The sequence below is a fragment of the Saccoglossus kowalevskii genome, chromosome 12 (genome assembly GCF_978046115.1).
Source record: "Saccoglossus kowalevskii chromosome 12, keSacKowa6.1, whole genome shotgun sequence".
NCBI classification, from domain to species: Eukaryota; Metazoa; Hemichordata; class Enteropneusta; family Harrimaniidae; genus Saccoglossus; species Saccoglossus kowalevskii.
In genome coordinates this window covers 14,936,706-15,008,794 of record NC_140652.1, presented here as the reverse complement: position 1 = coordinate 15,008,794, position 72,089 = coordinate 14,936,706, and the positions used below count along the sequence as shown (strand labels likewise).

At 35.7% G+C, this 72,089-nt stretch overlaps 3 protein-coding genes across 3 annotated transcripts; 1 reads left to right on the top strand and 2 right to left on the bottom strand.

Moving 5' to 3' along the window:
* Positions 1-20,472: 20,472 nt before the first annotated feature.
* On the top strand, positions 20,473-24,003 carry LOC144361014 (acid-sensing ion channel 2-like). Its single transcript, XM_085505915.1, has 8 exons — positions 20,473-20,628; positions 20,720-20,809; positions 21,311-21,416; positions 21,592-21,664; positions 21,800-21,857; positions 21,991-22,061; positions 23,413-23,488; positions 23,845-24,003. The coding sequence occupies exons 1-8, from the start codon at positions 20,473-20,475 to the stop codon at positions 23,986-23,988; spliced, it is 774 nt and encodes a 257-aa protein (XP_085362041.1). The 3' UTR covers positions 23,989-24,003.
* A 2,892-nt stretch (positions 24,004-26,895) lies between these two features.
* LOC146735557 (receptor-type tyrosine-protein phosphatase O-like) lies at positions 26,896-30,512 on the bottom strand. The gene is made up of 9 exons (XM_085506150.1): positions 30,259-30,512; positions 29,240-29,321; positions 28,792-28,882; positions 28,573-28,661; positions 27,974-28,108; positions 27,713-27,835; positions 27,408-27,556; positions 27,117-27,258; positions 26,896-27,000 (listed from the first exon to the last, which is right to left on the bottom strand). Exons 2-9 carry the CDS (start codon positions 29,279-29,281, stop codon positions 26,911-26,913), a joined length of 861 nt encoding a protein of 286 aa, XP_085362276.1. The 5' UTR covers positions 29,282-29,321; positions 30,259-30,512; the 3' UTR covers positions 26,896-26,910.
* Positions 30,255-40,680, bottom strand: LOC102804625 (phosphatidylinositol phosphatase PTPRQ-like). Its single transcript, XM_085505914.1, has 14 exons — positions 40,675-40,680; positions 39,085-39,361; positions 38,487-38,762; positions 36,995-37,255; positions 36,509-36,790; positions 35,337-35,612; positions 34,746-35,024; positions 34,389-34,519; positions 34,023-34,136; positions 33,517-33,748; positions 32,428-32,647; positions 32,022-32,092; positions 31,338-31,425; positions 30,255-31,077 (listed from the first exon to the last, which is right to left on the bottom strand). Exons 1-14 carry the CDS (start codon positions 40,678-40,680, stop codon positions 30,255-30,257), a joined length of 3,336 nt encoding a protein of 1,111 aa, XP_085362040.1.
* Positions 40,681-72,089: the final 31,409 nt, after the last annotated feature.

The window sequence follows — 72,089 nt, the reverse complement described above, 5'->3', positions numbered from 1 at the left end:
ACAGCAAACCGAACAATCGACGAAAGGAATCAAAAAGGAATTATACATAATGACGCATGTGCGGTGGCACAATGTAAGTATTTTGAGACACGGTCACATAGTGACATATTAAGGTAGCAGAACTATTATTTGCATACTTGTTTTCCTCTTCTAATTGTGACCAAATGACTACAAATAGACCCAGGAAAGTATATATTTTTAGAATCGCCAGACTTCAAGCTTTACAAAGGTGTGTTTGCCATGCCTGTATCTGCATTCTATGACCCGTTACTTAATCAAAGGTGAAAAATTACTTTTTCTGTAATAAAAATAATTACGCATTTATGCTGGCGATAAGAAGTATTATTTTCACTTTTTCTAGTTGTTCAATAGTCTGATAAGTTGAATGTGTCTGGTCAGTTTTATGCAAGCAACGCGTTTTAAAACAACAGTGTGCTGAATTTCAATTACTGTTTTAGTCGCATTGCCCAACTCAAACCACAACTCGTTGGTAAATAATCGATGAAATAGTTTGTCTGTACACATTCAAGTTCCTCTCACTGTCACCTCAATGCTGTGAAAATTTGGTGTTAATCCGACGACAATAAGTATACGTTATTTTTTGTTAGAGACCTTGTATTTTGAAAAACATAAACTCCTAGAAAACGTCCATGAAGTAACAGCAAAGATTTTCAAGCTTGTTTATCAGCACAATCAATTTGTTTTCCCATCAAGGTCTTCTTTAACATGTGTAGGGACATCCAAATGTGTAAGGCTATTGGAAACCAAAAAAATAAAGGAATGGGATAGCTATAATTGGATAAATTCGGCATATGAAAACACCAAAATCAATGATTTTTTTTCAGTGGCTGTGTGACCTTGTGTCTGAAACATTCATATGCAAATGACTAATATGTGAAACAAATAGGAGCGGAGACAAACCACTCAAATGTTTGGAAACACTCATTGTGTGTCAGATAGCTACTGATAACACATCCTAACATTGTTTTGTCTTGAGTTTATCTTTGAAACTTATAGGCACACAGATTTAACCTGTGTTGTTGATTTTGGAAAACACTACTGAGGCTGCCTTGCTTCCCTTCAGAAAATCTACATTTTAACCAACTTACATGACATTCTATGTTATGTTGACTTTATCACATGAAAGTTTTTAGTGCATTTCATCAATTAATAAATAAATGTGAAAATCGTAATTTTCAACACAAATAGTAGTCTCGCTACCTTAAAAACTCCTCGAATAGGTGAATTGGCCTCAAGTAAAAAAATATGGGAATATCAAACTGATTTCAATATGGACGTTTATAAAGTGATAATTATAACACTAAGAATAAAAAAATAATAAAATCATTAACACATTAAAATAATTATTATGTTACAATAAACTGAATCAAATTATATATGAAAATTATACATTTTTAACCCGAAATTTATGAAATCGTATTGATTTGTAAAAAAAAGAAATATGTGGCAATAAGTGATTTAAAATATTCAAATATATGTAATCGTTGATTTGTTTTTATTTGGAATGTGGTTAAAACAAGGACACATTCCGTTGAAAGTTCTTGTAATTGAAGGACTATAATTCACTGATCCAGGGAATGTGATGTGAACGTAAATTGCGCTTTCTACAAATGCCTCGTTGCAGTATGGACAGGCTTAAAACATTCAATCAAAAATTCGATGACATGTTTTACATAATCCTACGAGCCTTTGCACAGACGGTCTTTGCAACCGAGTACATTTCTTCGATTATAAGCAGGCTCAGATTCATTTACAATATACGTGTCTAGAAGCCCCGACTAAGCGCCTTCTGTAAACTAACATTAAGTAGGTAATAATAAAAAAAACGACGATTTAAAAAACATCCATATCTTTTATCATTATTTGCAAATTCCGAAATATTCAAGCGTCTACCATTTTAAAATATTATTCGTGTTTGTGCCGAACGATGGAATACGCGTGGAACTAGCTGCGAAAGCAGCGTATCGGGTTTATTTTTCTTATATACACCTATTTAGCTGCATGTATGAACTGTGAAAATATGTACTGTCAATAAAACAACTCTGAACTATTCGAGTTACTCTAAACTGACGTTATTTGGCAAATTAAATAATATCACGTCATTGGCAATGTCCGAATTCACATATACTTTCAATTTCATTGCTGTATCTAATTCCACTCTACTGATAATTTCTTTTTAACTTCCCGATGAGTGGTTCTTATATGATTTCACGAAAGACAGCAGTGAGCAATATACTTAGTATTTATACAGTGCGAAAGGCAAATTGGTTATGAGATATTTCGACAAAAATAACACCCATGGAACACCCATGGAACATATTTTTAACAGCTATCTTGAGTCAGTTGGTGGGATACGCTTTTATTCTGTTGTTAATTATATAATTGACACTCATTTTTCGCCGAACACGTGTCGAAGGCTTGGTCAGAAATTATAGGTAATGAATTAATGACAGTGGAATTATTTAAAATAAGCGATATATTAACATTCAAAGCAGATATGTATTTTTCAAACAATTTTATGATATTGATATTACTGATGTATGTGATTTAAGGATACAATTATAAATGAGTATGCATTTGTTCAGTGTGTGTTTAAATGTGGACCAACAACGTGTAATGTGCAATGAAATAATACATTACCTTATTCAATTGGATACGACATGTGAAGACACTGCGATCCGTGTCAAAGAATGGTAGTAACTATTTTATACAATTAAATATTCGATGGTTTTAGGCAGAGTGGTGTGATTGACAGTGTGTATGAGGTCTTTTATTTTTATATTTAGTAATTTTGTATATTGTCATGACAACACCTACCAATGGAATGTTTAACAAGTGAGCTTAGACTGTAAACTTGATGAGTGATTGTATAATCAGGTACAAATGTTGACTAGTCCTGGGTGAATTCGTATCAATTTCTCAACACTTTCAACAAATATATCGGAACAAAACATCATGAAATATTAGTCAGAGTTAAACTTTGGGAGAGGGCAGACTCAGGCATGGCGAGGTACCAACTTTTTCGACTACTATCCTCTTCGCTTATTTTATTTCATTATTCACACATTTCGTGTGTCTATGTCCATTCATATTACAGTCTTAATTTGAGTAATATACTAAGTAATTATACAGTACGAAAGGCAAATTAGGTGATGAGATATTTCGACAAAAAATAACACCCATGGGACACATTTTTAACAGCTATCTTGCGTCAGTTGGTGGGGTACGCTTTTATTCTGTTGTTAATTATGTAATTGAGAATCATTTTCCCCCGAACACGTGTCAAAGGCTTGGTCAGAAATTATAAGTAACGAATTATTTAAAATAAGCGATATATTAACATCCAAGGCAGATATGTATTTTTCAAACAATTTCATGATATTGGTATTATTGGTGTATATGATGGAAACGAATATAATTATAAATTAGTATGCATTAGTTCAGTGTGTGTTAAATGTGGACCAACAACGTGTAATGTGCAATGAAATAATACATTACCTTATTCAATTGGATACGAGATGTGGCAACACTGCGATCCGTGTCAAAGAATGGTAGTAAATAATTTATACAGTTAAATATTCGATGATTTTAGGCAGAGTGGTGTGATTGACAGGGTGTATGAGCTGCTTTATTTTTTTGTTTAGTAATTTGTATATTGTAATGACAACACATACCAGTGGAATGGTCGATCACCTAAACCACACAGCTAAACGAGTTATTTTGTACTTTGTCGAGATGACGCCTATTTCATGTTTTGGAATGTTTTAACATTGGTATCGCTGGCACAATCACCATGGAAGCACTAACAACGCCTCATTGTGATTTTCTTCAAACAATGGTCGATCACCCAACCACATAGCTGCATGATTTATTCGACATTTAGTCGATATGGCGGCTTTTTTAAATTTTGGAATATTTGAACATTGGTATCGCTTGCACATGTACCTTCTAGAATTACGCGGTGACCTCAACATGTTTCGAGTAACACTACGCTAGTTTAATGTCAATTTACAAAGTATTTATTCACATTTCAGAACGTTTAATCATGAGACAAGTTAATATGATATCACAGGAAACAATCGCAAATGAATCTAGCAACTTTGCAATCGCTTTTTACAACTTTGTAAGCAGTTTGTCGTCGATTTTACGGTTTGGGTTGTCATGACAATGACATAGGTTAAATATACAAGCAACTCCGCCGACATTCAATCACTTTTTACAACTTTGCACATCGTTTAATAACATTTTTCCGCCAGCTCATGTGAAATACCGCTAATATAGGTGGATTTCTACTGGCTTTTATTAAATTTATCAACTTCAAAACTGCGCGATTTTATATGCCAACAAGCTCATATATACAAATACATCTACAAATCTTGCAGTCACTTTGCACAAGTTTGCACGGTGCGTTAAAAGCTTAAATCTCAGTACGTGCCGACGGCATCAACAATTTGTTTCTTTGAAGCTTATTATGAATTTGAAAACATTCCATTAATTTAGGAAATTATAACAATTCTACGATTATCTACGATAAGCGATTGACATAACAGTAACAACGAATGCGGAAACTTTTTTTTATATTTTGCCATGTGCCTGTTGAAGCAAAAAGAAAACAAATCCAACACCTTGTTGAGTCAGGGAGTCTCCCATGCAAGTACTAACCACGCTTGATTGTACTTTGCTTTAAACAATGGTCGATTACCTAGCCACACAGTCGAATTGGCGGATATTTCATGTTTTGAAATGTTTTAGCATTGGTATCGCTTGCACAAGCACATTCTAAAATTGACCTATGACCTCTACATGTTCCGAGTAACACTCCGCTAATTTAACGTAAATTTACGAAATATTTATTCACATTTTCGAACATTTAACCCAGGGACATGTTAATATTATATCACAGGTAACAGTCGCAAATGAATCTACCAACATTACCATTCCCTTTCACAACTTTGTAAGCAGTTTGTCGTCGATTTGTCGGTTCGATGTTGTGATAATCTACTAATATCTGAGGCATTTTCGAGACGGTTATTTATAGTTTTGGACATTTAACTGCGTAGTTGTCATGACATTGACTTAGGTTAAATATACAAACAAATCCGCCGACATTTCAATCGCTTTTTCCAGCTTTGCACGTTGTTTTCTAAAATGTTGCAGTCAGTTCATTTGAACATCCTCTAACGGGCTTTTATTAAATTTACCGGCTTGAAAACTGCACGGTTCTATATGCCAAGAACTTAGCTCTTATATACAAATACATCTACCATTCTTGCAATCCCTTTGCACAACTTTGCAGTCACTTTGCACAACTTTTCAAAGTGCGTTAACAGCTTCAATCTCAGTACGTACCGACGGCATCAACAATTTGTTCTTTGAAGATTATTAGGAATTCGAAAGATTTCCATTAATTTAAAAAATACAAACATTTTACGATTATCTACGATAAGTGATAGACGTAACAGTAACAGCGAATGCAGGATCGTTATAGAACGACGCAGTTTAAAAGTCGATGATTGTAATGGAAACCAGTTGAAAGCACCATATATTAGCAGATATTCACATGAGCTGACCGTAAAATATTAGAAAACAGTGTGCAAAGTTGGAAAAAGCGATTGAAATGTTGTCAGAGTTAATTGTGTATTTAAGCTGTGTCATAATCATGACATCCCCGCAGTTTGATGTCGAAAACATTGAGTGAACGTCTAGAAAATGCCTCATATATAAGTAGATTATCACAACAGCAATCCGAACAATCGACGAGTAGCAACGGATCCAGACAAAGTGAGGGCCATAAAGTGAGGTCAATGCTAAAGAGCGTGAGGGATGTATGAAGTTTCTTGGGAATTCAACTATCATCATCATGTAGAAGGATTTGCCAAGATAGCAGTACCTTTGCATAGAGTAACAGAGAGTTTGGCAAAGGAAACAAAGTATGATATTGCTTTTCAAAAATCAAAGAAGTGTCTGATGTCCACTCCGATACTAGCGTAACCACTTTAAAATGAGGAATATGTCTTGAATATGAATGAAAGTGAAAATGGTATTTGTGCTGTCATATCACAGGTCCAGGATGGAAAGGAAAGGGTGATAGCAAATGGCAACATGTTGCTTAGTAAAGTGGAATGGAACTATCGCATCACAACGAAAACAAATACTGGCATTGGTGAATTTTGTTAGATGCTACAGGCAGTAACTGTACAGTAGGCAATTCACCATCATGACTGATCATACAGCTCTAAGCTGGTTGTTGAGTTTTAAGTGTGCAGAAGTTCAACTCGACAGGTAAGTTGAAATCTTAGTAGAATAACAATATAAAGTAATACACAGGACATGGGAAATCTACGGGAATGATGGAAGGGGAAACATGGCGCTGTGACTTTCAGGGCCGAGAGTGTGAAGAGAATTGCATGATATTTCCACTTGGATGAGGGACACAAAAATGTGAATATAGAATCAGGAATGCAAACAATGGATAGTAGATACCGAGAAGATGGACACGAAAATGGTGACCCAGTCACGAGCTGTCAGCATTCACCCAGACATAGGCGGCGATCAGATAAAAGAAGTCTATATTTCTGATGCGAAAATAGGTCCAGTAAAGACGGCAAAGGAATGCTGAATCAGATCGAAATTGGAAAAGATGTCACGGTTGACATACACCGTGAAAGCTTACTGGAGAAATTTGAAGCAACTCAGAATAGAGGAAGGCATTTTATATAAGTATGGAGAGTACGAACCTGGAAAACCGGGTTGTTACCTAAAACCAGAAAAATTACATAATTGGGGACTGACATGCAGTAATAAGAAACAGCGTACTGTTTGTGCAAAACATAGTGTTTTATCTTGGAGGCGTTGATCACCACTGTAGCAGTATAAGGTAGGAGCTCCACTGAAAAGAATTGTCCTTGATATAATGGGACCATTGGCACTGACTCCTAGGAGGAATAAAGTTATCCTAGTGGTTGGTCATTATTTTACTTAATGGACGTTCGGGCTTCAAAATAGAGAAGCAACCATGTTACCGTGACACATACATTGGTAACACAGTTTATTTTCACGTGATGGTGTTCCCATATAAATACACTCTGATCAAGAACGAAATTGTTAATCTAGGTTATTTGAAGAAATGTATTATCTATGTGTTAGCATAGTGATTAGCTGAGAAAATGACTCACAAAATATGATGGTTATATTGAGAGTTATAACAAAAAGTTGATAGATTTAATTGGAAAATATATTAAGGTAGGTCAGTCTGATTGGGATTATTATATTTCGACAGTATCCTATAGGAATGGAATACAGGAATCTACCTCATTTACACAAAACTTGCTGATGCTGGGAAAGGCGATTACACTTCCTAATGGCGAAACGGATGTACCTGGGGGAGAAGAGATAATAACAGATTATGTGGAAAAAAGCTGAACAATATTTTGCAATGGATACATGTTAAATTGCAAGATAGTGCAACACGCCTGAAACGACAGTATGGCTAAAGACTTGTTGGGAAGCAGTTGCAAAGATGCGATTTTGTATTTTTTTCTGCAAAGAACCGAAAACGGCGATCTCCTAAGTTGCAACAGAGATAACATGGCCCCTTCATAATAGTCGAAAACCGTCAAATGTTGTTTAAAAATACATTTTGATAACATAAAAAATTAAACAATTTGTGAACCCAAAATAGCGAGAAATGTTTGAAATGTGATCCTGTCTTCAGGTCGGAAAGGCGAGTGAAAGACCGCGTGACGCAGCACCATGAAATAATAACAACCGTGAAGGTGATACAGACATTACTGAACAAGACTACATATAGTAAACGAAACGTGAGGAAAGCAGCTGCATCATCGATATGGGTGGGAACGGCTGATACCAAGAAACTGCACAATTATACTATTTCCCGAACGTGATGAAACAAGCATATGAGAACGCATGTGGAGGAAGAGAAATAAAACTAGAACCTGACAAGCACAGCCAGACGCGGATTCGGACCCAGACGCGGCGTAGGTAGAGACTGTGTAGCGGAGGTAGTACATCGGGATGCAACCACACAGAGCGGGAAGATGCAGAGATGTTGTGATGAAGACCGTAGGGGAGATCGGCTTAAAGTGAAAACCAGACAGAGTGCATTTTTGTTGAATCGGATGAGGAGAACACAGAATATGACTGCACTATAAACTGTGAGTGAACATACGAGTATGGGAAATTCGCACTGCCCTGAAAAATGTTACTATTTAACTATATATATATCAGTAATTTTAATATAAAAAAGTACATCTTTCTTAGTAATAGTTACACATGTATATATATATATATCAGTTCTTTTTATTTAGATAATGGCAATTTTTTGGTCAGAGCGCCCTCTAGTATTGTGGAGAATCATGTTCATTTGGAATGCTCTGATTGGATGGAAGTTCAAGCCGAGCAAGGTTCAAATAAGCATGAACCACTAATTTGACAGGGAAGTGATACTTATAATGCTCAAGCTGTTCTAATTGCTGTTGTGGAAGAGTTTTTCAATTTTCCTGTCAAATGCATTTATTGGTCCACTGAAAAATGAAAATAATGTTCCCTGTAACTTAGACTCTTATTGATCAAGGCATTTTAAAAATCATGAGCGTTAACTCCCCTCAAGTTATGACCCTACAGAATAATGGTTGCATCTAATATTAAAATAAAGATGGCGGAGTATAGCGTTGATTCATCTCGTTCTACTCTGGATTACTTGGAGTCAATCAAGATCCTAGAAAATTTGTATTTATATGCCTGTGTGTTTTTTTGTTTGTTTTTTCACTGTCTTTGACTTTCCCAGTATGTTTGTTGCTGTTGACAACAATTCAGTCCTCTGCCAGGCTTCAGTCAAAGTTGTTCTTCACTACCTACCCAACTCCTCGCCGGGCACTATGTAGCTGTTGTGGTATATTTATCACAGACAGTAGGGCAATTGTCACATTTAGTGCTCCAAGAAAATATTATCTGTCCATGTGTATTTATATAAATAGATGCAGTTTCTTTGGCTTGAATAACATTCACTGGCTTCGTACATACAGGTATACTGGTTTACCTGTTTCTAGTTGAAATTTAGCCAATCTTATTAACCAAGACAGTTGGACATTTGCCACATGTCACAACACTCATTTCCAAGTGCCATAGCTTGAAACAAGTAGTCAAATCTGATATTGGCTGGAGCTTTAGTTTATATGGACATGGTAAATGGCAAACTAGATGGTCAGAAAGTAATTAAAATAATCACAGCTTTACTCCACCCACCCCACTATGAAGTAAAAGGCTGATTATAAGGCCATGTATGATGGTTTCATTTTTCTTATGGAAAACAATTTTAATTATAAACTTCTATGCTCCTGTACCCAACCGTGGGGGTTCATCACACTAAACAACAGGTGTCACTATTACTAAGATAAATGTACTTTTGTCTCATTAAAATTACTGAATGCTTATACTTATGTACTAAGACGTTAGTTAACATTTAATATCAGGCAATACATTGGTTCATTACCCTGGCTACGTGTTAAAATGGGTCTGAAGTCACTCTGGATAAGTACGTACATAACCGACCAATCTTGGACTTTATTTCAATATGTTGGTCAGGGTTCTGACCCTGTGCATTTTTCGGTGTGTACCGTTTAATTTCACTACCCTGGCTACGTGTTAAAATGGGTCTGAAGTCACTCTGGATAAGTACGTACATAACCGACCAATCTTGGACTTTATTTTGCATGCAGGTAAGGTACACCTACGGACATAACTGTGGACATTCAGTTCTTTTTATTTAGATCATGGCAATTTTTTGGTCAGAGCGCCCTCTAGTATTGTGGAGAATCATGTTCATTTGGAATGCTCTGATTGGATGGAAGTTCACGCCTAGCAAGGTGTGATAGAATTGGCCTGTTATGTTCAGATTCAAATAAGCATGAACCACTAATTTGACAGGGAAGTGATGCTTATAATGCACCAAGCTGTTCTAATTGTTGTTGTGGTAGAGTTTTTCTATTTTCCTGTCAAATGCACTTATTGGTCCACTGAAAAATGAAAATAATGTTCCCTGTAACTTAGACTCTTATTGATCAAGGCATTTTAAAAATCATGGGTGTTAACTCCCCTCAAGTTATGACCCGTTGTCCCCTACAGAATAATGGTTGCATCAAATATTAAAATAAAGATGGCGGAGTATAGCGTTGATTCATCTCGTTCTACTCTGGATTACTTGGAGTCAATAAAGATCCTAGAAAGTTAGTATTTATATGCCTGTGTGTTTTTTTTTTGTTTTTTCACTGTCTTTGACTTTCCCAGTATGTTTGTTGCTGTTGACAACAATTCAGTCCTCTGTCAGGCTTCAGTCAATGTTTTTCTTCACTACCTACCCAACTCCTCGTCGGGCACTATGTAGCTGGTGTGGTATATTTATCACAGACAGTAGGGCAATTGTCACATTTAGTGCTCCAAGAAAATATTCTCTGTCCAAGTGTATTTATATAAATAGATGCAGTTTCTTTGGCTTGAATAACATTCACTGGCTTCGTACATACAGGTATACTGGTTTACCTGTTTCTAGTTGAAATATAGCCAATCTTATTAACCAAGACAGTTGGACATTTGCCACATGTCACAACACTCATTTCCAAGTGCCATAGCTTGAAACAAGTAGTCAAATCTGATATTGGCTGGAGCTTTAGTTTATATGGACATAGTAAATGGCAAACTAGATGGTCAGAAAGTAATAAAAATAATCACAGCTTTACTCCACCCACCCCACTATGAAGTAAAAGGCTATTTATAAGGCCATGTATGATGGTTTCATTTTTCTTATGGAAAACAATTTTAATTATAAACTTCTATGCTCCTGTACCCAACCGTGGGGGTTCATCACTCTAAACAACAGGTGTCACTATTACTAAGATAAATGTACTTTTTTTCATTAAAATTACTGAATGCTTATACTTATGTACTAAGACGTTAGTTAACATTTAATATCAGGCAATGCATTGGTTCATTACCCTGGCTACGTGTTAAAATGGGTATGAATTCACTCTGGATAAGTACGTACATAACCGACCAATCTTTGAATTTATTTCAATGTGTTGGTCAGGGTTCTGCCCCTGTGTATTTTTCGGTGGGTACCGTTTAATTTCACTACCCTGGCTACGTGTTAATATGGGTCTGAAGTCACTCTGGATAAGTACGTACATAACCGACCAATCTTGGACTTTATTTCAATGTGTTGGTCAGGGTTCTGACCCTGTGTATTTTTCGGTGGGTACCGTTTAATTTCACTACCCTGGCTACGTGTTAAAATGGGTCTGAAGTCACTCTGGATAAGTACGTACATAACCGACCAATCTTGGGCTTTATTTCAATGTGTTGGTCAGGGTTCTGACCCTGTGTATTTTTCGGTGGGTACCGTTTAATTTCCTTACCCTGGCTACGTGTTAAAATGGGTCTGAAGTCACTCTGGATAAGTACGTACATAACCGACCAATCTTGGACTTTATTTCAATGTGTTGGTCAGGGTTCTGACCCTGTGTATTTTTCGGTGGGTACCGTTTAATTTCACTACCCTGGCTACGTGTTAAAATGGGTCTGAAGTCACTCTGGATAAGTACGTACATAACCGACCAATCTTGGACTTTATTTCAATATGTTGGTCAGGGTTCTGACCCTGTGTATTTTTCGGTGGGTACGGTTTAATTTCACTACCCTGGCTACGTGTTAAAATGGGTATGAAGTCACTCTGGATAAGTACGTACATAACCGACCAATCTTGGAATTTAATTCAATGTGTTGGTCAGGGTTCTCACCCTGTGTAATTTTCGGTGGGTACCGTTTAATTTCACTACCCTGGCTACGTGTTTAAATGGATCTCAAGTCACTCAGGATAAGTACGTACATAATCGACCAATCTCTGACTTTAATTCAATGTGTTGGTCAGGGTTCTCACCCTGTGTATTTTTCGGTGGGTGCCGTTTAATTTCACTACCCTGGCTACGTGTTAAAATGGGTATGAATTCACTCTGGATAAGTACGTACATAACCGACCAATCTTTGAATTTATTTCAATGTGTTGGTCAGGGTTCTGACCCTGTGTATTTTTCGGTGGGTACCGTTTAATTTCACTACCCTGGCTACGTGTTAAAATGGGTCTGAAGTCACTCTGGATAAGTACGTACATAACCGACCAATCTAGGACTTTATTTCAATATGTTGGTCAGGGTTCTGACCCTGTGTATTTTTCGGTGGGTACGGTTTAATTTCACTACCCTGGCTACGTGTTAAAATGGGTATGAAGTCACTCTGGATAAGTACGTACATAACCGACCAATCTTGGACTTTATTTCAATGTGTTGGTCAGGGTTCTGACCCTGTGTATTTTTCGGTGGGTACCGTTTAATTTCACTACCCTGGCTACGTGTTAAAATGGGTCTGAAGTCACTCTGGATAAGTACGTACATAACCGACCAATCTTGGACTTTATTTCAATGTGTTGGTCAGGGTTCTGACCCTGTGTATTTTTCGGTGGGTACCGTTTAATTTCCTTACCCTGGCTACGTGTTAAAATGGGTCTGAAGTCACTCTGGATAAGTACGTACATAACCGACCAATCTTGGACTTTATTTCAATGTGTTGGTCAGGGTTCTGACCCTGTGTATTTTTCGGTGGGTACCGTTTAATTTCACTACCCTGGCTACGTGTTAAAATGGGTCTGAAGTCACTCTGGATAAGTACGTACATAACCGACCAATCTTGGACTTTATTTCAATATGTTGGTCAGGGTTCTGACCCTGTGTATTTTTCGGTGGGTACCGTTTAATTTCACTACCCTGGCTACGTGTTAAAATGGGTCTGAAGTCACTCTGGATAAGTACGTACATAACCGACCAATCTTGGACTTTATTTCAATGTGTTGGTCAGGGTTCTGACCCTGTGTATTTTTCGTGGGTACCGTTTAATTTCCTTACCCTGGCTACGTGTTAAAATGGGTCTGAAGTCACTCTGGATAAGTACGTACATAACCGACCAATCTTGGACTTTATTTCAATGTGTTGGTCAGGGTTCTGACCCTGTGTATTTTTCGGTGGGTACCGTTTAATTTCACTACCCTGGCTACGTGTTAAAATGGGTCTGAAGTCACTCTGGATAAGTACGTACATAACCGACCAATCTTGGACTTTATTTCAATATGTTGGACAGGGTTCTGACCCTGTGTATTTTTCGGTGGGTACCGTTTAATTTCACTACCCTGGCTACGTGTTAAAATGGGTCTGAAGTCACTCTGGATAAGTACGTACATAACCGACCAATCTTGGACTTTAATTCAATGTGTTGGTCAGGGTTCTCACCCTGTGTATTTTTCGGTGAGTACCGTTTAATTTCACTTCCCTGGCTACATGTTAAAATGGGTATGAATTCACTCTGGATTAGTACGTACATAACCGACCAATCTTGGACTTTATTTTGCATGCAGGTAAGGTACACCTACAGACATAACTGTGGACATTCAGTTCTTTTTATTTAGATCATGGCAATTTTTGGTCAGAGCGCCCTCTAGTATTGTGGAGAATCATGTTCATTTGGAATGCTCTGATTGGATGGAAGTTCAAGCCTAGCAAGGTGTGATAGAATTGGCCTGTTATGTTCAGATTCAAATAAGCATGAACCACTAATTTGACAGTGAAGTGATACTTATAATGCAGCAAGCTGTTCTAATTGCTGTTGTGGTAGAGTTTTTCTATTTTCCTGTCAAATGCATTTATTGGTCCACTGAAAAATGAAAATAATGTTCCCTGTAACTTAGACTCTTATTGATCAAGGCATTTTAAAAATCATGGGTGTTAACTCCCCTCAAGTTATGACCCGTTGTCCCCTACAGAATAGTGGTTGCATCTAATATTAAAATAAAGATGGCGGAGTATAGCGTTGATTCATCTCGTTCTACTCTGGATTACTTGGAGTCAATAAAGATCCTAGAAAGTTAGTAATTATATGCCTGTGTGTTTTTTGTTTGTTTGCTTTTTCACTGTCTTTGACTTTCCCAGTATGTTTGTTGCTGTTGACAACAATTCAGTTCTCTGCCAGGCTTCAGTCAATGTTTTTCTTCACTACCTACCCAACTTCTCGTCGGGCACTATGTAGCTGGTGTGGTATATTTATCACAGACATTGGGGGCAATTGTCACATTTAGTGCTCCAAGAAAATATTCTCTGTCCATGTGTATTTATATAAATAGATGCAGTTTCTTTGGCTTGAATAACATTCACTGGCTTCGTACATACAGGTATACTGGTTTACCTGTTTGTAGTTGAAATATAGCCAATCTTATTAACCAAGACAGTTCGGCATTTGCCACATGTCACAACACTCATTTCCAAGTGCCATAGCTTGAAACAAGTAGTCAAATCTGATATTGGCTGGAGCTTTAGTTTATATGGACATGGTAAATGGCAAACTAGATGGTCAGAAAGTAATAAAAATAATCACAGCTTTACTCCACCCACCCCACTATGAAGTAAAAGGCTGTTTATAAGGCCATGTATGATGGTTTCATTTTTCTTATGGAAAACAATTTTAATTATAAACTTCTATGCTCCTGTACCCATCCGTGGGGGTTCATCACACTAATCAACAAGTGTCACTATTACTAAGATAAATGTACTTTTTTTTCATTAAAATTACTGAATGCTTATACTTATGTACTAAGACGTTAGTTAACATTTAATATCAGGCAATGCATTGGTTCATTACCCTGGCTACGTGTTAAAATGGGTATGCATTCACTCTGGATAAGTACGTACCTAACCGTCCAATCTTGGACTTTATTTCAATGTGTTGGTCAGGGTTGTCAGAAATAAAGTTCAATTTGTTGGTGAGGGTTCTGACCCTGTGTATTTTTCGGTGGGTACCGTTTAATTTCACTACCCTGACTACGTGTTAAAATGGGTATGAATTCATTCTGGATAAGTACGTACATAACCGACCAATCTTGGACTTTATTTCAATGTGTTGGTCAGGGTTCTGACCCTGTGTACTTTTCGGTGGGTACCGTTTAATTTCACTACCCTGGCTAAGTGTTAAAATGGGTCTGAAGTCACTCTGGATAAGTACGTACATAACCGACCAATCTTGGACTTTATTTCAATGTGTTGGTCAGGGTTCTGACCCTGTGTATTTTTCGGTGGGTACCGTTTAATTTCACTACCCTGGCTATGTGTTAAAATGGGTCTGAAGTCACTCTGGATAAGTACGTACATAACCGACCAATCTTGGACTTTATTTCAATATGTTGGTCAGGGTTCTCACCCTGTGTATTTTTCGGTGGGTACCGTTTAATTTCACTAACCTGGCTACGTGTTAAAATGGGTATGAATTCACTCTGGATAAGTACGTACATAAGCGACCAATCTTGGACTTTATTTCAATATGTTGGTCAGGGTTCTGACCCTGTGTATTTTTCGGTGGTTACCGTTTAATTTCACTACCCTGGCTACGTGTTAAAAAGGGTATGAATTCACTCTGGATAAGTACGTACATAACCGACCAATCTTGGACTTTATTTTGCATGCAGGTAAGGTACACCTACAGACATAACTATGGTCATTCAGTGCTTTTTATTTAGATCATGGCAATTTTTTTGGTCAGAGCGCCCTCTAGTATTGTGGAGAATCATGTTCATTTGGAATGCTCTGATTTGATGGAAGTTCAAGCCTAGCAAGGTGTGATAGAATTGGCCTGTTATGTTCAGATTCAAATAAGCATGAACCACTAATTTGACAGGGAAGTGATACTTATAATGCAGCAAGCTGTTCTAATTGCTCTTGTGGTAGAGTTTTTCTATTTTCCTGTCAAATGCATTTATTGGTGCACTGAAAAATGAAAATAATGTTCCCTGTAACTTAGACTCTTATTGATCAAGGCATTTTAAAAATCATGGGTGTTAACTCCCCTCAAGTTATGACCCGTTGTCCCCTACAAAATAATGGTTGCATCTAATATTAAAATAAAGATGGCGGAGTATAGAGTTGATTCATCTCGTTCTACTCTGGATTACTTGGAGTCAATAAATATCCTAGAAAGTTAGTATTTATATGCCTGTGTGTTTTTTTGTTTGTTTTTTCACTGTCTTTGACTTTCCCAGTATGTTTGTTGCTGTTGACAACAATTCAGTCCTCTGCCAGGCTTCAGTCAATGTTTTTCTTCACTACCAACCCAACTCCTCGTCGGGCACTATGTAGCTGGTGTGGTATATTTATCACAGACAGTAGGGCAATTGTCACATTTAGTGCTCCAAGAAAATATTCTCTGTCCATGTGTATTTATATAAATAGATGCAGTTTCTTTGGCTTGAATAACATTCATTGGCTTCATACATACAGGTATACTGGTTTACCTGTTTCTAGTTGAAATATAGCCAATCTTATTAACCAAGACAGTTGGACATTTGCCACATGTCACAACACTCATTTCCAAGTGCCATAGCTTGAAACAAGTAGTCAAATCTGATATTGGCTGGAGCTTTAGTTTATATGGACATGGTAAATGGCAAATTAGATGGTCAGAAAGTAATAAAAAATAATCACAGCTTTACTCCACCCACCCCACTATGAAGTAAAAGGCTGTTTATAAGGCCATGTTTGATGGTTTCATTTTTCTTATGGAAAACAATTTTAATTATAAACTTCTATGCTCCAGTACCCAACCGTGGTAGTTCATCACTCTAAACAACAGGTGTCACTATTACTAAGATAAATGTACTTTTTTTTCATTAAAATTACTGATATATATATATATATATATATATATATATATATATATATATATATATATATATATATATATATATATATATATATATATATAAACCAACACCGTGGTTCTTCCATGTGTACTTCATTTCTATTTAGGAATAAGTGGGTTAAATGCAACTATGAAAGCAATGGTAGTAATGTAATATATATTCATATTATGCACATATTATAATGAGGTGAGCGCGGAAATACGTGCATAATGAGGTCAACATGGTAAAGGTCACACTGCAGATACGTTGAAATTCGAGTTTGTCGTAGTCGTCGTTTCTAATTCATCACAACGAGTGAAAAATTAACTCGTACAAGTCGTAGAATTACCAAAAAATTGGCTGCTTCAATCAGCCGACGTCTTCTCGGTCAGAGGTCAGTTGAAGAGACGTTGTGATTGGCTTACATGATTGTCAGTTAGAACACTCATTAACATAATTACCCGTTGAAAAATCGACGGGTTCCTGCAGTGTTGATAGAAGGCCATGCAGAATGAACCAGTCGGGGTGATTTCGCAGTTACAGGGGATTTCGCGCTAACAACTCCACTTCGCGATTTTTTTTATTTTATTTAAACTACATAAACAAATTAGTCGCCCCGACTGAGCCAGTCTACCTGTTAATTTACATGTGTATATATAATCAATCTCTAGGAACTATATTTTCAAGCAATTACATAACCAGTTTCTATTCTGCTGCACCAAGGCAACATCAAACATTTCCACACTCATCTTGGATATTAATAGTACATTGAGCATCTGTCAAGATTAATTTAAATTGCTTTTACCTAACAATTTTATAGGATTAGGATTATTCAATCATAAACATATGTAAGGAACCATTATGTAATGGAGGAACAGTCGAATTTAAAATTACAAATATCTCATACGATATTCGATACCAAGACCATCATAACGAACTTTATCACAAATACCAGTGTTTTCTTAGTGGGGTAGATTGCCTAGTATAAGAGTTCACATTTGCGTTTTTAAACTGAGGTTCGTGGCATCGAACTTCTTACTAGACATGTTTGATTATTTTACTTAAAATTTCATTGAATGGCCAATGTATTGATATATCAAAATGAATAAGAAAGAGACAAACACCACATGTTATCAAACCACATCAAAGTCACAGCGACCTGGCTCATCAGCATCACTGCCTTGCCACACTCAACCTGTCACATAAAAATATACTAATACCGTGAGTTAATGAACATGCGTAGTGTATTCGAAACGTACACATACTCCACACACACCTTTCCACAATACAAATCCAACTTTTTTTATGAATATTTATTGCAATTAATTAGAACATCTAATAGTAACACATAATACCTGGACTTTGTGACAGATACAACCAATTATCGCGTTGCTGTGGTTGCTGTGGTCTCTGTTGGTGTATATATAATATAACAAGTAGAGCAAAAAAAATATTTCTTAATACTACTAGCGCTGAGCCAAATGGTCAATCGCCACAACGTTTTCAAACTGCAATAGCAAATATAAGAGTTATAATACTAGAGTTTCTGATGAAAAGGATTTTTTTAATTATAGCGCAAAGGGTCACGTGACCCGCTATAGTTATATTTGTGATATTGGTAGAACATATACCAATGATGCTAAAAGACCACCGAACGTAGGTCAAATAAACCACTTCCGGATTTGAGTCAATCCATCATGGCCCCGAACCAAGTGATCAATCACAATTATGAAAATCAGGCGCGCTAGTTCATTACTTCCTGATATGACCGCATTCCGCTTCCTGGTCTCTCATACATGGTAACGAAACAAAACGGCGGAAGAATAGGAATACAAAAAACTAGGAGAAACAATAACAATGACAATGATACAAACCGTTATATAATTGGCCTCCTAATAGTATAACAATGTTTCAGTAGTTTACATCACTCAGTAATGCATTATCGCCAAATTATTTACAGTTATGTTGGCGAGAAACAATTTTGTATTATTATCAATAGAATCAACCTGTTATTATAAAACGTTTTTCAGGAATGTAAACCTGCTCTATGAGATTATTACGAGGATACCTAAAAGTATGCACAAAGACACAGTACACAGTACAGCGAAAGTATTGATGTGACGGTGTACTGTCTGAGTGCTTACTTTGAGTTATCCTCGTAATAATCTTATTATTATACATCTCATCTTTATACATCATGGGAATGCCGAAATCCAAAAAGTTTAGAACAGAATCAGCGAACTTCTTTGTGTGGAGTCCGGAGAAAGCCTGGTGTCTGCCATCAGTTCTTATTATTCGAGGACGCTTACGCGCGTAATTATTCCCTATTTGGAATTCGCATTTCCTTATATGGTAGAATGAAAAGACCCAGTAAAATAACGCACGCTGTAGCTAATGGCGATACGGTGACAGATGTATATTAATATAATATAATATATTGTCCTATATGTACGATTTGTGACTTGTTCAGAAGACGAATATCAATGCGATTTATTTACCTGTATACCGTTAAACCAGAAATGTGATGGTATAGTAGACTGTGCGTTAGAGGGTGACGAGGATGACTGCCCAGAAATTACTGGATGGATGACTACCCAGGGTTCGAATAGTGAACATTATTGTTCAATTATTCAGATTAATTTGAATACAATTCCTTTAACATATTTAATCTGATTTGTTAACGAGCATCTGGTTGGCTCACATCAGTCTCAGAACAGTGAACATACTACTGTGTATGAAATTACACTTGATAATTCAGTGAGTAATTGTGATTGAATTATTCTACTCTGTCATTGCCTAAATCTACAAAGGTCTTTACCAGATAAGTACTGAATGGGGAATGTTACCCTTCTCGACAGAAACTGTAACATATCAACCTGTCGCGAAAGACCTTCTGAAAATATACACTGCATTATCATACGACATTACATTGTATGAAGACTTTGGTGATAACCACTACCACGATCACCAATTTGTCGCGTTAAAAGCGAAGACCCTCCGGATTGCCTGGTTTTATCACATACAGCTCCACTCCTGATTACAGTGACCTAGAAAACGTGCTGAAACTCAGAGCAGATGAAATAGCGGAGCTAAGACATCAGCTGGAAGACTTTGTATTGGAATGTTCATACGATGAACGCATCTGTGATTTTAATATGTTAAGTTTTACATCACTATATTTTAACTGTTCGTGACATTCTGGTTTTGTTGTAAACTGATATGAAGTGTTTCACGTATTTTTCAGGGACTTTCGAATATTCAAAGATGAAACATATGGGAACTGTTTCCAGTTCAATCCCGTCCACAATAATTCGGAGGGTAACATTTTGTATTCTACTAAAACTGGCGCTAAATATGGTATAAATATACATTTAAAGCGGGGGAGTCGTCACCTGCGCATGCGTCAGATGGCCATAGCTTGTCATTGTTTATAAACAAGCATCTACCCATGATCCTTTACGTTTGTAACGTGTATTGTCATCGTAGCTCGGGACTCAATTCCCGCGCGTTCGCAGGTGACGACCCTCCCGCTTTATAATAAAAAAATAATAATAATATGTTATGGCGCTCAAGATTCGATTGAGCTACGCTAGTTTCAAACGATTATAAATCATGCCATATTATGAAAAAATACCCAATTATTCTTTAATTTGGTGTGCACAGGACTGAAAATGACCATTTTTACTGAGCAAGATGAATACATCAGTGTATATGGTCGCGATTCCGGTGCCATAGTGATAATTCATCCACCACATGTGCATGTTATCCCACAATCAGAAGGATTAACTGTGGCTCCTGGAAAGAAATTTTTTCTTGGTATAAAAGAGGTATTAAGTTCACTTCTTTGGACATTGTTACGAAGTCGGTGACGTAAAATATATGTGTTATTCCTTCACTCATATTTTTTGTTTGTTGTAGAATCGAATCAAAAGGGAACCACATCCCTATGGCAACTGCTCTACAATACGTGAATACAAGTCCATATATGGGGACTATTACACAATAACGGTAATGTATTACCTATTACTTGGTATACGAATATTACTTCACAGGGAACATATGCATCATCAGGCTTCACGAGGGCACACCGCGCGACCCCACACAACACACTGTCGTGGCGCTCCATGCAACGAGATGCCATACAACACCACACCTTCCGCGGTGCTCCGTGCAATGCTATTATATAACATACCGAGCAGAACCTCGCCGTGGTGGTTCATGCCATACCATTCCACACCACACACACCGATCACATCGTGAGCTTTCATTCATGCGTTTTCAAATGCGTTAAAGAATACTACCTTAATCACGTGTAATTTAGAACCCTTGAACGAAATCGCTAAATATACGATGTTCATGCCTCCTCCCGGTGGCGTAGTTACTATGGCTTCCAGGAGATTGACGTTGAATTAGCAGTTTCGGGGAGATATTTTACTATACCACTCTGTATTTTAGAAGTGCGCCCACTAGTGCGAAACAATCAATGATACGTTGAACTGTTTTTTATAGGCATGTGAAGAAACATGTCTGCAAGAAAAAATGTTCGAACACTGTGGCTGTGTTGATACAATGTTTGGCAATGGCACTAGGTGCATGCAGCTGAATCGGACACAGGGTAAGTATGCCAGTACGCGTTTTCGTCATATAAGGACACATACACGAAATCAGGTAACTGACATTACGTCCCTCCGGATCCAATAACAAAACTTTATCTATCCCAATTAACTGTAACAAGACAATCTACATTTCATTCCAGTAATTTATTTCTCATTCTTCATATGTTATTTCAGATGTATGTAGACAGCTTATCCGATACTTTGGACGGAAAGAAACAATAGGCTGTAGCTGCAAACAGCCATGCGAGTGAGCATATTTCAGAAACGGACACACTTTTCGAATGATTTCAGTAATTGACATGTTTTCTCAATGTAAACATGCGCATATTTTGTTATATACATATATAACTTATTATGACCTACTATATACATTTTGTTTAAGGGAAACTTGGTATGACACTACTGTATCTCAATCTATTTGGCCTTCAAACACATATTTGGTAAGTATTATATATGATGGGTTCAAATGATCTCAAACTTATACAAGTATATTGGTGTGGCATTATGTATTAGAGCATACCATTAAGGTCACTGTATAGCAACGTATAATAATTCATATCTTCTATTCTACAGGGACACTTGCTGAAACAAATTCACAGCAGCAATAACAAAACTGGAAGAATTAACGGTCTGGACCAAGTGAGGTATTTAACATGTATTGTAATAATGCGGGAGGGTCGTCACCAGACGATGATAACAGCACACGCTAAAACACAAAGGCTCGTGGAGAGACGCTTGTTTATAAGCAATGACACGCTATGGCAATATGACGCATGCGCAGTTGACGACTGCCCCGCTTTATTTGATACACGTTAACTTACGCAATAGAAACAAATGTAGAATTATTGTAAATTGTAGATTCATTATTGATCCCATTGATTTAGTATATGCAGTCATTACGGTACAGCAGTTATTATTCCAGATTAATAGTTAGATGATAGAAAGTTTCAGTCATGGCAATACATGATGTTTTAACAAGACATTAACAAGTCATTTACCCCTAGTTACTTCTTACTCTTCAATAGCAAACGAGGACGCAATATGTTTATTTTTTTAAACGGAGCCCACGTGTTGCTTTATGATTATATTGCCCCATAGAGTTGAGTTAGTTATGAAAATAGCCAACAAATCGGGGGATATGGTGGTCGTGTCTTTCGCTTGAATATGTTAAAATGGGAGCATTTAGAAGTACTTGTATCCTCAAAAGTAGTCTTTGAAGAGACGACGGACCGAATGCCATGTAGACATTGTAGACATGGCATTTTCCTTGTCTTCAATTTTCCTTGACTTCCTGTGGTATTACAGCGAGTGTCATACGTTCAACATCGGCGATGGTTTTTCTGGCTACACTTAGCACAAAACACATTCAACGTGAATCAATACTTTACTGGCGGGAATTTGTCTAGAAAACGTTGTACCGAGATTTGAAAAACTTAATGCATTCACAAACATGTATATAATTATGTACACTACTATTCCTCGGCGCCCGAATTTCATGGACACGTGTCTTGATTTCCAATTGCGCTGCCTCGAGTGTATGTTCTTCTCCGACTGTCTTCCCAAATTGATAACTATCGGAGAAGCTCAATCTTATCCGGCAAAAAACGGAAATTAACCTAAAATTTGCGCGCCAATGAGGTGAACACGGCGGAATTCAACACTCGTATGTCCTGGTAAGGAAAGATGACATTGGCCGCTGAGTGCAGTTTGCGTAGTTTGAGTGCATTTGGATTTACGGCATAGATAAACTCCTCAGAAATATACACGTCGGTTCTGTATTTAACTGCTGTTGTATCATGGCGCGTTCTTGATTTTGACTTCCCACTCACTACTTGCAAACAACATTAACGCTTTAAGTGCCCACGTATGAAAGGTTTAATACTATTATCACTTATTTGAAAAAAAACATGATTGATACTGGTGGCGTCTCTCGTGTACCATGAAGCAATAATCACAATTTACGTCACATGTATCAAAACTATCTTTATTTCATAGTCAAAACTTTTTACGATTGGAAGTATATTTTGAAGAACTAAACTATCAAGTTATAACCGAGTCACCTGCAATTACGGTAACGTATTTCATTTTTTGTGTGTGTTAAGATTGGTGTAAACTTTCAAATGTGTATAAGCGTATAGGCAATTATTTGGTATAGTGTATTCGAAAAAAAAAGCTACACAGGAAACGAATGTGTGTGTGTGTACGTAATATAATGGCGTTACATAGAGATGAAGTACGATACTAGCAGATTATATTATATTGCAGTGCTGAAAAGAAAAATTATATATGTGGCGATTATGAGTATTCTGCATTATAATGATATACTAGTACAAATGTCGACGATATTATCATCCGTGTTAGTAAAATAGATATTTAAAAAAATACACTGTGTGTGGATTTAATAAAATTACAACTTTGTACTTTCAGGAGGAAGTGTTGCTCGGTTCTATTGGTGGTACTATGGGACTGTATTGTGGATTCTCCTTTATAACTATTGTGGAATTCCTGCAACTATTTATCGAACTTTTAAGATTCCAATATGTAAAATATGTTAGAAATCAACATCTTTAAATCATGGGTTTAAACCACACACATGCGTATACCTTATGTACGTGTGTTTACGCAATGATTTTTACGAATATCAAAATTTGTAAATTGTGTATAGCTACCAAATAAAATGGGATGTATTTGGGTAAAGTCGACTCAAGATCTGTTGTAAGGATGGAAAGTGTGATATATAACAATCAAATATATGTGTCATATATGAAAACATTCAAGTGAAAAGTGGTTACTGATACATTGTCTCGCAAATATCCACACTAGTTACCGAATGGATGGTTCGTAGACATGCCACTCCGTGTTCACTATGATGTATTGACTAAGTTTACATAAATGTACATAAATATACCAAATAAGTTATATGAAATGCAAAACTGGTTTCATCTGGTAATTTAATCAAAAACAAGTAAGAATAGTTATTCGAAAGAAAACATAAATAAGTAGCTGAACTGCATGGACACTATTTTCCAAGAAATCCATCAATGAATTTATGACGGTTAATTTTCTGAAGCTTAATTCTGACAGATCAAGCTAATCTGCTTTTAGTCCTTTTAATTCCTGTGTTCGGGATCTATGATCTGTAGCTAATTTTCTGTTGAGTCACAATAAGTTTCCCAAATAAAATTAGTTTTTGTAATTTTTCTGTTATGCCGAATAAGGTAAATGGTTAACCAACGGGTGGTCGAGAATGGCCCACCACCATTAAGCTACCCTAAATTCGTAAACCTTGTATTGTGGTTGCTTTCTGGAGGATGCATCTGCGAACAACTGAGGTCGCTGAATGTGTCTCAGCCATAGCTTGCATATGACAGCAGCCCAATGTGGTTAAGCGACGGACTGGCCTACCTATAAGGCCGAAAAAAATGTTTTGTTGCCCTCAGCGACCGACCGAAAAATATGAAATATCGGGTCGCGTTTTTTTCCCATATACCTCGGCTCTTTACGATACACAAAAAAAAAGGAATCCAACCGACTGACCCATTTTTTCAATTTTCCGACTTGAGGGCAACATTTTTTTTTGGCCTAAAGGCAATTTACACACTGTATTTGTGATGCAATACGCAGCCTCTTTGCGATGTAAAGCAAATAAACATTGTCCATCTAATAAATACTTTCAATAGATGAACTAATCGAACTTATTCATACACACTATATACCGGATAGTAGTGACAATTAGGTTTCATCTTAAAAGGCAGTGAAAAGAAAGGTATGTTATTGATAAATATTCAAAAATTGGTTGCATGCTGCCCTCTATGTGTTATCAGTGTTCATGTTGTGTACATTCGTTTTCATCGTGCGGGTCAAACCTATAAATTACAGGGAATACATTCGAGTAATCAAATAGTTTTCATTCTGATAGTTAGCATTGGTGTGCTGAATAATGGCTGGATATAATGTGAGGCTAGACAAAATTGCAATTTTAAGCAAGGGCGTATTGGCGTATTGGTACATTTTATCAGAATAAATTGAGCATCGAAACATTGCGGTTTCTCATGTAGAGATGTTTTGTTCCCAATAATTAGTTTTCACTGGGAGAGTGCTAGCTTACAAAAGATTTCCAAACGATGCTTGTATGCAGACAAGAACTTGTATTTATAATTTTCAGTCAGGTCTCATTTTATAATGTTTAGGGCTATTGTAGTTTTTTGTATGTGATTGTATAAACAATTGTATACTGTAAAACATGTCTTTTTCGCGAATTTTGCAAGAGAACTGATTGGCTAATTCAAGATGTCGCTAATGACTTTATTATTAATTCAAAATGATCGCCAAACAAAGAAATAAACAATGACAAGAGAGATTCGCTCAATCAACATTTCGCTATTACGTCATTTTACCACAATTCACCAACATTGCATGTCGCTTTTTCAACAAGTTTTACAGTATACTGCATATTTCAGTTGACCTTTCCCAATTGAAATTCTGAGATAATTGTGCTGTACTGTGTCTTAATTGGAACATGTTAATTTGGTAATGTCATGTTATTTAGACAGTACTTTGAAAGTTTAGCTTGTTATAACACCATTTGTTTACGTCAGTTGGCTGTGAATGTGGGGGTCGTTGACCTACATATGTGACAGTCTAAACGTACTACGGAAATGGAAAATACGACCGGTAATAGGTTAGGCGAAAAGCTTTTATTAGTTTAATTTTATAATCAGTTACAGTAAAGTGGCATTAACGTAGATTACTTAGTTATTACAAAAACATAGTTCAAAATTATGTGCGTGCTATTATCGTACATCATAACGATTAATTGATGCATTAACAAATATATCACTATATATGAATATGAATATGCGTGTTTTTTACAATTCAATACAAATATTAAGCATTAAATTCATTGTTCTTAAATATGTGATATTAACTTTAATCATACTAGAAACAAAATAGTATTGGTAGGTTTGTTCAGTTACGTAAGAGTCAAACTGACAATATTAACAACTTGACTGTTTTACCACTAACGATAGCCGAGATGAAAATATTCCCTTTCAATTCACTTCTCCGTATTTCATAAACTTTCGCTGCTACTTAGCGATTTAATCAATTCGTGATTAGTTCATCATCGTATCGTATCAATTGTAGTTGTCAATCGTCTGGCATTATTTGATAAGCTGTTCAAATGCCGTGATTACGTTATTATATTTTATTTTATTCAAGTAAAAAAAATAATAAATCGTGTCCTAAGTTTATATAATTAAATTTAAATAATTACAACTCTACGGATGTGCTTAATATAAAAAGACACTTTGCTATTGTACCGATAACAACTACGACACAAACTTGTATGTACGAGCACTCACTCACTCACTCACTAAATTTGCTGGCAGCATATATAATCGACACATGCTAGTTTACTTATTTACAAATGGGCTCGACATTTTTCAAGAACCATATGACGATATAGTAGAAGGTAATATCAAGGTATATTGCTCACAGCGATGGGGTCAACAACCAATTACTATCGCTGACACGACCTTCTAGTACATCCAGTACAGCTTTGTGGATGAACACGTACTGAGCCTGTAAACAATAAGAAATTATTACTCTGATGTTGCACAATTGTTGGAACACTATGTTTACTGAAATGCCGGGATGACAAACACCTATAAATGAATTGATCGCTCTTCAAATCTCACCTCTGTCTGCACCATGTAACATCTCTGCTGTCTCATCCTCGCTACTACACCAAATATGTCAATGAATTTATTCTCCTTCCCAGCAAGGTGTTGAAGGACGAAATCGAAAGCCACGAACGTACCGGAACGTCCAACACCAGCACTTGAAATAGAACATTAGAAATATTTCACAAATGCAACTGCACATGACAAAGAATGCGAGTAAGAATACATGTTGTTTGAACAGGTATAACATTATTTACTTAAGAAGATAATTGGATTAAGATCAGCGTTTAAATTACATGGGCTCACCTGCAATGAACGATGGTCGGACCAGCATTTCTCGGTATCTGACCACGCACAGTACGAACGAATCTAAGCAATAAATCTGTTCTACCTAGGGCACCGTGATCAGGCCAGGCAGTGAACTGGAAGTGTCGAAGTGACCTTACTTCACGTTTCTGTGAATACATACACCAACACTTATTATTTTAGTATATTGATTGTTGCGTTTTTCCTACTTAATATACCCTATTAATTGGGTCATTCCATTGTATTGTCATCACTTAAGACGATATTGTATCACATCCGTTAATATGCATATTGAAATTTCTCACCAGCTCTAGAGTAAAATCTCGTACAGTCCATTCTGGTAAAACAGATTCTGAAGCCATGGTAACCGTAATGTCCCCATATTCAGTCGGATCGGAATCAAATGGCCAATAATGATCACATCTCACCTGCAGATATATACCTAATCATGTTCATTATTTGTTATAAAAATACAAATTCACACGTATACATAAATTACAGTGCATTTTGAATACCAACAAAGATATCAACTACGACGAAGGGTATTATTCATGCTGTCTCCTCACCTTTCCTTTCTCAACACACCGGGTAATCATAACTATAGTCTGCGTATTCTGTTCCCAGACCATTCTCCAGAAATCGTCTTTTGTTGTCGGTAGAGGCCCTTGGGTTGCTATGTACTCTCTTGGTGAGGTATATCCCTGTGTGTGATAGTATACAAACATTACATACATTACATTACATACATACACTAATGATGAGTTATTATTATTAGCATACGCAGTTTATATTTTTCTTTCGATATAAGTCTTTGTTACAATCCATGCAAAGTTGTTTAATGCCGATGTGAATAATTCACCAACAAAGAAAAGTTTTAGAAACAACGTCCTTAACAAAAATAGTCCAAAACACGAAGAGGGCAATTTTTTTCACCAGCGCAAATCCGAGAGTGTCTAGTGTTCTGAATTGGGCGAGTAAAACAGCAATGTAAAACCTTGATATGAAAATTAAGTTGATAATTGATTTCGTTGAACGTTTAAAAATTAACGAAACATTTTCAGACTGCCACAGGGTGTTTACGATACTTTTCTATGACTGTATTAACGGTTTTCCATATCACCCTAACAATTAGTGTGGTCATAATTACACGTGTTCACATACGTACTGAAATATAATTTGCGTTAATGTAGGTTGATCCAATGTCTTCGTCGTCATCTTCGTTCATTTCTATCAGCTTAACTCTTGTGTGATCATCTGATGGAAGAGTAAATATATTCAAAGTTGAGTGACATCATATGAGCTGAGCTAAGTCGTATCTATGTGTCAAGCGGCGTGACAGTGTGTATATGCTGTCACGAGAATGCATTGAAAAGTTAATACTTACACGGAAGTATATTTGTGTATCTGCTCTTCAGCCGATTTTCAGCACGTTCGCCAATCAGCGACGAGTAGTTTGTGCCAATCGAACGTAAATCCTGAAAAGTAATAAATGAGTGTATGGAAAAATACACACACCAATCAACACCTGACCATAATATTCCGAATAAATAAAAACAACAGTAACTGTGTATCGCTCGTTGATGACGCTTAAGAAATAAATGCTGCAAACTTACCTACTTAAATAGAAACTGTATCTACATTAGCAAGACAACTTATCGTCATTGCACGTCGACGTCGACAAATGTGGCTCTATTCATCAATGCACTTTGACTAATTTCTCGTTACGTGTTTTTTTTATTTGGTGATGAAAAATGTGTATGGTAACGGTTTGAATGTGTTTTTGTGTATTTCAGGTAATAAACGAATTGGGTAAAATAAGACGGATTACTCACATCATATTCTTCCTGAAATCGATACTCAGAATCAGCTGCCATTTGTCTATAATGCTCCGCGAACGCTTCAATTAGAACAGGTCTAAAAAAACAAAAGAAGAATTACTGAATTGTATTAGATTAATATGTTTTAACAACTGTTGATACAATCATTAAGCATGTTAAAGGAAATTCAATGCTAACAACATAATACTCCTAGATAAAAGAGCTCGGCAAATGTAAGAACATGCAATTTACAATTATTTTTTTATATCATTCTTCATTCTCTAGATATTCAACTTTTCATCAATTTATGCAGTCCTCTATCTAAATTGTATTCTCCTACATTTGTAGAGCTTTTTCTTGAGGGTTCATTATGTTATTCGGTTTGATGATTCCTTTAATGCGGGGAAGTCATCAACTACGCATGCGTCAGGTAGCCATAGCGTGTAATTGTTTACAAACAAAAGTCTACCCATGAGCCTTTGCGTTCTTACCGTATGTTGTTATCATCACATGGGACTCAATTCCCGCGCGTGCGCAGGTGTCGACCCTCCCGCTTTAACGTAACGACACATTTTTATCGTTTACGTTATTACTTGTTCAAAGAATATTTGACAATAATACATGTGTACTTAGGCAGTACCCATCGCCGAAGACGTACTGCACAATTCACCACATAAGTGTACAAAGCCGTGTTAGTATCATTTAACCTTAGTGTATAGTAACAAAAGCAGTGCAGAAATGCTCAAAATAGAAGTAAACAAAATTTAGCTGTAACGTCGCGTTTCGTACCTAAATGAGCACTGTAACTATCACCTAAATCATATAGGGTACGACGGACTGCAGTGTAAATTAAGATATGTCGTTTTTAAAATTTATTTCGTTGGTGTGAAATAGATAAGCTCGGCGTCATCATAGTAAGCTTATTTGTGAAAATATCAATTGATGAACAGCACCGTATGGTTCAATACATTTTACAGACTCAGTAAATTTGTTGACGGCTGTGATGCTCGCTTGAGTGCAAAAGACAGTCTCACCTTGATAGTTTGTGTGATATAGGGTACGTATTAAAAATCCTTCTCTGTGGTGTTTTCTCGGTGACAATAACTTTCTGATTAGACGAACGTGGTCGCGGATGCCGGAACAAATATATTGGCTCCTTTCGCTTAACAATCGCTTCTCTTCTCACGTGCGTGTTGTTCGACTTTTGTATGTATTGCGAATCATCTACCGTTTGTATATAGCGTGTTGGTTGTGGTACAACTACGATTTTTTGGCTGCTTCCCGTGGAAATGGTTGATGGGTCGCGATTTACTATTTCTTCGTCACGAACGTAAATGCGGTTATCGGTTTTGTAATCACCATAATAAGTTGTCTCACTTTGTTCCGACGGCGATGGCGCTATTTTAAGGACAATGTCATCGCGTCTCTGGGGAGAGATGCTTTCCTGTGAAACGTACGTTTGTTGACCGCGCTCATTAACTTCTCCTTCACGCAAATATACACCATCTTCTCTGCTTATGTATCGAGAATCGTCCGCTGAATGTACGTAATGTGATGATGTCGAACGCCCAGATCTTGGTTTGTACACTCTATCCTCAAATTTAGGACGATGGTGATGAACGCTTTCCTCAGCTCTCACGTATGCCCGATTTGTAACACCGTTTGTATCTTCGTAGACCCTTGTCATTTCTCTCGGTCTCGACGACGCTGTTGTGACTAACACATTCTCGTTTGTCAGACGGGTAACACCATTACGCATTTGGTAAGACGGTTTGTCGCGCATATAAACAGGATTGTCATGCTGCTGTTTGTTTGTGTCATCTTGCGAAGTTTGTTGCGATTCTGCGCACCAGCTGTCGAATAGAGAACAAAAAGTAAATAAGTATACAATATTACGTTGGTTAAGGAGTGTTTACAGGTGTGACCCCCCACCTGTGGCTTAATTGTGAAAAAGTCCAAATTCTTTTCAATTATTGCAGTTTGACTTCGTTGCAAATTGCGATGAATATACATTCCACATAAGAATGGTATTTATAGTGATTCTTTATTTAAATTGTAAGATACACACGAATAAAATATTTTTTGTGATAAAATATTCATGATAAAAACTCACCATCTCCAGCAAACAATGACCATAAGAACTATTATACCAAGCGCCACAATACCAATAACCGCATACCCATACCACCATGGATCGTAAGCTTTCGAGTAATAACAAAATAACATGATATATCTCATTCTAATGTAAAGCGACCCACGAATGCACAGAGTACAAATAAAATAAATATATGTATAAATCTTCTATTCACATTTAACACTACGATAAAAAATTCCCTTTACGACACTGTGAAATTCTTTCGTTTTTATGCAGACAAATATAGTTTTCTTAACAAACAAAATCAAATTATTAAAGTTTTTATACATGTGCTTTTGAACACACTACATAGTCATAATTCAAGACAATTCAAATTAAAATGCAAAAATATAGAGAATATAGCGAAATATCTTTTCTTGTAATATTTTTGTTTTACTCGGTAATTATGAATTATGAATACATTTCGTTATTAATTATTCCTAATATATTTCTGTTTTTTTAGTCAAAATCTGTTGTTTTCCTCCAAAAGAAAAGTCGTTATCGACATTGTGTACAGAACTAAACCTAGATTTCAATTTGTTAGAGGAATGTCTGTGTTCTATCTGTTATAGCATAGTCCAGCGTTGATATTATCAATAGTTTTCCGAAACAAACAGAAAGGTACATTGTGTCGTTAATTTATTCGCTATATAGATTACTCACCTGTCATCATTGGCATTGACCATTCAGTATCAGTGTATCGTCCATCATATATAAAAGCTCTTACCTTAACTCTGTAATAAATAAGTATTGCATACACAATGCACATTTTAATACATGATGTTGACCAATGCGAGATGTAGCTGCACCATAAAATTATATGTAATTCCAATAATATTGTCATCAAATCATTCGTTCTGTGAAAACCATTTGTTAACTATTCGCTATTTTGGACGATATTATATGTAAGGATTTAGGTAGATACGTCGCTGTGGGTGAAGATTTCAAATTCATTTGAATTTGCTGGAAGTTTGGACTAATTTTAAAAATATACTAGACTGTTCCATGCACTGTCTAAGGCACTATTCTACAATGTATTGCAAATCCACATAATTTCCATGCTACTTACATGTATTGAGTGAGTGGTTGTAATGGTCCATTGCAGTATTTATCAGTATCCATGCTACAATCCTCGGATCCAATCACGTATACATCCGGCGAGGTGGTGCCGGCGAGATCGTTTTTCACAAACAGATTGAATTGTTCATTTGTCTGCCAGATTTGCCGTGGTGTTTGATCTTTGACCTCTCTCCAACCTTGTGGAACCCCTGGTGCCACTCTAGTCGTGACTATGAAAAAGAAATGAGAACGGTTACAAAATTACATACTTGCCAGTTGAACAATAGTTATAAAACAATTCTCTCTATTCTAGACACTTGTAGATAGACTAAATCACATACATCTGAATAATTACAATAAACAAAACACCATAAGTACATGTCTGAACAAGGGCGTTAGGCAAACGTGTCTGATCAGTGATACATTCTGTTTTGAAAGATTTAAAAAAATAATATTCGTATTAAATACATGCACAAACTAGATACTGTGCCTTTATATCTATATTTAATTTCCTTACCGATTTGACACACAATAGATAAATTGAAAAAGTCGTAATCAATAGCGACGTACATGAGTTGAAACAAATATTTAACAGCGCCGCCATCGATAAATGATAAATTCCGCTAAACTATAAAATAGACGGGGTGTGACACAGCGCATTTCATTTTAGGACACACCACGTACCAGACTCCTCGTTCGCGAACATTATTTGTGGTGTTCGTAGCAGACGGCCCAGTGCCAAATAACCACATCATCATTATTTTAGTGTGAAATGGGACGTAACTTAATGTGTTTGGGATCACTTCAAAATGACATATTTAGCTTCCCATTGTATTTGAAATGCATGAAATGCACAAAGTATGCCTCACTCCAGCACTCCAAAAGTAACGTACATTCAATTAGGGGTATTACGTATCATATGGCTAACTTAATTGAATCGGATTTTGATGCAACTTAGCCCAGTTTTTAACCCCGATAATGAAATAACATATATGGGAAATTACTTTTCAAATACGAAATAACTTACTGGAAAACGCTTTTGTATCTCGGTATTGTGTTTGTATAGAAAGAGCTTTTGATACAAGATAATACAACTTACCACCGATCTCGGCAACCAGAATAGTGTATGACACGATAGGTCCGTTGCTCTCATCGAAAAGACCATACCATAAATTCAATGTGATTGATGTATGCGTGGAACTCTTGAACAATTGATGACGCAATGTGTGTGGACTAACACCAGGTACAAGTGGTGGGTATACTGGCATTGTTAGACTATGTGGTGTCGATGATGTAGCGTTACTTCGTCCTTGAATATTTTCAGCCTGGATCTATAGATAGAGGATTTCAAAAAAAAATCAAGGTTTAACTGATTTTTTTGTTTGCTCAAACATTATTATTCAGATCGATTTGCGTTCGATATATTTAGAATACATGCTTCCAGCCTTTGTTGTGTTATTAACCACTTGCATTCGAGCTCGTCGCCCCATGTTAAGAAATAACCCGTAAAAGGTAATCGACAATCATGGACGTATATAGGTATTACGAATTTTACATTATTTATCTTACAACAATACGACTAAAAACGGTGGGGTCTTGACTTACTGAGAATGTATACGTATAGCCAGGTTTAAAACCGGTTATTTTTTGATCCGTGTATACATCTTTGGAAGCGTCTGCAATTATTAATGTCGTGTCTGGGGAGTGAGTTATGGCATTCTAAAAGAAAAAAAAACACTATTAACATAATATGTCAAATCGATCTACTGACAGTTAATATCGTTTCAACAATGATGTGTTAATTGCATTAGTACAGACGTGGGGCTAAAAGTGTATTGATATTTCTTGTCCAGTACTCTTATATATTCGAACTATAAAATATATTGTCACTCCTTGTATAAAGTATGTTGCGGAGATTCAACAATAAGTCAATAATGACATTAGGAAGTTTCTTTTTCAAAATTATATTACCTCAATTATTCCTAAAAACGTTACGATGTACGTTTCCAGAACACCATTAGGTTCCACAGGTGATCTGAATGATGCAACTACAGTGAAGGGATGCTGATAGGAAACCTCGAAGTGACGAACCGGACCAGGAACTGTTGTATAAATTATTTAACATACTATTGAGTAGTAATAGTTAGCATTGTGAAAAATGTATGAGCACAGTGCGAGTAAGCAAAGTGTTCGTAGAATAAATACATTTCAGCCTTGACTGGAATACAGTGCCCTTCAAATAGTGAAGATTGTTTCCATGACACCATCATTGTGGGAAAGTCAATGAGTGTTATTTACCCGAAGCAAATAGTTTGAATATATACTCACTGTCGCCAAATGTTCTCTGCTCAAACGTAGAAGCGAGACTTTTAAGATCGCTTTTGATTGAGCAAACAGTTATGAGATATTTTACAAATATTTGCAAGTTCGTGAACGTATATGTACTGCTATCTGATATCGTATCGGTGAAAGTTCTTGCACCAACATCATCATATTCTCGAATGCTAACTTCATAGATCTCCGTTCCAGTTAGTCCTTCCGACCAAATCACGGTTATTTCTGTCCTGGTCACCTCAACCACACGGATTTGACCAGGTCCATATGGTCCTACATGTGCATATGATAAAAAATATATCAACATAAGTTTATTGCCTAGTAGATTAACGTTAGTATCATGCACATCTATCACCAAGAGTGGTAGTTCACGGTTCCTCTAGATAGAAAATAATTCACTTCATCTAAGTGGGTTGATTAATACTAGTAAAATTATTTTGTTTGTCCGTCAATATACCGCTTCATTTATTCCAGTGATTTAGAGTTATTGATTCAATTTTTATTTTCAGTTTGTTGAATTGTTAAATTATCACCTTACGTATATATTATTAATATAATTTGTTATTTGACAATTGTATATCTTACTTAAATTCACTGCCATTGACGTAACTGGTGTACTTTGTAGACCTCCACTGTACGCCATGATAGTAAATGAATACGTTGGTTCATTCACCAAACCAACAATATCTTTAGACGTTTCTAATGGCGACGCCGATATCCAAGGCTCCGAAGCCGTTGTGTACGGACGGTACGTGATGACGTACTCATCCACATCGCCTGTAGATGGTTGCCATGACACCTTTGCATAAGTAGGACCAATGTCATCGAGGTCGACTGTGATACTCTGTGGTGGTGTTGGAACTGGGAAGCGAGCATATATATTCTTTTATTAGATAATTGTCGATTATTGATGACAATTTGTATCTAAAAATCAACAAATCTATGCATTCCAACCAATATTTTGTTGAGAATAAGTGTCTATAGATTAAAACGGGGGTGTCGTCACCTGCGCATGAGTCAGATGGCCATAGCGTTTACAAACAAACGTCTACCCATGAGCCTTTGCGTTTTTAGCGTGTGTTGTTTTCGCCGCTTGGGACTCAATTCCCGCGCCTGCGCAGGTAACGACCCTCCCTCTTTAATTAGTTCAATAACATTAGTGGGTAGAAGCCTAGTCATAATTTCTGACAAAATTGGTCATAAATCGCATGACAATGTCATAGTTTAATATGTACAATCGTGAAGCTAATGTCCCATGGTACAGTAAAATAGCATTATTTTGTGTGTTACAGTTAAGCTTTTTGAGAAACGTGTCCTAATATTTCTTGAAAATTACTATTTTTAGAACAATTCCATAGAACACAATGTTAAAGAAAAATTGCATTTTTTGACACTTTTTAAAACCCTGATTTTTTAAATAATTCGGAACAACAAAATGTACTCCATCATTAACAATATATGATTTTTTCAGCCTATGTCACCAGGCTAGATTTTGAGATATTGCATAATATCTCTGCCATAGGAACCTGTGGTAAAAGTGTTATAATAGTGTCAAAATGGCGACTTTAATTTCCACTAAAATACAACCATCAATTTCTCGAAAAAAAGGCTGGTGACCCCCAACTTTTTTTAGGTAAATCTATTTCAAAATGAATAAATTCTGTGTTTTTTTAATTTATGAGTAGGCTTCTACCTTAAATAACATCATATGCTACATATATACATATAGCTGATCTATACGAAACAAGATCACTCACTCGTTCGCTGTACAACAGTTGTAGGAACACTATTAATCTCCCTGTCTCTAGCCAGCACAACAGTTTTCAGATCAATGTCATACTCTCTGCCAGGTCTGAGATCTCTGAGAGTGTAAGCTAAATCGGTGTTGCCGACATCAAATTCGGCAACTCCATCATCACGTGGAGGATCTAAAGTAACTATATACCGGTCAATGTTCACACTAACTGGTTGCAACCAAGACAAATCTATAGAGGTCGTATCATAGTCTGTGATTAGAACATCCCTTGGAGGTGGTGCCACTGTGGTTGAGAAATAATTGAAATCAATAATCAGATACATTTATACAATCATGCACATTAAAAAGGGTACTTGGGACGGGTATACCGTTGCATGCCTGTGTTGCATTTCACATTTGTTGAATCACCTGTAGAACCAAGAAAATATTTCGATATTTTTTTCTACCATAAACCTTCATGCTTTATGATTAGAGATTCAGAACTTACTAGTGTACACGTTTGTTTGTCGAGCTTCACTGAGCAGTTGACCGGCAGTCGTTTTAATGGCGATGCTATACTCAGTGACGGGTGTCAGACCAGTAAGTGTGTATTCAGTTCCCAATACATAGGTCGGTGAGTTGTCGATTCCGTTATCGGGAATGTAAGTGATTTCATAGAGATCAGCAATACCAGCTGCTTCAGACCACGAGATATAAATTCGATTAACGGTGACGGAGGTGACGACGATCGGGCCGGGTCGTTCGGGTTCTATAAAAAAAACAATTAAAAGAAAAATGGAGCTGTCAATAAGAGATCGTTTCTGAAGCGTATTTTCTAGACTGTTATGTGAATTAATGTTTTAAGATTTAAGATTTGAATTAAGATTTGTGCTAATTTGAATACAAATGTACTTAAATCTTTAGTTTCCAATGTCGATCGTTTCAACTTTCATTTGATTGTTTTCATGAAAAGACATGGTTTTATACATACAAGGAAATGTCTGTATCACCACACACATCCTTTTGGATTCATATGTATTTTTAACATATGGCTAACGGTGGTATTCAAATAATGAACGATCAGAACATGTAGATATTTCGTTTACATGCCTTGTATACGTCGCATATGAAAAATGAAGCAACACGACGACCACCAGCCTGTATTATGAATCAGCGCCTGCATATTGCACTTGTAGTTTGAATTTATTAGTATCGCGTATTTCTAGTTGATATCACACTGAAAGTTTTGAATTTTAATTCACGGCCCACATTTGTCACATACAACTGAAATTAAGGCAGTGGATCCCATTCACTCACAAATATTGGCAGAAAATCACGTCACAGAGAGTCACGTTTTTCAATTTTAAACATTCAGTAAGTGTTGAAAAATACGTTAAAAGTGTTCCACGTTATTATAAAGGATGGTTTAGTAAAATGAGGCTAGAAGATTAGCAAAAACAATGTTGTTTGAAACTGTTAAAAACACGTCAAAAATAAAATGAGCCCAACTTTCAAGAAATTCAAAATCGCCATATTAAACGAATATGAATAATACGTGTTTTCACAGAAAGTTAGTTATTATTTTTTCTGTACACATGTGTTGGGTACATTAAGTGAACGGATTGTTCATTTGCAAATCACAGATAATTACGTTCCAGTAAGCTGGTTTTTATTTGGTGGGTACTGACTACAGCGGCATTTCTATTCGTAATGCAGTTCCCAAATACGCGCGACACCAGAGCAGAGACGGTTTTACGGGGGGGGTTCTCCTCACCATCCGCATGGCGGCGGCGAAGGGGGGGGGGGGGGCAGAGATCGCCCTCTCGAAAACTATTGGAAGAGGTCGTCGCCCCTCGAAAATCAAGCTGAAATCCTTCCTGTCAGCAAGAGTTGCCCCTAAAAATGCAGGAAATAGCGTTTCACAGGGTATATATTTCCACATTTTTAAGGTGGGCATTCCCCGGTCGAAGTAGATAATTATAGAAAGTAAAATCACTTACTAGTTCTCTGAGTCACTGAACCTACCGCATCGTCAGTAATTATAGCACCACTCGCGGTTTTCACCGTGATCACATACTCCTGACCAGACGTTAGTTCAGAAAAGGTCTGCGATGTTTTCGTCAAAGCTACTGTCGTCGGAGGTACAGGCAAACCATCCTCCGGTGTTCTGGATATATGGTAATGTGAGAATTCACCGGTAGGTGTGGTCCACTGGATTCGGATAGTATCTTCAGTGACTTCATTTACTACAACTTCAAATGATTGTGGGACATCAGCTGAGACAACAAATAAGATACAATCACTTACATTAAATGGTAAGTCAGTAATTCCAATCAGGTTGTCGAAATACGCGACGAAAGATTGCAGATAAGAAAATTAAAACGTTCAAGTTCAAGCCAAATTATTTGCATTCTCTAACTGAATATGTAAAATAGGCATCACTAATATTTTGTTATTTTTTGTCCGTAACTAAAACTAAATGTTTGTTGGTTGTTGCTATTGTTTCTTTCATCCGTGATAGCTACGTCACACAAGCGTTCGCCATGTTGAACGCAATAGAGAATTAATGTGTTGTTTTTAATTACAGAACAAAATTACCTGCAACACCCAGAGTTCTTGCTTTTACCTCCACCGATTGAGCACATGTTATATTTCTACTTTGACAGCTAATCTTGAACGTGTAAGCTGTTTCCGGTTTCAGGTCCGTAATTACAATATCGGTCGTGTCGGTGACCAACTGTGTCGTCATATCCGGAGACAAAATTAGTATCCGATACTGATAGTCGGCACTTCCGTCTGCTGGATCCCAGCGTAGTCTGATGGAGGTTGTTGTTTCGTCCGATGCTGTGAGGTTCGCTACACTCTGACCACTCGCCTAGTACAATCATACATATTATTGATGGCAAATATTTTGCATATGTATAGGGTCGGGTAAACCTTCATAGCCGCCATGACGCGTTGTCCTCGATATGGTCGTACCATGTAACGTCACGTATGCAAATCTCATATATTAACATACAATTCAAATGCTTGCTATACTGTAAAACACTTTTACAATTTCTAGAGTATTTTCCTTTCGTTATAGTGCATTGGAGTTATAAATAAGAATATAGATATGAATTATCTTGCGCCTTTTACGATTAAAATGTGTCAAAGTACATAACAGAAACAAAAACATTCATAAACAGAGATGACCAAATATCAAATCACGTCACAGTCACAGTCCTGATGGGTGATCGATTAATTTTCATGAAATATTTGTTGCGTACACGTATTTAATATGAATATGGTGGTTATCGACCCTTGAAATAAAAAATGTATTATATTGACGGCCAAAATAAAGACTTATTGGCAACAATGTGATTTGAAAATACATGTTTTAATGGTAAGTTGAAAACAATGCACTCTCGCGAGAACTCGCGTAACCTCGTAGACATCGAGTGTCTCGTTACTTAGAGGCTATTTTTTTGAAGAGAGCCCTCTTAAATAAATGAATACTTTTTTTACATGTGCCATACGTGCAGTTGAGCAGAATACTATGTAAATGTATTTCTTAAAGCATATGACATGCTACTAACAAACTAATAACTACAGTACTACTGCGCACCATTATGCGCACGCCGCTAAAATAAACCTGAGTGTGAGATATATTTGTACCAGAATATAACTTCGGCCGCAAACATGCTGTACGTGCTGTTGGAATGTTTTGATGTAGGTACGTACTTATGAGGTGACTGTCCCCCACAATCAAACAAAGCAGTACTAAATATACCAGCTTACAGTATAGGCATTTATGAATGGTCGTGTTTTAAAAGCTTTGTAATGAGAGTTTCAAAAGACAATTGTAGTTGTTGAATTGCACGTTTGAATAGAACATTAGAATAACGCTGACCCGTTGATTGCAGGACACTTCGAGTGTTCAATATGAATGAAAACGTCAACAAGTGACCGAAGTCATGTTTTCACGTCAATTTTCTTTTAAAATATGTCACAGATTGCTAATATGTCATATCGATCGGCACCCGAGCATCGTAACGAGCCCTCGCTACAAGTAAACTAAAATCATATATCGGTCGAAAATCGAATTGAACTGATATTTCTGTATTTGCTAGTGCTGCCCTAGACGTTTAAGAAAGAGAAAAAAAAGTATTTGGAGTATAGTATAACAAAATATACGTTGTTTCTTACCGTCATGCTTGAACACAAGACAAGTACCAAGAGCAATAGAGTATATCCCATGCTGGTAGTCATTGTAATATCAGAGTTTGAGGTGTAGATATTCCACGTGAACCAATATTATGAGATGCGAGACTATGTGAGCGACGTCTTAAGCATGTAAAACGAACTCAGCACAATTACGAACATTAGTACTAACATCAGGTACAAATTGAAATGAATAAAAGTAAACCACCCAAACCTCCGAAACTTAATCTTCAGCTACACTCACTAGACTATTAAGTATTGTAATATACTGTTTACTTTATTCTCTTGTGTTTACGCCCAACGATGGTGATTACTGTTGTATTGCTGATCAATGCACCGGTATTGTTCAATTTATTCACAAGGGTGTGGTGCAGCCAGGTCATTGTAAGGCCGATCATCTCGCTTCACAGTGTGATAAACCAGTCATATACAACTCCACACCGTGAATCCAGTCACGTGACAGCAGTGCCATGCACATACTGCTATATGGCTAATTACAATAATTAGTAGTTACCTGAAAAAAAACGGTTATTCGATATATTTGGATATATATATATATAGAGAGAGAGGAAGATATTTTTGAACGGTAAATGTTTCATCGAATCAAGTGCAGTGAGTATCGATCATAACATAGAATGATGATTGAGGGCGTCTTTACATAATGCGACTATAACAATTGTTGTTTATTTTTTGCTCAGTGCGAAAAGTGCATGTAATACGCGAGTTGTTAAGTCAATTTTAAAACTTATTAAACGTACGTAATGCAGATATTTTTCACCCGACAAATAAATGTACTTGTTGAGATTTAGCTATGTTTGTGCCAGTTGTTTATAAATAAAAAGCGTCTGCTTTATAATTATATTTCCTGCATTTGGAATTTAATGAAAGCAGCAGAAATCTCGCAAAACAAAAGAAACAGTAGAAGAAAATCTAGTTGCTCATAACTATCGAGAATAATTAAACATTACATTATAACATTATCAATGGATTTTATGACGTCATTGCACAGATTATTCGCGATAATGTTTCCTATTGTTGAGTATCAATGCCCCGTACCATGGATATAAATACAATGTTGTTTTTGAAAACGATTAGTGGAGAAACTATTTAAAAAAAATAGAAATTGTTAGATAATAATTATCTAATACTAAACAATAACAGCGGATTATAATATCGAAATCAGACAATTTTGTAATGGCATCGTCGTCTACTCTGTACTCTAAAGCGCGCTCGGTCGAAGATTTCCATCTAGTACGCGCGCTTCTAAGATTCCGCAACTGATTTGTTGACCCGGTGGTCTCCCGACTAGATCTCCCTATCGTGTCGATGAAGTAGGGTTAACCGAGGGTGATTTATCCAAGCTAGTGACACAGTTGGGATATGTCTAGAATGCGAGTACAGAGAGAGGCGAATTTGTTCTGTTTTTAAGAGTATTGAGGAGTAGTACACTATTTGCGAAACGAGATTGAAGAAAGACCGACTTCTCGGTAAATGTCACAGTCCGGGGCACAATTTGCATGAACAGATGAAAGTATTCGTGTTCTCAGGTGTGTTCTTCATTTATACAGTCAGATTAAATTAATTGTTGGTTATCCTTCTAGGATGGCTAACACCCACTAGCTTTCCAGTCATGTTCGTTCGCTCGCTACGCCTGCAAGTTTCGTTTGACTTCAAAGTTCTCGTCAAATCGACTGCCTCCCATATAATTTGAAAATAAGTATTACATAGACAGGACAGTTGCCATTAACATCTACCTTGATGGTCCAGCCGGTTCACAGCGGCGATCTAGCTAGTGTAGTTGGAGGAGGGGACATATAACTTGCCTAATGGGAACGTGCCCCTGAAATTAGTCTCGCTTTTTGGATTATAGGTATAAGTATCGGTTTTATTTCTGGTCAAGATAGGCATAAATATCGGTAATATATTAACGATTTGGTATTTAGGTGCTTATTTGAGCGAATATCTCTACCTCAGATTCCAGCCTCAGAATCATATATACATCAACCCAGAAATTTAACAAATCAATCAACATTTAACAGAAATTTAACAAAAAGAGAGGCGCACATTCCTCAGTGATTTGGCTTACATGTGCTTACATTGGGAATGCTCCTGTAATAGAGCAAATACGGTAACTGTTTTATTTGGAATAAACAGCGATGACGGAAATGATACTTTGGTATAAAGATGGGTAATGATTTTGCCACTATCGAGGTATAAAAATGGTCACACTTTTGAGCACCCAGTGGCACCTTCCTACTCAGCTACGTATCAACGGGGGGGGGGGGGGGGAGTGCTAGGCCGCGACAATCACGGTGTGCCGTTCGCTCGGGCGATCACTACAATGCTACTCCACACTACACATTCGTCACCGGTCTACTCAATAGATTAATGCTTGATGGAATAAAACTAGTTCCATTCCTAGTTCGCCATATTAGATTGTGGTTAAAATTTCCAGAAAAACATTTTAAATTATTCAGGTTCGCGGGCCAGTGACTGTGAAACTCTTCCGCTCACTGTGGAGTTTTTTTTACAAATTGTCCGCTTTTTAGTGGCAGCAAATCCACAGGTATTAACAACGGCAACAATGAATAATGGAATCAAGCACACTTTGTGCTCCATATATATACTCGGCTCACTCCTCGCACATGTATGTCGCACAAAGTGTGCTTGATTCCAATATGGGTTGGCGGGTCGGGTTGTTTATTATTGTTCAAATAATTGGCGCCTATCATTGGCGAAAGCACACATTGTACGACACATGAGGGCGCTTGAGTCAATTATAGATTTGCTGTGGATTTGTTACTACTACTGTTTTTGCGTAGCGTTGTAAGTCACTTGGGGAAAGGTTTACAGTGTCACTGCATCTGGAATCTGCAGAATTTAAATCGCCAATCATGAGAATCATTTTCATCATTATTAAAACCTCTTTTTTTCTTTTTTTTACACACTCTTCTTTATTCGAATTGACATTGTATTCATATGCATGCATTAATGCTTAATAATCAGTTACATTATAATCTACCGCGATGACGTCATACAATGCACTGTTAGTAATAATGCTATTATAATTATATATTATTCTCTAATATTTTCTTCATTCAACTGGAGAAATACGTGTAACGTAAGAGCTGTATCACTACCCCCAGCTGAACGAAAACAATACTCGGGGAATAATGACACCACAGCTACAGATTATCCGAATTTTAGGCTGACGTACAGATGAAACCCTTCAAACGTGCCAACCAGGAATATTTGCGTGATTTGATCGTGGTTGTGGTTTAAATGTGTCAACAATATACAACACACACCTGTTTCATATGATGCCTTCTCCTGGCACCTTCCTAGCCGATTTTGGCTAAAATAGCGCTCCGCCGCCTTTTTACACTATACAAATGTTCACCCCAACAGAGGTGGACAATGAGCTCTTCGGGTCGCTAAAACTGTGTGTGCACCTCTTGGGGTGAACATTTGTATTATTTTACGGAAATTGTGGCACTTAATCATGGGAATATTCCAGGTCATCCTCATAGAGCTGGAGGCATGTATGCACACAAATATACAAGTTGAAAGGGTTCATCAGTGATTGAATTATACAGCTATTTGAATTTTAAATTCATGGTTGTATTGATAAACCCAATTTCAGCAGCATCAACCTGGCAAAAAAATGATATTTACAAACACATCCGGCGCCATCCTGTGCGCAGCTATATGCTACACTGTGCTCCAGTTTGCATTAGAATACTGAAACGAGCTGCGCACAGAGCTGTACACTGCTTGAGCATAGGTTTAACACCATTCTTGTTCAACAAATACACTGTACATAATATGTGATATACAGTCAAAACCCGTAAAATATATAACAAAATAAAAAAAAACGGTGCCGTCACAAGTAAATCCACAACTCAAGATTTTTAGGTAGACGAACTGCGCAATCGCAGATCGAATTACAAAAAGCGCGTAGCTGAGCGCGCTGGCAAAACGAACGGCAATCGCGACTAAAAATTGCTGCAAAATCCTAGTTTTCTTGTCAATAAGGTAGTCAAATAATGAACGCAAACCTGACAAACTAGTCAGTTCATATATATTGCCGCGTATCGTGTTCACTTGAAAAATTATTGTCGTAAATCAGATAAATTCAGGAGAAGGTACCCGGATGGATGTAGACATACGAATATGGTAGCTGGGAGTATGGAATATGGAGTGCGTTCGCGTTGTTGCCTTGGGTGACCTGGGGTGCATCACGCCTGCCCAGTTTTCGTTCGACTGCTATGTGAGGTAACAACTGTGGCAACTCGGAACGGTTTTTACCGCCCCTGCATCCAGAGCCGGAGAAGTTTGGGGAAAAGATAGCGAACGACGAAATCGATAGATAAAAAGGTGTTTAGATAGTAATTTTCTCAAGCATAAAATGCAACTGGGCGTGATTTTAAAATAAAATGTTATAAGTGACGTCGACAAAACGAGCAAGTTTAAAGTTTAACATTATTATGACGTGTGCAGTTAAAATGATATTCTCCCGCAATTAAAATTTGCTAAAAACCGTATTACAGAAACAGGTGAAAAGCAAAAAAAAACAAAAAAAAAAAAAAAAAAAAAAAAAAACGCTATAACATGATGTTAAAAATCATAATTAGACGAATACTCGACTGACAAAGATTCAGGAAATAGTGATAAATTTAGTATTTTGGTACACGATTGCAAGACAAATATGTTGTGTATAAAATTTGAGAGTCCCAGAAGGCATTTGTTACTCGGGATTAAGGAGACAAATAACACAAAGTACTTGTAATGAAAAATATATTGATTTAATGAAAGAAAGAATATGTTGAGAACAACATGTTTTGAAAATATATATTTCGAAGGTATAATTAACCTGAACTAGTTTGTGCTATATCGCTAACGTATTCTCGCGAGAACACACATTCAGCAAGTATGGGCATGTAGTATTAGGTCAGTGTTCTTCACAGTGAAACAAAACAGTATTATACATGTTTATGAATAGGCGGGTTTTGAAACCATTGTAATGTGATTTTTCAAAGCCTATTATGTCAGCTGAATTGGAACGTTTGACTTGAACATTAGAAAAACGTTGACTCGTTGTGGATTGGGCAATTCGAGTGTTCGAAAATAATACAAACCATAATGAGCAATGAAATACATGGTTTCATAATAATTTATATTCAAAATGTCACAGATATGTATTTTATTTCCTCGGTCAGACACAGGTCGGACAGTACCATAATCTATTAGGAGGTTGAGGTTTCTGTACTCTTCTTATGATTATATATTTTTATCTGAAACGAGAACGTTTCATTTATATTTCTGTTCTTCCATGTTAACAGTTTGATCACTGCACTCATATTATCATTATATTTCGTATTAAAATAAGGTGTTTCTCGTAACTGTTTTGATGATTCCCAAGAGATAATACATCGATATAATATCACCTGTAAATGCGATCCCTTTGTATAGGCTATATTACATCCACGCGGCGATTAATGTAATTGTTTTAACACGCAGGTGTTATAGTTATGATACGTGTATCGAATTAAGGGGGGGGGGTCGTCACCTGCTTACGCGTCAGATGACCATACCGTGTCACTGTTTACAAACAAGCGTCTACCCGTGAGCCTTTGAGTTTTTATCGTATGTTGTTACCGTCGCTTGGGGGGGGGGGTTCAATCCCCGCGCGTGCGCAGTGACACCCTACTGCTTCTACAGTGGGAACAATTAGTTTACACAGTGATTGCGTTGTTGGCGCAAGCACATGCAATCAAACTACAATCACTAAATATATATTCGTTTATGTACAATACCAGCCGTTCTGTTGTAATTATTATGAAAAAAAGGGTAGGAGGTAAATCCGAGGTAAATAAGTCCACGATTTGAGACACAGGCGCAGCCTTTGGCATGGTCTCGGAGTCACAGGCACGACAATAATGAACGAACGAACGTAATACAACAAACATCACAATTAGTCGAATCAAAACGAATGCCAATGCCGACGATTATGTTTCGTTATGATAACCACATACATTGTAGAAAGCATAACGCCTAGTCTTTTGCGCTGAAAATGGCTACTCCACGTAAAATAAATAGGTGAAGCTAAATGATGTATTGAGTGTTTTTTTTTTTAGTTTTGATCGATATTTATATTTCTTAGACGATGATACTGTGAATAAATGCCGGGTATTCCTCTATCAGAAAAAATGTTTTTATTTAAATATATTGTCTTATGGAATATATATATTTTTATGCACCCACAACATAGTCACATCGTACAGCGCACACTCGTTACGAATACGTACATATTTCAAACTACATTGTCCATAAATAAAAAATACTAACAAAATGTTAAAAATTCATAAAATAAGCTTTCCGAAAATATATAGTTTTGTGGACATCTTGGTTTCCTAATTAACTAATTAAAATACCTGTCCGGTAAACTGCATCTCTACCTTAAATGTTATTTAGAATGTATAAGTGATTGAACAAAAAGTACTAGCATATGTATATAAGCAATACTATATTACAGCCAATACCATGGATTTAGCTGAGGAAAAATCTACGACTGCGATAAATATCAAAGAATTGGGCAATAATACGAATGAAAATCACGAATAATTAACAAACTAGTCCGGTGAACTCAGTTTAATTGACAATAAAATTCTTCAGCATAATGTGGTACATACATACATATAGTAACTACGTCAAGTGTATCGTCACATTGATGTCAGGGTATTGTTATGTAAGCAGTGTATCCTTCTGATACCCTAACTAAATAGTTACTTAGGTCACTCCTTGTTTTTTGATAGTACCAATCCCCTGTTACGATAAGTCATCTAACGAAATCGAAATGAGATTATTGTGACTTAACACAACCCCAAACAGCTTGTTGGTAGCCTGTACCAGTCACAAATTCAGCCATGTAAGCATGTAGAAAAAATCATTCTTTTTGATTGAATAAAAGGTGTAAAATTATGCTAATTCAAAAAGTTTTTCTAGGCATAAGCTACATTTTGGATCAACTAATATAAATCCAGACCATGTTTTTATATTCAAACTGTCAATCGTGATGAAGTCATGTCATAATCTAGATAATATGGACATGATCCAAGTTCCTAGAGTCTATGTCACACTTTGTGGATATGTGACAATTTAACAGTTGTATTAAAAGTAATATACATATAATCGGACTTAGGCAACATAAAGGACATTGGTTTACAGGTGTTCATTGCCTCTTACTCTAGGATTGGTCGTCATTTCCTAAAAGGAGCATGTCGTTTGTTCGTCAACCGTTTGTCTTCTGTACCTGGATTTATACATTATTTATGATTATAAGGCAACCAGACGCCATTCATCCAATAGCTAGCGTGTTCCAAATGATTCCTAACGTCAGCGAAGTGAAAATTTAAATGTAAAAAATATTGATTTCCCAACAACTGGATATAATAATAACCCATGCATATAGCTTATGCTTAAAAACAGAAAATGTTTTCAAATTAAATATCCCATCTTTTTTTAACACTTTACGACCATGGTTACATGTTGTCTATGTCAGTAAATAAATTTAATTTTAACTGTTTTCTATATGGAATATGGATATAATAACAAATATAAATGCTAGCAGCATTGTAGGTGTTGCAAGAGAAGCATGTTGCCTTACGAGTGTTCATTTATATTTGTGTCTTTCGGTTTGGAAGAATTAAAATGAGGCCATCAACCACCAGAACTCTTTTTATTCATTCAAATTTTAAATTAACTTGGGAATAAGATGTTTGCATCTTAAATACAGTTACAGCTACATAGTGTTCACTCTAGCTAAGGATAGCACAACCAACATAATTAAGTTTGCATGTATGTATGTAATAGTTATGTGAGAAACCATTCGATACAAACATTCAGTTTTCAACATGGTGAAATTTATTTATATGCAAGTAGCAGGAAAATACCAATACCTTTGTGTAAGTGATAATATTTGATGTGTATTTTCTGTTGAACAGTCATGGTACTGAATATATATACTGCAAAAAAGTTCAACTGACACTAACACTGGTTCAACGGAAGATGATATATATGAATACACGCTTTTGTTTCTTGTATTTAAGCTTTTGTGTATTGAAAACTTTCTGTATGTGCACAATGCTCTTTGGTCCATGAATTCAAACTTTCACTACTAATATCCCCGGTTTGGCCACATAACTATATGCTGCCACCCAAACTCCTCCTCAACATAAGCTGTGTATGTTTGCTTATGTTAATTGAATCTGTTCAATAAACTAAATAGGACATACATAAATAGCTATTTTACCTGGGAAATTAACTCATTTTCACACAGACCACACATATATTTGGACTAAAGATTTTAACTATCACTATCTTCATACTGAACCCTTCATGCTCAGCATCATGTCGTTCAAAGAAACATACTTCCTAGGTCACTGACCATGACCTTGGCTGCAGGTGTGCGAGCCAAAAGAAGCTCTTGTTCCACTTTCCTGATTTTCTTTAATTTTCCTCAAATTGCTTGTTTTTGTATATGTACTTCAATACTGTATTTACAACTTGTGTGGTAGTGATTTTTTTAGTTGGGGTCAGTGGTGTCATGAACCATTTCGATAATATAATGGGCCTGATGACAATTTTGGATCATTTAGACATCCTCTTCTTCCAGCTTCCAGTCAAGAACTGTTTATTTTGACCAATCAATTGTTGTTGTACCTCATCAATCAATGCAAAATTCAGTGTCACGCTGCACACATCCTATATCATCATTACAAAATGTTTTGATCTTGGTCAATGAAAATGGTTTTATCCTACTCTTCTGTATGGTCACGTATTGCTTAGAATTATTCGTTTGCCAAATCACAAATGTAACATTACAGATTCAAATTTAATTTGCCAGAAACAAGTAAATATTCAAAGTTTGCTAATTTACACATATTTAGAGTCAAGGATTTGACAAAGAAATTTGGTGTTCAACAGTATCCCAACATTAAATATCACAACAATAAGGACATACACATACTCTCTGCAACTTTCAAAAGTTTTGGCTAATATTTTTCATGTCTTCCTTTTAGTCAGATTTTCGATGTTATATATTCTATATTCTTCACGTGAAATATGGAATAATGGATATCTTATCTTGATACATTAGGATGTATTACAACAGTAAATGAAGGAATTATATGAAACAATAATGAAGTAATAATTATGCATAATGTATAATAATAATAATAATAATAATAATAATAATAATAATAATAATAATAATAATAATAATAATAATAATAATAATAATTTAATGTGTTTCACTGTAACTCATATCAGTGATAGAGATGTGTGGGCTTTGTGTGTCTACTCATACTCTGATTGTCAGCAGAGTAAAATAAATGGCGAGTATAAATGTCGTACTATTTGTGAATTTGCCCAATAAATATTGAACAACATTCAAAAATTATTCATTCCATTAAAATAGACATTCATAGTAAATAACTGAATGTCCTTATGCATTGTTGTACTCATTATCAATATACAAAATATCTTCTGCTCTACAGACGAGAGCGTCAACTGAATTATTGGTTAAGACATCGACAAAATAGACACAATAAAAAAAACATCACCTGTATCTATTTATTTTGGTTCAGAATTTTGGAACGAATTAAATGAAACCCAACCTTTTGATTTTACTCGTTTCACCTAAATCATTTGGGCTCATGTAACGTGATCCCAAATGTAACATGTGGTCCTATAATATAATATCTATGATGTAAGCTGCACACCTGATATTTTGTTGATTAGTTTCTAGCGATTTAATCAGTATTCATGAAAAGTATGTCAGCTTCAAAATCTGTCTGTCCCACAATTAGCCGCTGCAATTGTTTTAATATGATGCCGATTGTTTTTTTTTCTTTTGCCGGTGCTTTGAAAAATAATCTCAATGACGCCCCTGCCTGAAGCTTAGATCTACTAAAGTTAAGAACGGCTGTTCTATATTACTAAAAATGATATAGAATGAATTTACATACATGTAGTTGTTAACATAAAGAAAACGTTCACATTTGAGTGTAAATCAACTCACATTTCTTATTTTTATTTTATGAATAAGTTCATCCCAGTGTTGCCATTGTATGTTACGAATCAACTCATGAAGGTAGGTCATCTTTTTTTTTTCGTTTAACAAGACTCTAATGTGTCATCCAACCATGAATTTAATTCGATGAAAACTGCAATGTTCTCCTGACGGAAATAATTAAAAATCTGCAAACTTTCATAAGAACACCAATTTTTTGGCTGAGCTTTTCACAAAGAATATCTACATGATAGTCCCATGATAGAATTTGTCTATTACCACCCTTCAAAACTGACTGTTTTAATTATTTCACAACTAAAGTTAACTAGAAAATATTCATTATTTAGCCTTTGACGTGATCCAACGAGTATAGATTTTGATTTGCATGTGTTGATTGACATGTAATTAATAATTAACACAATGAAAATTGGCCAAACATCATCATCAATACATTACTTTGATACTTTGTCCAGACGATAACAGAAGTTGATCGTCAGCATACATAGCAGTTGATCTATTCACAAGAAATAAGTGTAGGTCATTTATAAACAGAAGAAATAATAATGGTTCTAACATTGAACCCTGTGGTACATCATGTCGAATGTTGACAGCATCCGACAATTTACCATCAAATACACAACTTCATAACCATATAAGGAGACTTTACAAATGGCATAATTTGAGAGCTTATTCAATTATACGTGTTTATCAACCATATCAAATGCTTTGATTGGGTCAAGGAAAAGTAAACCACACAATAAGCCATCGTACATATTGCTAAGTAATGCATTGCATAGCTTAATCATAGTGGTATTTCAAGAATTGGATTTACGAAAACCGGATTGCGTTTTAGAAATTAAAACATGACTATTCATATAATGGTATTAGTGACGATGCACGTGTTATTCAAAGATTTGTTAGATTATTGTGAGCAACGAAATTGGACGATAATTACGCAAGTCATAGGACCCTCCCTTGAGTAATAGAATGAAATTTGCATGTTTTAACATGTCCGGAAAAATACCTGATGAAACACCGAGGTTGAATAAATAATCGACACTTACAATACACAAATGAAAGGAGCAGAAATACGCAAAGGGTGATGTGTTGTCAAGGCCTTAGAACTTGATATTGAGAACAGTTGGTCCATCACAAGCTGACATGAGTCTAGCGGTATAACAAATGGTCGAGTTTTGGTCAATTTGGGTATGTGTATTAGGATTATCAGGTTTTTTTTGAGCTTATTGTTAACTGAAATATGAACGTCAAAGGAGATAGGTCTACCACCACTGATCAATTTCCACATGGCAGAACTTTTCAATCTGTTGATTTTGATAAGATGAATATAATAATTTTTCTTGCGGCCTTAATTAAATGAACTACCAAATTACCTTTGGCTTTTTATTGATTGAGAACAATAATATCTACCAAAATGCTCCGAAGATTGTCTCTGTTCTTAATTTTAAGCGGAATGTCCGTATTCATCCATCATGGCTGCCTTAATGTTTCCACAGGTCTACAAACAAAGGGGCATGCGAATCAAAAATGTTATTAAAAATAGAATGCTATGTTTCAAATGCCAAATTAGTATGGGTAATATTGTGCACTCAAACTAGAGGCGTGTTCAGAAAGACAGCCAAAAATGAAGACTCAACGAACACTTTGAAATTTCTATAGGAACATAAACATGGTTGTTGGATTGAGGGAAGGAGCAGAGTTTACGAATCATGAAAATAGCGAAATTCCCGAATTATGAATAAGAGCTAAATTAACGTTTCCACTATAATATACCGTTTGTCTTGTGTACTTGCATTTATACATTATTGATGATTATAAGGCAACCGGAAAAGGTTACTTATGAAGTAAATTAATTATGTTTGCTTTTCTAATGTTGTAAACACGTTCATACTGTTGTCTTAATATACACAGCTACTTCGATATTAGTTTATTGACCTTATTGACACGTTTGAAAAAAGGAACATAGTCTTAGTTTCTAATTGCAAGTTTAATGTGAAATCGGTGACAATACTCACAAAATAAATTTAAAAGAAGAGAATTTCCCTTCGAATATGAATCCATAATACATTTGGAATAGTGGTTTGCAAGTAAGATACCTCCCACTCTCCGGACGATAAAATATCACCCCCTATTTGTTGGTATTTATATTTATGAATTAATTTCAATTTTGAGTTGTTATGATAGATACCACACTTTTAAGTGACTTATTTTAAGTTTGTAAATTAATATGAATAAATTATTGTGAAATTGCAGTGAAATAATACTCATAAATAATAAATGATATCGCATTGATGAGCGTCAGATTCACTGGCCTCCATTTTCAAATATTGATATAAGAGTTACAAATTTTGTAAAATTTGTTCAATTTCAATATTTCTCCACTCCTATAATCACAATTCAATATGATACTTGATTTGATTATAGAAGATTTTGACCAATTTCAATTTTTTTTTATGGAAACCACATTATTAAAATTACACACTAACGCGCGATCAGCAAATGTTACAGGTTTTGTATTCATTTTATAATCTTTGGTAGCAAAATACAAAGTAACTGAATCCGCCGCTCTGGGCACAATGTATTATCAGTGCGCTGATACATACAATGTCGATCAATCTGGAGCATCAATAACATAATGGCATGTAATCAATAATAATATGTACAATTTAATGGCCGGCTGTGACTGAGTTTGAAGTGATGTTATATGTATATTTCCATCATTCATCTAGTCTGGTTAAAGAATGAAATTTATGAAACAACAGAAATTAAAATTTGAATTATGACAATAAAAACTGACACAAAACAGCTTTTAATACCATTTCAACTATTGAACCATTAAGTATTTAATGATGTTTTTCAATATTGACGTCATTCATCCACTAGCTCGCGTGTTCCAAATGACTCCTAACGTCAGCGTAGTAATGAGAAAATTTAAATGTAAAAAATATTGATTTCGCAACAACTAGATATAATAATAACCTATGCATATAGCTTAATCTTAAAAACTAAAAAAGTTTTCAAATTAAATATCCCATTTTTATTTTAACACTCGACAACCAGGGTTACATGTTGTCTATGTCTGTAAATCAATTAGAAATTTAATTTTAACTGTTTGATATATGTAATATAGATATAATAACAAATATAAATGCAAGCAGCATTGCGGGTGTTTCATTCGAAGCATGTTACCTTTTGAGTTTTCATTTATATTTGTGTCTTTCGGCTTGGAAGAATTAAAATGAGGCCATAAACCACCAGACCTTTTCTTCATTCATTCAAATCTTAAATTAACTTGGGAATAAGATGTTTGCATCTTGAATAGAGTTGCAGCTACATAATATTCACTGTAGCAAAGGATAGCACATCGAACATAATTATGTTTGCATGTATGTATGTAATAGTTATGTGAGAAACCCTTCGATAAAAACATTCCGTTTTCAACATGGTGATATTTATTTATGCGCAAAATGCAGAAAAATATCAAGACCTTTGTGTAATTGGTAATATTTGATGTGTATTTTCTGTTGAACAGTCATGGTACTGAATATATATACTTCAAAAAAGTTCAACTGACACTGACACTGTTCAATGGATATGAATACACTCTTTGGTTTCTTTTATGAAAGCTTTAGTGTATTGAAAACTTTCTGTATGTGCACACAGCACTTTGGACCATGAATTCACACTTTCACTACTACTATCCCCTGTTTGGCCACATGACTATATGCTGCCACCCAAACTCCTCCCCACATAAGCTGTGTATGTTTGAGTTTTTAGTTGGGGTCAGTGGTGTCATGAACAATTTCGTTAATATAATGAGCCTGATGCCAATTTTGGATCATTGAGACATCCTCTTCTTCCAGTCAATAACTGTTTATATCAACTTTTGTTGTACCTCATCAATCAATGCAAAATTCAGTGTCATGCTGTACACATCATATAGGATCATTACAAATTTTTTTGATCCTGGTCAAAGAAAATGATTTTAACCTACTCTTTTGTATGGTCACGTATTCCTCAGAAATCTACTTTTGCCAAATCACAAATGTAACATTACAGGTTCAAATTTAATTTGCCAGAAACAAGTAAATATTCAAAGTTTGCTAATTTACACATATTTAGAGTCAAGGATTTGACAAAGAAATTTGGTGTTCAACAGTATCCAACATTAACTATCACAACAATGAAGACATACACATACTCTCTGCAACTAACACAAGTTTTGGCTAATATTCTCATGTCTTCCTTGTAGTCAGTTTTTCTATGTTACATATTTCCACTATATTCTTCCTGTGTAATATGGAATAATGGATAGCTGACCTTGCTACATTAGAATATAATACAACTGTAAATGAAGGAATTATATCCAGTTTCGTCAACATGCATGTAAAGTGACGACAGTAAAATCGGTGCTGTGTTTCACTGTAACTCATATCCGTGATATTGATTCGTGGGCTTTGTGTGTCTACTCATTCTCTGATTGTCAGCAGAGCAAAATAAATAGCGAGTATAAATGTCATACTATTTGTGAATTTGCTCAATGAATAATGACCAACATTCAAAAATTAATCATTCCATTGAAATAGACATTCATAGTAAACAACTGAATGTCATTATGCATTGTTGTACTCACTATCAATATACAAAATAAGTTCTACAGACGAGAGCGTCAACTTATGTTTTAAGACATTGACGAAATAGACACAAAAAACACACCTGCAGATCACCTGTATCTTTTTATTTTGGTTCAGAATTTTGGAACAAATTAAATGAAACCCATCCTTTTGATTTTACTCGTTTCACCTAAATCATTTGGGATTATGTAACGTGAGCCCAAATGTAACATAGGTCCTTGTAGTATTATATCCTATGATGTGACGAGCTTACAGTCTCTACTGAGGAGACCAACATATAGCTGTAAACCTGATATTTGGTTGATTAGTTTCTAGTGATTTAATCAGTATGCATCAAAAGTATGTCAGCTTCAAAATCTGTTTGTCCCACAAATAGCTCAAAAGTGTTTTACAATAGACGAAATGACATAAATGGGGAAACTGAAAAATCTGCCCTTTGTAAAATAAAGTGGTAGCCAACATATTGATGTCGATAACAAATATTTGCAAATATGACTTGTGTAAACACATAAGCATTGGATTAAATGTCAACAATTCCGCTGCAATTGTTTGAATATGGTGCCGATTGTTTTAACTTTTCTTTTGCGGCTGCTTTGAAAAATAATCTCAATGACGCCCCTGCCTGAAGCTTAGATCTACTAAAGTTAAGAACAGCTGTTCTATATTATTAACAATGATATAGTATGGATTGACATACATATTACATACATATTTTTTATTTTATGAATAAGTTCATCCAAGTGTTGCTATTGTATGTTACGAATCAACTCCTGAAGGTAGGTCACCATTTTTTTCATTTAACAAGACTCTAATGTGTCATCCAACCATATAAATTAAATTCGATGAAAACTACAATGTTCTTCTTGAACTAGTGATGAGGCACGTGTTATTCAAGGATCTTTTAGATTATTTGGAGCAACGAAATTGGACGATTATTACGCAAGTCATAGGACCAACCCTTGAGTAATAGAATAACATTTGCATGTTTTAACATGTCCGGAAAAATACCTGATGAAACACCGAGGTTGAATAAATGATCAACACTTACAATACACAAATGAAAGGAGCAGAAATACGCAAATGGTGATGTGTTGTCAAGGCCAACTGCCTTAAACTTGATATTGAGAACAGTTGGTCCTTCACAAGCTGACATGTGTCTGGCGGTATAACAAATGGTCGAGTATTGGTCAATTTGGGTTTGTGTATTATAATTATCAATATTTTTTTCGAGATTATTGCTACCTGAAATATGAACGTTGAGGAAGTTAGGTTTAGCAACACTGATCAATTTCGTTTACGGGTTTTCCACATGGCAGCACTATTTAATCTGTTAATTTTTATAAGATGAATATAGTATTTTTTCTTAGCGGCCTTAATTACATTAACTACCAAATTACCTTTGGCTCTATATTGGTTTAGAGCAGTAATATCTTCCAAAATGCTCCGAAGTTTGTGTCTGTTCTTAACTTTAAGTCGAATGTCCGTATTCATCCATCCTGGCTGCCTTAATGTGTTCACAGGTCTACAAACAAAGGGACATGCGAATCATAAATATTATTAAAAAATAGAATCCCATGTCTCAAATACCAAATTAGTATGGGTAATATTGTGCAATCAAACTAGAGGCGTGTTCAGAAACACTGAAATGAAAGGAGCAGACAAACGCAAAGGGGTGATGTGTTTTCAAGGCCAGCCGCCTTAGAACTGGATAGTGAGAACAGTTGCTTCTTCGCGAACTGACATGTTTCCGATGGTAAAACAAATGGTCAATTTGGTTTCAATAAATTTCCACGAATTCGTAAAAGATGAACCCCCATAAAAAAATTGTGTCGAGCTTACAGTCTCTACTGAGGAGACCAACATATAGCTGTAAACCTAATATTTTGTTGATTAGTTTCTAGCAATTTAATCAGTATGCATCAAAAGTATGTCAGCTTCAAAATCTGTCTGTCCCACAAATAGCTCAAAAGTGTTTTACAATAGACGAAATGACATAAATGGGGAAACTGCAAAATCTGCCCTTCGTCAAATAAAGTGGTAGCCAACATATTGATGCCGATAACAAATATTTGCAAATATGACTTGTGTAAACACATTAGCATTGGATTAAATGTCAACAATTCCGCTGCAATTGTTTGAATATGGTGCCGATTGTTTTCTTTTCTTTTGCGGGTGCTTTGAAAAATAATCTCAATGACGCCCCTGCCTGAAGCTTAGATCTACTAAAGTTAAGAACAGCTGTTCTATATTATTAACAATGATATAGTATGGATTTACATACATGTAGTTATTAACATAAAGAAAACGTTCACATTTGAGTATAAATCAACTCACATTTCTTATTTTTATTTTATGAATAAGTTCATCCAAGTGTTGCCATTGTATGTTACGAATCAACTCATGAAGGTAGATCACCATTTTTTCATTTAACAAGACTCTAATGTGTCATCCAACCATAAATTAAATATCGATGAAAACTACAATGTTTCTCTTACGGAAATAGGAAAAAAAGTGCAAACTTTCATAAGAACATCATTTTTTTTGACTGAGCTATTTACATGATAATCCCATGATAGTCTTTTTTCTATTACCACCCCAAGTGACTTTTCGAAACTGACTGTTTTAATTATTTCACAACTAAAGTTAACTAGACAATATTCATTATTTAGCCTTTGACGTGATCCAACGAGCATAGATTTTGATTTGCATGTGTTGATTGACATGTAATTAATAATTAACACAATGAAAAGTGGCCAAACATCATCATTAATACAATACATTGATACTTTGTCCAGAGGATAACAGAAGTTGATCGTCAGCATACATAACATCTATTCACAAGAAATAAGTGCAGGTCATTTATAAATAGAAGAAATAATAATGGTTCTAACATTGAACCATGTGGTACATCATGTCGAATGTTGACAGCATCCGACAATTTACCATGAAATACTTTATTTTGGTCAGATAAATAATAATTGAACCGTATAAGAAGACTTTACAAATGGCATAAATTGAGAGCTTATTCAATTGAATGTGTTTATCAACCATATCAAATGCTTTGCTTAAGTCAAGGAAAAGTAAACCACACAATAAACCATCATGCATATGATAGCTGTATTTCAGGAATTGGATTTACGAAAACCGGACTGCGTTTTAGAAATTAAAACATGACTATTCATATAATTGTATTAGTGATGATGCACGTGTTATTCAAAGATTTATTAGAATATTAGAGCAACGAAATTGGACGATAATTACGCAAGTCATAAGACCAACCCTTGAGTATAATAGAATAACATTTCCATGTTTTAACATGTCCGTAAAAATACCTGATGAAACACCGAGGTAGAATAAATGATCAACACTTACAATACACAACTGAAAGGAGCAGTAACACGCAAAGCATGATGTGTTGTCAAGGCCAACTGTCTTAGAACTTGATATTGAGAACAGTTTGTATTTCACAAGCTGACATGTGCCTGGCGGTATAACAAATGGTCGAGTATTGGTCAATTTGGGTTTGTGTATTAGCATTATCAATATTTTTTTCGAGGTTATTGCTAACTGAAATATGAACGTTGAGGAAGTTAGGTTTAGCAACACTGATCAATTTCGTTTAAGGGTTTTCCATATGGCAGCACTGATGATTTTGATAAGATGAATATAGTAATTTTTCTTAGCGGCCTTAATTAAATTAACTACCAAATTACCTTTGGCTCTATATTGGTTTAGAACAGTAATATCTTCTAAAATGCTCCGAAGTTTGTCTCTGTTCTTAATTTTAAGTCGAATGTCCGTATTCATCCATCCTGGCTGCCTTAATGTTTTCACAGGTCTACAAACAAAGGGGCATGCGAATCAAATATATTATTAAAAATAGAATCCCGTGTCTCAAATGCCAAATTAGTATCGGTAATATTGTGCACTTAAACTAGAGGCGTGTTCAGAAAGACTGAAATGAAAGGAGCAGAAAAACGCAAAGGGTGATGTGTTTTCAAGGCCAGCTGCCTTAGAACTTGATAGTGAAAACAGTTGGTTCATCGCGAACTGACATGTGTCCGGTGCTAAAACAAATAGTCGAGTATTGGTCAATTTGGGTTCAATAAATTTCCACGAATTCGTAAAAGATGAACCCCCCACTAAAACATCGTGTCGAAGCTTGTCGGCAACAACTGCGAAATGTGTATTAGAATTATTAAAATAAATTTCGAGGTTATTGCTAACTGAAATATGAACGTTGAGGGAGTTAGGTTCACTAACACTGATCAATGTCGTTTATGGGGTTTTCACATAGCAGCACTGTTTGATCTATTGATTTTGAAAAGATGAATATAATAAATTGCCATTAAGTACCAAATTACGTTTGGCTCTATACTGGTCTAATATCTTCCAAAATGCTCCAACGATTTTATCTGTATCTAATTTTTAGTAAAATGTCCGGATTAAGCCTTCCTGGCTGCCTTAATGTTTTCACAGGCCTACAAACAAAGAGGAATGCGAATCACAAATATTATTAAAAATGGAATGTCATGTCTCGAATGCCAAATTAGTATCAGTAATATTGTGCACTTAAAGTAGAGCCGTGTTCAGAAAGACAGCGAAAAATAACGACTTAACGAACACTTTGAAATTTCTAGAGCGAACATAAACATGGTTGTTGGATTGAGGGAAGGAGCGGAGTTTATGAACCACGAAATTAACGTTTCCACTATAATATACATTATCATGGTCCAGACATTTACATTTGAGAAAAGCCTAAATCACCTAAGAAATTAAACAAGTAGTAAATAAATAATATCACACAAAATATACATTTATTTGCCTTCTAGGTGAGTTTTTTTTCTATTTTATGTGCTAACAGCACATCTATGTTATGAACATTACTTGGTAGTCTCTAAACTCCACCAAGTAAAATAGACCTACAACTGGGTGGAGTTAATTTAATCCACATAATTTCAAGAAAATTGTTTCTCTAGGTCAAGTCTATGACTGAAAACAAAGTCAGAGTTAATGAATGCCACAATACCACCCCTGTTCCCATTTTGACGGTCCCGCCAAATTGAATTAAAAAGATAAATATGAATCTCATGTTCATGGTAAGACGAATAAAGGAAAGGTTTCACATACAAAATAAAAGTCAACTAGTTTTTTGTTTTTTTTACAATCGTCATTAAATTTCAAACTTTGCTAGATAAATGATTGATATTAATAAAACCAAGACCATTCTGGAGTTTTGAATTATTCACGAAGTTTCGATTGCTCGAAACACTACAACTAGAGTAGCTAGAAACGACCGTCTCATCCTGGCCAGATGCTTGCGACCCGTTTTCCCACAACTCCAGCATCGAATACCTGTTACGAATACGCGACTGTGTGGCCTGCTTCACCGCAATTGTAACATCTCACGTCGCGACTGTTTTGCTGCTGTCTGTTGAAATTACACTCGTGGAAAATATGTCCAGCTGTATCACGTGACGCGTCGTCTGTTAGTAGTGTAAATTTGCAGATTCATTATGCAGTACATAAATATACAATCATTTCATCACGTGGTATATCAATTGTTCATGCAGTAAATATAAATACAATTCTTTCAGCACGTGATATATCAGTTGTTTATGCAGTAAATAAAAGTACAATCACTTCATCACGTGGTATATTAGTTCTTTATGCAGTAAATAAAAGTGCAACCACTTCATCGCGTGGTATATATATTGTTTATGAAGTAAATAAAAATACAATCACTTCATCACTTGGTATATAAATTATATATGCAATAAATAAAAATACAATTCCTTCAGCACGTGGTATATCAGTTATTTAGGCAGTACATAAAAGTTCAATCACTTCGTCACGGGGTATATAAATTGTCTATGCAGTAAATAAAAGTACAATCACCTCATCACGTGGTATATCAATTATTTATGCAGTAACCAAAGCTACAATCACTTCATCACGTGGTATATCAATTATATATGTAGTAAATAAAAGTACAATCACTTCATCAGGTGGTATATCAATTGTTTAGGCAGTAAATAAAAGTACAATCACTTCGTCACGGGGTACATAAATTGCTTATGCAGTAAATAAAGTTACAATCACCTCATCACGTGTTATATCAATTATTTATGCAGTAAACAAAGCTACAATCACTTCATCACGTGCTATATCAATTATATATGTAGTAAATAAAAGTACAATCACTTCATCACGTGGTATATCAATTATATATGTAGTAAATTAAAGTACAATCATTTCATCACGTGGTATATCAATTATATTTGTAGTAAATAAATCTTCAATCACTTCATCACGTGGTATATCAATTATATATGGAGTAAATAAAAATACAATCAATTCGTCACGTGGTATATCAATTGTTCATGCAGTAAATAAATCTATAATCAAATCGTCACGTGGTATATCAATTGTTTATGCAGTAAATAAAAGTGCAATCCCTTCATCACATGCTATATCAATTATTTATGCAGTAAATAAAAGTGCAATGCCTTCATCGCGTGGTATATAAATTGTTTAGGCAGTAGATAAAAGTTTAATCCCTTCATCACATGCTATATCAATTGTTTATGTAGTAAATAAAAGTGCAATCCCTTCATCACATGCTATATCAATTGTTTATGCGGTAAACAAAGCTACAATCACTTCATTACGTGGTATATAAATTGTTTATGCAGTAAATAAAAGTTTAATCCCTTCATCACATGCTATATCAATTGTTTATGCAGTAAATAAAAGTGCAATGCCTTCATCATTTGGTATATCAATTGTTTATGCGGTAAACAAAGCTACAATCACTTCATTACGTGGTATATAAATTGTTACTACCTTATACTAAAATATATTTGAATAATTATAGTGCTAACAAATGTTCACCTATAGTCCGGTTAGACTTAAAGTACACCACGAATATTCACGTTTGAGAATAATTTTTGGTATGTGTTGGTTCCTGGATATCTAAGCTTCGTTGTCCTATACTTCGTTTAGTAATTCGAACTTCCCAGTTTGCGTAAAATGGGAGAGTTTCGCGATTTCGACACCGAAAATGCCTTTGCTTCATTATTTGCTGAGGGGCGGCCGCTTATGTATGTGCTCTGTAACTTGCAGAAAATGAACCTAAAAACATTAGGTAAACAAACAAAAATGAAGTTGTACTAAAGTCCAAAAAGTACGTTCAAGGTCTGCATATTTTTGTAGCATAAAAATGATTTACTCCCTCACTCATTGTGACACCCTCATATCAACTGATCTCTATTCCCCCCAAGAGTCAAAATGGTATGTGCCTCCATTTTACGCTACGACTGGAAAAAGTCTTTTTTGCTTGCTTGACGTGTTCATTTGCCTTCAATTACATTTCAGTGGCTGTCACTGTCGCATTCTGAGTCTTGCCGATAACATTTTGGTTCAAATCCACGTAGCTATCGCCGAAAATTCAAGAAATCTTTCATTTCTTTGTCAACTAACATGCCAGAAATCAAATTAGCATAATAATGCGTTCGAAGGTTGTTGCCATTTCATTTGACAGCTGTCCATATTAGTGCCACACCACATACAACTAAAACATTTAAACTTTGGTTGGGCAATTCACGTGTAAATTGCGTTTTTAAGTTGCGTACCATAAATTGCGTTTTACAGTCCCTCAAGTGTGTTCCAAAGACTGGAGTCGCACCAGAGATAACCAGAACATTGATTCGTTTCAAAAACGTTCGTCGTAAAATTCACGTTTAAAACGGTTTTGACCTTTGTGAATTGATGATAAGCAAACAATCATGGTAGATTGGCCCCGACTTTCTGTCGATCGGAAACGCAAAGGAGATAAGACTCGATTTTCATAGACTCAGGTCGTTTAGATCGGACGGTTACTTTTGTTTCAGGTTCGATAGCATTTAGTGTTCATTTCTATGCAATATAAAATCATATCGATACTGTGGGCGGCGAAGGCTGATAGATGTTTTGGTTCTGTGGCCGGCTTTCCTGGCACGGACAACTGACATTGGCTAACTTTTTTTACTATTCCGACGTGTTCTGAGCTGTATCATGGAGCTAAAAATTAGCTCCATGGCTGTATATAACAGTTAGACACTGACAAGTAAGTGGGTTGGTACTAGTAAACAGCCCGGGACATAGTCAATATAGGAGTCTGAATCAGTTAGGCCCTGAAAATAGCGTCATTGCACAGTATTCCATTAATGAACGAAGTTCACATAACAATCTTATGTCTACAAATCATCCCATAATTATTGACAAGTTGTTACTAGCTGATATTAAAACAAGCCGGTCGGCTGGTTGGCGATCGGCTCTGCTAAAAAAACAAACAAGCAACATGTTTTCGGCTGTTGCCACGGTAGGCACCGAGCACAGTATATGAAGTTCGCCAAAAAAACACTCAGTCTTTAGAAGTCACTTTATTTTATTGCTAGGACGTATTCTGCTGTTAAATTTGTTATTCCCAACCGTTTTGCAATATTATTCTCTAGATTGAAGGCAGCATTTACAGTTCATTCCAAGTTCAATGTTGCGTTGGGATTACATTGATTATGGAGCTAAAATTAGCTCCATGCATTGATACAGTGTAACAATGTCGGCGCCGGTGATCTCTTACCGGTGTGCAGGCAACATAGCCAAAATAAAAAGCATGACCATTTAAACACTGCTATTACAAGACTGGAAATAGGTAATAAATTTGGGGCGAAAGTATTCCAATTAGTAGCGGTACGACCTGCCTGTCAATTCTGAACAAAATCAGCCAAGCCAAAAAAATCACAGAAGAGTTAAAAAGCAATTTTTGGTGAACTATACTCCCAACTTTGGGGTCATTTTTTTCGATAATGAAAAAAGATACCAGAAATTCAAATAGTAATAGTAGCCCACACTCAAGCTGAGTAGAATGAGCTATGTCCGAGGTGTTTTATCCTGAATGTGTAGGAGGAGATACATTTGGCGCGAAACTAATTACAAATTATTTTTCTGGCTGTTGCTATGGCAACGGTGGGCCATTTTTTTTAAAAGATTTTTTTCCAATAACTAGGGTGAAAGTGTGACCTACCTGCCAATTTTGAGCGAAAACGGTCAAGCCAAAAAAAACACAGAAGAAATAATGCGTGAAAACACTGGAAATCACACACACAGCAAACCTACAAAAGTGATTGAAAGCAATCCTAGCGGAGGGGATCGTCAAAAAGTGATTTTAAGGGCAATCCTAGCAGAGCGGATCGCCAATATGTTATTTAGAGTACTGACAAATTTCCACTTCTGGTCTGATTAGAATTAAAATACACTACGAATATTCACTTTTGAGATTTTTGGTATGCGTTGGTTATTGGATATTTCAGCTTCGTCGTCTTGTACTTCATTTAGTAATTCGAACTTCCCAGATTGTGTCAAATCGAAGAGTTTCTTGATTTCGATATCTAAACCGCCTTGGCTTAATTATTTACTGGGGCTGCCGCTTAGGTACGTGCTCTGCAACTTGTAGTGCATGAAACTAAACATGTTAGGTATTCAAAGTCACAGGAAGTTGACAATCCCTAATACTGCTAAATCGCCAGTTGTGCACTTTATCAGGATTCCCGTATAAAATTACACATCATTCTAGCCAGGAATAAAAATGGATTACTGTTGTGCAATAAAATATGAAATAATTAATATTTCATTTTTGTTAGTATATCTTTATTTATTAAAATATGTACACATTATATCTAATTGGGGGGGGGTATTGCCAAGCAAATTTATAAAATTACAAACAAATGTTTTCGTAAATAACACTGACCGCGAAATACGCATTTGAGAAGTATTATGGGTTAATACTTTATATTGTAATTTATTTCAATTTGAATTCGTTGTATTGCAATGCATGAGTAATAATAATAATAATAATATTTATTGCATCTTTAGAAATACAGTATTTCTATCAGTACAGTAGCAATAAAAGTATAATAAATAAGTATAAATAATGTAAATATATACATTCCTTTATTTCATTGTTGAGGCTGAGTTGTACAGTTTGTTACATACTACAATTTATCTATATTGGAAAACGAGTATTAATTACAATAAACAATATTCAACTATCCTTTGCAACACCAATAAGATCATAATGGTAATGTTTATTGGTCTTTGAAACTAGAGGCATTTTCAGAGCATGGGTCTTATTTTGGAACTTCAGCTAGGATGGTATTCGCAGAATAGTACCAGTTGTTAAAGAAACATAAAACTTTAATTCGCAACAAGGATGAAAGGACCAGTTACTGGGACAAAGCTCTACGCCCTGTGAAACCCTACAGGTACGAAACCCAATTACTGCGAAAGCCACTCACCGCCAAGCTACTAGTTTATGTAGTAAATAAAAGTACGATCACTTCATCACGTGGTATATCAATTGTTCATGCAGTAAATAAATCTACAATCAAATCGTCACGTGGTATACCAATTGTTTATGTAGTAAATAAAATCAAATCACTTCATCACGTGATATATCAATTATATATGCAGTAAATAAAAGTGCAATCCCTTCATCGCGTGGTATATCAATTGTTTAGGCAGTAAATAAAAGTACAATCCCTTTATCACGTGGTATATACATTGTTTATGCACTAAATAAAAGTACAATCACTTCATCACGTGGTATATCAATTGTTTATGAAGTAAACAAAAGTACAGTCACTTCATCATGTGGTATATCAATTGTTTTTGCGGTATACAAAGCTACAATCACTTCATCACGTGGTATGTCAATTGTTCATGCAGTAAATAAAAGTACAGTCACTTCATCACGTGGTTTTTATGCAGTAATTAAATGTACAATCACTTCATCACGTGGTATATCAATTATATTTGTGTTTTCAATTCATTTGTAAAAGTTTATATTGCAATTATTGACATTGAAAATTGTCTGATATACAACATGCTTAATTATTATTCAAAATAGTCACTAGCAAATCATATGCAAATGAAGTCTTCAAAATAATTACTAATTCATTTATTAATGTTGATATTGTTATTATTGACGCTGCTGCAACTGTGACACAATATGATACTATATGTAGTGGGAACAGAAGTTCTGTTGAAAGACACAAGTATGGATGTTGTAATTTAGAATTGAAATATTTTAGGGCTGATGGTAAAGTCAACAGACTTATGAAAACAAATTATGAAACATCAGTGGAATACATTCGTTATGTACTTTGACGACGTGATTTTCAAGTACTCGAGGGGTACCACATTTAAATTCAAACAATTAACTGTTTTGTGTTCAGTCAGAAAATACCTGGCACGCATCGTTATCCAAGAAGGTATTGAATTGATTTAGACAAGGCCATTCAGAATCTCGCAATCAAAATATTCATACTAAACATGGCTTATGCGTGTGCTCTCTTTGGGGAAGTTTGAGCATCAGGTGAATATACAGTTGAAGGCTGTCAGACTGTCAGGGTGTGGTTCGCCCTTAATGACTCACAGAAGTTCTATTTTAACAGCTACCTACTAGTGATCACACATTGATTTCAAGAAGCCTGTTGTGGGACAGAAAAAGGGGTGTGTACAGTTAAGTACGGAATAGGTACAAACAGCCCTTATTACATTTCTGCTGAGATACGACCAAGGATAAGTAGAAGGAGGCTCATACAAGCAAGCAAAACATAGGCGGAAAGCGAAGAGTGACACGTAGTTGCTATTTATTCAATCATAACATTTTACAATAGTAAATATATAGAGATTATAACAAAAATATTTGTGAGCACTATTTTACTAATAATTCACTGCATAATATTTGTTTCAGAAATGAAGGATGATGTAAAAGCAATATGCCTTCTAATGGTTCTATGTTCCCCAAATGTGACTCAAGCGCTAGCACCCAACCAAGGCTAGTTATCCCGATTTATTTTAATCTTGTGAAATGTTATATAACAACATAACAAAGTCGTGTACCATAAATGTATCATATTTTCAAGTTGAGGCTTGAATATGTTACTTCACTTGTCTGGTTAGATTGTTAAGCAACAAATAACCATTTAACACATTCTTGTTTACTTGGCAAAAACGGCCAGATTGCAACCAATGATTTTTTTTAAAGCGTCATGAGAATCTATCAATAACTTTTGAATTTATGAATGAAACTCTATCTCAAATCTTGGCTTTCATGGCAAACATGTCTCAGTCACTACCAACCTCTAAGTGATACGTACGTTTCCTCGACATTCTCTTCTGAAAATGTATAAGAATTTATCTTTAACATTTTGTGTTATGATTAAATAATCATTTCCGAAATAGTTGTTTCCATGATAACCAAATACTCATTGTTACTAAATGTTTTTTTTTTATTTTGGTTATTTTATTTTCTGTATATTTTGTTTCCAGGATCTCCTTGTTTTGTGCGGTACAAATTCAGAACAGCGTGTCCTATGTCTCTTCCTACTAAATCATCATGCCTTGAAAGGAATTGTTGTTGGGATGAACGAATGCAGATGTGTTATCAACAGTCTACTGTAGGTAGGTTAATCTCAAACCAAAAAGCAGTCATGTTATTGTGTTCTGTTTTAATCTATGAAAACTTCAAAATGGTATTGGATACACGCACGTCCAGAATCCTTAGTACTTATATTATGGTTCTAATTTTATTATGTTTCATTATTTCTTCTATTTGTTTGATTAATGCTAAAAATATCTGTAAATTGCTACACTAAATATAGGATAAGTTTAACCCATTCGTTTGAACATGTTCTTAATAAAATGGGCGAACTGATTAGTGTACTAGGCGTATATCATGTTGAAAATCCCGACTATGTTCGGTTTTATCGTGTAGCGCTGCTTTCGGAAAATCAGAGAGTAGGATTTGAACGGAAATAACAAATGTATTACGTTTTACATCATACCCTAATACCTTGTCGTGCGCGACACTACCACTACTCGCGTCGTCACTCGTCCTTGACTCATCGTCTTGAGTCCTAGGTATCGTGAGTCCCTGGACAGTCGTGTATCATCGCGTCTTAGAGCTGACGTGAGGGGCGCTCGAGTGGACTCAAACAAACTGGAAAAAAATTGTATTATGTATGTTCGCATTTTTCGAACGAGAGCGTAGCATACAATATTGGCCATATTTGAGTGAAAATGAATATGAGCTGTTTATATCAAATTATATTATACCAGTGTATCACTGCTATCAATGCATCATTGTAATTGGTTGGGAGACTGTTTTAATTTATGCAAGCCATGGTTAAATAGAGCATAATGCACAGTTATCGTGTTCCAAATATGGCGCTAGAATATGAATACAAGTTCAATTTGTAAAAAATAAAGGGAAGGGCATTTACATTTTAGGGAAATTTTGGGGTAATATTGATAGCATGATTTGAAGATATTATATACATGTTTTATTTTGGCAGTAGTTAAATAAAAAAAAATGTACAACCTAAAATTTTTGCAGGCTATTCTTTGCGACATGTGTTCGTTGTCTGCAACATAGACATGGCCGAGTATCATGTTCGGGAGGTGGAAACACAGGCTAAAATGTATGCTACCGACGGCGAAAATTGTCCCGTTGAAGCATTTCAAAATATATTTGTCCAAATTGCAAAATGCGTTGTTTCATATCAGGGGCCCCGTGTAAATGTAACACCCACTGACACAGTCTGGTATTCGTGAAAATAAATTGGAATCTATGATGAAAGAGATTTCGATAGCAGCAAATTTGTTGAAAATTCATACACATCAACTGCGTGCACTGTGTTCGGCAGGAGTTGAAACCAGACACATTTATGTATTTCACTGAACTTAAAAACGAAGATATTTTCGGTCCTACACTAACACAGTCACCAATAATCAGAGTCAAGGAATATCCAGTAGGCTGTCTCGCAGTTTGTAGTATAAAAAAAAATCCTCTGATAGAGAAGTGACCGTAGCGATCGAAGCGGGTGTTTCCGACAACGTTATCCGTACCCCAAAAAAACACCGGCATAGTAGCGTTGGGACCAACTCCCGCAGAATCTGGCACCACTTCTATTTCTAATACCCACAATCAAAGTACACATGCAGCATCTGCTTTGCTCCATAACTGCACCTTTAGTGGAACAATTAATGTCAGCATAACAAACACAAAATAGAAAATTCGACAACGATAATAAGTCCACAGCACATGTTTTCAAAAATGGCGCACATTGCGCGCTTTCGGTAATGTTCTGCTGATGATAATTTATTCACAGCTAATCATATGTAAATTAAGCGTTGAACTTGTTCTGTTTATTCAATTTCTAATTAGTTGCTAGTTTCTTGCGTCGTAGAAATAAACTTCCTTTGATTGTGATGATATCTAAACTTGATGTTCTGTGCGTTTCTGTGTACTGAGCACGAATGTATGAAAAAAGATTAAATACTCGTTCCAGGGCTCATTTCGTCTGATCACCGTGTCGAACAGCCCATGCTCGTTCGAAAACGACTATTTCTTATTTTGTAAAAAGGCCGAGAATGTCGAAAATGCTACAGAAATGAAGTTGGTATAATATAATAGCAATAAACCACCGATACCACTCGATATTGCACAATTCACTCCATATATGCACGAGCGGTAGCGAGTCGTGAATTGTGCAATATCTCGTGGTATACCCGCCTCCGGCGGTGGTTTATTGCTTAAATAACCAGTAAATATAAGTAACAAATATAGACCTTTTAGGACCTTTGCTAACAGCGGGCTAAATTTCGAATTTAGGCTTTGTTGTCAGAATTTACTAACAATCGATGTATGATGTTCTCACATTAAGTAGGTGGTTACATTTTTGAGCAACAAAGTCCTTGCTTCGAAACGATGATGCACAGATTAACAATCTTTCTGGTCACATGAGTATCACATGAGCTAAGCAGGTTACATGTGGTTGAATACAGCACGCAGTTCATATTGACACAAGCATGAGTCATTATGTTTTTGTTTTTTTAAATATATAATAAATGTACACATAGAACATGCTTAGTAAATGTCTTTAGTAATATTGGTTCCGGGCATTTACTAGAACCTCTACCCGAAACAAGATTTTTACTTATTAGTAAAAATGAAATATGTTCAAAAGGATTCAGATTTTACAAAAGATATCTTATGTGGTTTGTGCATGGCTTGTGCAAACTCTATAACCAAATCAGCTACAACTTTACTATTTACATATCACTATATTACAATAGTCACATACATAATCAGCTTCTATGACTATCGTATTTGCCTGTGAAATATTAAAATGAACAAGTTATGAAAACATAACTATCAGTAGAAGTTAATGTTAACGGTTAACGGTAAGCTTTCCCTCACTCTTATTCCTTCCCTATTACAGTTGTACACGTGTGGCTATAAGGGGGGATTTTGAATTACAGGGGCCTGCATGGTTAGGGCTCAGGTTAGGGGTTGTGGGATTCATTCACTGATTTAGTAATTACTAAACTCATTTTTCGTGTCACAAACACCAAGATACAAGTCTGCATTTGATAGTGAATAGACTCTACATATTGCACATTGTATATATAAGTCATTGCTCTGAACAATACTTCAAATTGGAACAACATATTATTTAAGAAAAACGGTAATGAACGATCCAAGAAATGTAATGTATTGTACTGTATATTCTAATAAACCCTATGTCTCCATATTTACTGTGCACATGACGCGTATTTTTTGTGCATGGCATCATACTGAAGAAACCACCACCACACCCATGGCAATCCTACCTAAATATATTCTCCTAATATAAAGCTAGCAATAGCATACACTTTTTGACAACAATTCGGTACGATTCGCTGACATAGAATCCAAACGAATGCCCATATCAACCAAATACAAAACATAATTAACAATTGCTACTATAGTGAGTAACAAAATGTTCTAATCAGTTGGTGTTCGAATGGCTCTATCTCTAGCAACCAATGACATCACCATAGAAAAAGGTTTTTGACACAAGAAAAAAAATATTATTTTTTATAGATATTCGCATGGTTGACATGGAGGCCATAAATAAATAAAAACGTTAAGATCGAGTTACCAGGAATATTTGTAAAAGATGGTCCTTATAATGTTGGCGATGGCAATTAGATTTTATTAAGGATGCCCATCTGGTTGCCAGGGGAAACAACAATTTCGGTGTCTTTTTGTATTTCATGAACAAATTAATTTTTGCAATGATTTTGTTATGTATAAATAAAAATCAACAATTCCCCAAATATGTTTTAGGAGGATTATCTCTTAAAAGAAGTAAATAAATTAGAATTGGCGAAAATGTGGACCTGGTTACCATGACAACAACGAATACAACTCAACAAGTTAGCAATTGATTTGAGATTGGAAGCGATATTTGAAATGGAAAAAACAATTTTGGAAACGATTTTTCATTCATTATTAGTCAACTGACTAACTAAATAACCGACTGACCATCCAACTAACCGCATTTGTTACTGATACTAGGTGTCAACCAGGACACCAAGTGAAACAAACCATTTTTTGTAGGCATAATTATTCAATTTGTAATATAATTTAAATAAATTCTTTGAAATTCAAACCAGTGTTATCCTGAAAAGGCATATAATTTCGTGCCATTATAAAAATATTATGTTTACCAAAATAATAAATTTCTTACTACTAGATAATGCTAGTCAGATTTTTCAAAATGTGTTGTATTATCATCAACTTGCTT

What these genes read in the sequence shown, in the direction of transcription:
- LOC144361014 (XM_085505915.1), top strand. Translation starts at nt 20,473, where the DNA reads ATGACCATTTTTACTGAGCAAGATGAATACATCAGTGTATATGGTCGC. An exon ending in TTTTTCTTGGTATAAAAGAG is followed by an intron (nt 20,629 to 20,719) that starts GTATTAAGTTCA and finishes TGTTTGTTGTAG; the next exon opens with AATCGAATCAAAAGGGAACC. An exon ending in GGCCTTCAAACACATATTTG is followed by an intron (nt 21,858 to 21,990) that starts GTAAGTATTATA and finishes TCTATTCTACAG; the next exon opens with GGACACTTGCTGAAACAAAT.
- LOC146735557 (XM_085506150.1), bottom strand. Translation starts at nt 29,281, where the DNA reads ATGGCAGCTGATTCTGAGTATCGATTTCAGGAAGAATATGAT. An exon ending in ATACACAAATATACTTCCGT is followed by an intron (nt 28,662 to 28,791) that starts GTAAGTATTAAC and finishes CTCTTCCATCAG; the next exon opens with ATGATCACACAAGAGTTAAG. An exon ending in TTAACGCAAATTATATTTCA is followed by an intron (nt 28,109 to 28,572) that starts GTACGTATGTGA and finishes TATCACACACAG; the next exon opens with GGATATACCTCACCAAGAGA.
- LOC102804625 (XM_085505914.1), bottom strand. An exon ending in GTCAATGGCAGTGAATTTAA is followed by an intron (nt 35,025 to 35,336) that starts GTAAGATATACA and finishes ATGCACATGTAG; the next exon opens with GACCATATGGACCTGGTCAA. An exon ending in CAACCACTCACTCAATACAT is followed by an intron (nt 32,093 to 32,427) that starts GTAAGTAGCATG and finishes TATTTATTACAG; the next exon opens with AGTTAAGGTAAGAGCTTTTA.